At 34.8% G+C, this 62,905-nt stretch overlaps 3 protein-coding genes across 3 annotated transcripts; all 3 read left to right on the forward strand.

Moving 5' to 3' along the window:
• Window positions 1–6,046: 6,046 nt before the first annotated feature.
• Window positions 6,047–9,645, forward strand: LOC130947931 (putative disease resistance protein RGA1). Its single transcript, XM_057876645.1, has 2 exons — window positions 6,047–9,291; window positions 9,478–9,645. The coding sequence occupies exons 1-2, from the start codon at window positions 6,248–6,250 to the stop codon at window positions 9,542–9,544; spliced, it is 3,111 nt and encodes a 1,036-aa protein (XP_057732628.1). The 5' UTR covers window positions 6,047–6,247; the 3' UTR covers window positions 9,545–9,645.
• A 9,262-nt stretch (window positions 9,646–18,907) lies between these two features.
• Window positions 18,908–22,183, forward strand: LOC130951906 (putative disease resistance protein RGA1). The gene is made up of 2 exons (XM_057880653.1): window positions 18,908–20,779; window positions 20,882–22,183. Exons 1-2 carry the CDS (start codon window positions 19,065–19,067, stop codon window positions 22,098–22,100), a joined length of 2,934 nt encoding a protein of 977 aa, XP_057736636.1. The 5' UTR covers window positions 18,908–19,064; the 3' UTR covers window positions 22,101–22,183.
• A 4,681-nt stretch (window positions 22,184–26,864) lies between these two features.
• Window positions 26,865–30,128, forward strand: LOC130948030 (putative disease resistance protein RGA1). Its single transcript, XM_057876741.1, has one exon. It carries the CDS (start codon window positions 26,995–26,997, stop codon window positions 29,971–29,973), a length of 2,979 nt encoding a protein of 992 aa, XP_057732724.1. The 5' UTR covers window positions 26,865–26,994; the 3' UTR covers window positions 29,974–30,128.
• Window positions 30,129–62,905: the final 32,777 nt, after the last annotated feature.

The following is a 62,905-nucleotide window of genomic DNA, read 5'->3' on the forward strand; positions in this document are numbered from 1 at the left end:
ATCCGAGTCTATTTAAAAGATTGAAAAATGGTTTATTTAATTTCTCAGCAACTCTTTGTTTTTTAATTTCTTACCAACTCATATCTTATCGGAGATATGGTACTGATTAATTTAGTGCTCGCCCATCGAAAAATAAGCACTTTTAAATGCAGATCACGTACGATGTGTATGGCCATGCATGTGAAGTTGTGAACTGGACTGACCTCTGTAATGAGTAAAGAAAATGAAGTAAGGACAAAAGGATAATTCAACCATAAAGAAAGTTAAATGCAGAGTTAGTTAGAATTGAGGGACAGATGACAGCAGATCAAATATGCAAAAGTTTGAGGCAAAGGCAAATAAATATTCAGCTCAAGCACTATGTGCTGTAGGCAATGAGTGGTAATCCCTTTTATATTTAAATATTCTTCTCTTCTTTCTGCTCTCTCTCTGGTCACTAAATCTCTTATTATTGTTAGGTTAATTCTTTTGAAAGAAGATTTGAAGGCTTGTGCTACGTCTACCGCTTGAAGACTTTCTTTAATTTTATTGAATTCTTCTTATATGGTTGGCTACTGTTACATTAAGGAGCCATTATGAACTCCGACTATTAATTCTGGTTTATTCTCCTTTCTAGTTAATTCTAGTTACGTTTCATTGGTGCTTTCATAGAATCATGGCAGAGAACACCCGAATGAAGGATTTGGATGCAGGTCTCAAGAATGCCCAAAAAGACCTAAAAATGCTACAATCGTTGATGGAGCAAAAAATCGAAGAACAACATGAGTTTGCGCTGAAATTAGCTATGGATCAGCGAGCACTTTCACTGAAAATGGCTGAGGATAATCAGCAGCAATTTGAAGCACTGCGCACTCTCATCGAGTCGGCTAGTACGAGACAAAAAGATTCTTTGGACCATGATCCGAACTCTGCGTCTGGTGCCGTTTCCTTCAACCGTTCCATGCCAAGCCCGAGAAAGCTCAATTTTGACTTTCCAAGATTTGATGGTACGAATGCCATATCTTGGATTTTTAATGTAGATCAATATTTCAATTATTACAATACACCAGAACAGGAGAAGTTGGCAATTGCTTCAATTCATATGGACAAGGACACAGTACCTTGGTATCAAATGATGCAACGTAACCAACCCTTCACGTCTTGGTTTGAGTTAAAAAGGGCAATTGAAATTGAATTTGGCCCTTCCTTGTTTGATTGCCCACGAGCTGCTCTTTTTAAATTGACCCAAAAAGGATCTGTAGCAGATTATTATTCGGAATTTATTGCCTTGGCTAATAGATCTGAAATTAATCCCCCAGAAGCATTAGTAGATTGCTTTGTTAGCGGCTTAAAAGCTGATATTAAAAGAGACGTGATAGCTCAATGCCCCGGTTCCCTAATTCGAGCAGTCTCTCTGGCTAAATTATTTGAGGAGAAGTACACCACTAATTTTCGTCACTCTTTTGACTCAAATGCCATCCGAATCACTTCCACTCCTAACAATAGCCTCACACCGAAACCACCACCTAAACCACCATTACCACCATTGCTTCCAACCCCAAACACAAAACCTCTTGCTCGCCCAATTAGAAATATGTCCCCAGCTGAAATGCAATTGCGCAGAGATAAAGGGCTCTGTTATTGGTGTGATGATAAGTTTTCCTTTGATCATAAGTGCCCAAATAGAGGCCTCTTAATGTTGCAAATGGAAGAGGCTGAAGAATGTTATGTCACAGCGGATGAGTTGGATACACCGCAGCAACCGGAACAAGGCAATACTTCACAAGCTCAATTAGCAGTGGCTCATCACCTCTCGTTCAATGCGATGAAAAGAATTTCAGCCTTGGGGGTGATTCGCTTCAAGGCATTTATCAATGGAATGGAGGTGCAGGTTTTAATAGATGGGGATAGCTCAGACAATTTCCTTCAACCAAGAGTTGCAAGGTTTTTGCAATTGGCAGTGGAACCATCACCAAGATTTCGGGTAGTTGTGGGAAATGGTCAAGTTATGGATGCCGAAGGGTTTGTTAGAGAATTGGCGGTGCAAACTCAAGGTCATACATTGAAGATGCCAGCTTACCTCCTCCCATTCTCCGGAGCTGACCTGGTACTAGGTGGTACTTGGTTAAAAACTCTTAGGGAGCACTTAGCTAATTATGATGATTTAACAATTCGCTTCTTCCATCATGGAAAACTGATTACTCTACAGGGAGATTGCACCTATTTACCACAGGAGGCACAATTCCATCATATCCGCAGGTTGCAAAACACAGATGCTATAGCGGAAGTATTTACCTTACAATTCACACAAGTGAAACAAGAGCAGTTGTCAGAAAAGTTGCTGGAATTACCTTCTGATATAGACCCAGAATTGGCATTACTACTGCATAATTATAAGGATATATTTGACCAACCTGAAGGCTTACCACCTCAAAGAGTTCATGATCATTGCATCCTATTACTGAGCAATGCGCCTCCAGTGAAAGTCAGACCTTATAGATACCCACATAGCCAAAAGGAACAAATTGAATTGATGATTGAATAAATGCTAAGAGAAGGTATTATTCAACTAAGTAAGAGTCCGTTCTCTTCCCCTGTTTTATTAGTAAAGAAGAAAGATGGAACATGGCGCTTTTGCACAGATTATCGTGCTTTAAATGCAATTACAATCAAAGATTCTTTTCCTATTCCAACGGTGGATGAACTTCTTGATGAATTATTCGGTGCTAAATATTTTTCTAAATTGGACTTAAGATCTGGCTATCATCAAATATTGGTTACTCCCGAAGACAGGCATAAGACTGCTTTTAGGACTCACCAGGGACACTACGAGTGGTTAGTAATGCCATTTGGGTTGACGAACACACCAACCACATTCCAAGCATTGATGAATGATATTTTTAGAGAGTTCTTGAGGAAGTTTGTTCTTGTATTTTTTGATGACATCTTAGTTTACAGTTCCACATGGCCTTCACATTTGAATCACTTACAAGTTGTTTTGGAGATATTGAAACAAGAGTCTCTTTTTGCCAAAATTTTGAAGTGTTCTTTTGGTATAGAAGAAATAGATTATTTGGGGCATACTATCAACGGGCAAGGCCTGAATATGGAGAAAAATAAAATCGTGGCAGTGGCAGAATGGCCAATTCCAATGAACTTGAAACAACTTAGGGGATTTTTGGGACTTACAGGCTATTACAGAAGATTTATCAAAGGGTATGCATCCATGGTTAGCCCTTTATCTGACCTATTGAAGAAAGATTCTTTTATATGGAATTCAGAAGCTGCTTCAGCTTTTGAGATGTTAAAGAGTGCTATCACATCTGCACCAGTCCTCGCCTTGCCGAATTTCGCTCAACCCTTCATCATTGAGACTGATGCATCTGGATCCGGGATTGGAGCTGTCTTAAACCAAAGTGGTCACCCCATTGCCTATTTTTCGAAGAAATTATCCCCTAGAATGCAAAAACAGTCAGCATATGTTCGGGAACTTTATGCAATCACAGAAGGCATTGCCAAATTTAGGCATTACTTGTTGGGACGAAAATTCATTATAAAAACTGATCAGAAAAGCTTGAAGTCGCTCTTGGAGCAATCTTTACACACACCGGAACAACAGCAATGGTTACATAAATTCCTTGGTTATGACTTTGAGATACAATATAAGCCGGAAAAAGAGAACATACCAGCTGATGCCTTGTCTAGAAGCCTCTTTGCTGCATGGTCTGAGCCACAAGTAACATGGTTCCAGCAACTACAACGTGCTATAAGTGATGATGTTGAGCTTAACCAAATTACACAAGCATGCATGGATCCCAACCAGATGGAATATCCAAATTACTCACTCAGAAATGGAGTTTTGATGTGGAAGGATCGCATAGTTATTCCAGAAAAATCTCAACTGCTACAAGATGTCATGACTGAGTTTCATACCAGCAGGGTAGGGGGCCACTCAGGAATAGCACAAACAATTGAGAGAATATGTGCTCAATTTTACTGGCCCAAGATGCAACGTCAAATCAAAGAATTTGTCCTTAATTGTGTGGTATGCCAAAAGGCAAAAATTGAAAATCAGCTTCCCTCGGGCCTCCTGCAACCGCTTCCGATTCCTTCACAATTATGGGAAGATATATGTATGGATTTTATCACAGCACTACCTCCCGTTCAATCTTATACTGTCATTATGGTGGTAATTGATAGGCTCTCTAAGTTTGCCCACTTTATTTCCCTCCGATTAGATTTCAATAGTGTTACAGTTGTTGAAGCCTTCATTAGTAATGTTGCAAAGTTATATGGATTTCCCAAGTCCATAGTTTCAGATCGGGACAAGGTCTTCATTAGTCACTTTTGGCAGCAGTTGTTCAAGCTGCAAGGCACTACACTCACAATGAGTTCTTCATACCATCCCCAAACCGATGGCCAAAGTGAAGTTCTTAACAAGACTTTAGAGATGTACTTACGCTGCTTCTGCTATGAGAATCCAAAGGGTTGGCTGAAACTTCTTCTATGGGCTCAATATTGGTATAACACTTCATTCTACAGCAGTATCAAGATGACTTCTTATAGGACTTTATTTGGCAAAGATCCCCTGAGACTCATGCGATACCACAAGAATTCCAATGATGCACCTCACTTACAAACTATGTTGCAAGAACGGGACCAGCTTCTTGAGAGGCTCAAAGTTAACATTTTCAAGGCTCAACAATTTATGAAAGATCATGCTGATGAAAAAGAGACGACACTGGGAGTTACAAGAAGGGGACATAGTGCTGGTTAAATGACAGCCATATCGTCAACAATCGGTTGCGCTACGAAAGAATCATAAATTGGGGATGAAATTCTTTGGTCCCTTTAAAATTCTTACCAAACTCAGCCCTGTTGCATACAAGCTGCAATTGCCAGAAAGTGCTAAAATACATCCAGTATTTCACATTTCTTTATTAAAGAAGCTTCGTGGGAATGATACTCAACAATATATTCCACTGCCATTGACAACTAGTGAACAAGGTCCAATAATAATGCCACAAGTGATCTTAGCCAAAATGGTGATTATGCAGGGCAGGAGTGAGATACTCTAGCTGTTGGTGCAATGGGAAGGCACTCCTCAAGAACTTGCTACATGGGAAGATGCTAAAGAGTTCATGAAGTATTTTCCTCACTTCAACTTTGAGGACAAGGTTGTCTTTAAAGGGGAGAGTATTGTAATGAGTAAAAAAAATGAAATAAGGACAAAAGGGGTAATTCAACCACAAAGAAAGCTAAATGCAGAGTTAGTTAGAATTGAGGGACAGATGGCAGCAGATCAAATACGCAAAAGTTTGAGGCAAAGACAAACAAATACTCAGCTCAAGGACTATGTACTGTAGGCAATGAGTGGTAATCCCTTTTCTATTTGAATATTCTTCTCTTCTCTATGCTCTCTCTCTGGTCACTAAATCTCTTATTATTGTTAGGTTAATTTTCTTGGAAGAAGACTTGAAGGCTTGTGCTACGTCTACCGCTTGAAGACTTTCTTTAATTTTATTAAATTCTTCTTATATAGTTGGCTACTATTACATTAAGGAGTCATTATGAACTCCGACTATTAATTCTGGTTTATTCTTCTTTCTAATTAATTCTAGTTACGTTTCAACCTCAACCAAAACAATTAAACAGCATGAAGTGAATATGGGGAACGAGTATAGGCCCCTTGGATATTTTAATAACTCCTTGTATACATATTTATATTTGTGATGGTTTTTTAGGAATTTTTTAAATAAATTAAATAAAATTTAATATTTTATTTTTATTTTATAGATTGTAACAGAATAAAAAAAGGTTGATTAATAGTCACCTTATTAGTTAACACAAGTGAATGAGTTATATATATCTTAGTCATTTTAATGGTGCTTAGTCCGTGAAATCACTTTGGATTCCACTAAAACAACGTGCAATTGATATATTGTTGTTGAGTAATGATCATCGTCAACTAGTCTTGAAATTAATATTTGTTTAGTCTTGGAAAATTAACAATTTAATAATTGTTTACTACTTCCGCTGGAATATTACATCGTAGATTGGTAAAGGTATCACGTGCCACATGACTCAAAAGTCAAAATGCCGCAAAAACGTTTCTTTTGCACAAACAACAAAGACTGAACTCTCTGTTGAGGCAGTTTCCCCCAGTTTCCATTACTTGCACACTCTTTCCTACAGCCATCTGCACTCATCAAAGTAAAACCAATCTCTCATCTTTGTCTTCCTTTCTTCATTTGTTGCATTTCTGAAAATGGCGGAGGCCTTGCTTGGAATTGTGCTGGAGAACTTGATCCCTTTTGTCCAGAGTGAATTTGCAGCCTTCTTTGGAATCAAGGAAAAGGCTGAAGAGCTATCACGCACTTTAGAACTCATCAAAGCTGTTCTTGACGATGCCGAGCAGAAACAATGGTCTAATCGTCCTCTGAAGGTGTGGCTTCAGCAGCTTAAAGATGCAATGTACGTGCTGGATGATATCCTTGATCAGTTGCCAACAGAATCCTCTCGACTTGGGTGCTTAACTTCTTTGAATCCAAAGAAGGTGATTCATCGTCGTGAGCTTGGACAGAAGCTGAATGAGATAATAGGGAGGTTGGATCGAATTGCTCAAGCAAGAAGCAACTTTGATCTTAGACAAGGTGTGAGGGAAAGGCCAAGTGAAGTAGTTGAATGGCGTCAAACTAGCTCAACTATCGCCGTTCCTCAAGTGTACGGACGAGATGAAGATAAAGGGAGAGTTGTGGAGTTTCTTCTTAGCCCATCACGAAGCTCCGAGTTCCTTTCTGTGTATCCCATTGTTGGCTTTGGTGGTCTCGGGAAAACAACACTTGTTCAGCTGGTCTACAACGATCCAGAAGTAGGTAACAATTTTGATTTGAAGATTTGGGTGTGTGTTTCTGAGAATTTCACTATGGAGAGTATCTTGCGTTCCATTTTAGAAGCTATCACAAATGAGAAGTATGAGCTCAAGGTTTTAGATGTAATGGAGAAAAAAGTGAAAGAATTGCTACAAAGTAAAAAGTATTTAATGGTTTTAGATGATGTATGGAAAAGAAGCCAAGAGATGGAATTGGGATTAACCCAAGCCAAATGGGATAAGTTAAGATCCGTATTGTCTTGTGGATCTAAAGGCTCTTCCATTTTAGTATCCACTCGCGATAATCATGTTGCAACAATTATGGGAACATGCCAAGCTCATCATTTGGGCGGTCTATCTGAAGAAGATTGTTGGTTGTTGTTTAAACTGCACGCATTTGGAGCTGAAAAAGAAGAGCGTGCAGAGCTTGTTGCAATAGGGAAGGAGATCGTGAAGAAATGTGGAGGATCACCTCTTGCAGCACTGGCATTAGGAGGTGTGATGCAATCCAGAAGCACGGAAAAAGAATGGGTTGAAGTTCAGAAAAGTGAGCTTTGGAGTTTACCAGAAGAAAATGATATTATGCGTGTCTTGAGATTAAGCTACTCTTGTTTAACGCCAACTCTAAAGCAGTGTTTTGCTTTCTGTGCCATATTTCCCAAAGATACAGAAATCATGAAGCAAGAATTGATTTATCTTTGGATAGCTAATGGATTTATTTCATCACGGCGAAACTTGGAGGTAGAGGACGTTGGCAACATGGTTTGGAATGAATTATACCAAAAATCATTCTTCCAAGATGTGACGAGTGATGATTTTTCTTGCCAGACTTATTTCAAGATGCATGATTTAGTCCATGATCTTGCTCAATCAATTTCAGAGCAAGAGTGTATATGCTTGGAGAAACAAGATCTTAATGATTCTTCAAGAAACCCCCATCATATTGTTTTTCACGGCATTGGTAAAAAACAATTCTTGAAGAGATCCGTTGAGAAAGCTGAATCCTTGCGGACACTGTATCAATTGGATTCATATGGATTTCCTTTCAGTTCTAGATTGATTCAAACAAATAATTCTCTTCGGGTTTTGTGCATATATGGTAGAAAGATACCATCTTTTGGGAGTTTAAGTTGCTTGAGGTATTTGGAACTTCGTGCTTTGGATATAAAAAGCTTGCCTGCTAGTATTTGCAATTTGCGTAGATTGGAAATCTTGAAATTAATACAGTTGAATAATCTTAGCCATCTACCGAAACACTTGACGAGGATGCAAAATCTTCGGCATCTTGTCATTGAAAATTGTGTTTCTCTAACTGGTATGTTTCCTGACGCTCATAAATTATGTGATTTGAGAACCCTAAGTATATACATTGTGAAATCAGAGAAAGGGCATAGTTTGGCAGAGATACGTCATTTGAATCTGGGAGGAAAACTAAGGATCTCAGGCCTAGGAAATGTTGGGAGTATATCTGAAGCTAAAAATGCCAACTTGAAGGGTAAACAAGACCTTCGAGAATTGATTTTGTCATGGAGCAATAGTGGTAAGAGCAAGTCCGTATTGGGAGCAGAAGAAGTACTTGAAGCGCTTCAACCTCACTCCACACTCAAGCTGTTGACGATACATGAGTATGAGGGATTACATTGGCCAACTTGGATGGGAAACAATTCTGCTACCCACAATTTAGTTTCTCTTCGACTTGACTATGGAATGTGCGGGCATCTTCCTCCAGTGGGAAAACTTCCATTTCTGAAGAAGCTTCTGGTAAGACGCATGTATGATGTGCAGTACATTGAGGAAGATGAAAGTTATGATGGTGTTGAAGCAATGCCATTCCCATCTTTGGAGAAATTGGAACTGTACTACTTGCCAAACGTGGAGAGGTTGTTGAAACGGGAAACAACACACATGTTCCCCTCTCTTTCTAAACTCTATATCTATGAATGCCCTAAACTTCAATTGCCGTGCCTTCCACATGTTAAGGACCTCAGTGTTTGGGGATGTAGCAATGAGCAACTGAAGTCAATCTCTAATCTCAACGCTCTTAATGTACTATCTCTTAATCTAAATGATCAAGTGTCGTGCTTCCCAGAAGGAATGATGGACAACATGACCTCTCTTGCAACTCTCGAGATATCAAAGTTCAGAGAATTGAAGGAACTGCCATCTGACATCACAAAACTCACTGCTTTGTCTCATCTAACCATCAGTAACTGCGGTAAGTTGGAGTATTTACCAGAACAGGGTTGGGAAGGCTTATCTTCACTTCGAAAACTGTTAATTGATAACTGTAAGAGTTTGGGATCCTTGCCTGATGGTGTCCGGCACTTAACTTCACTTGAATATTTGGGTATTGGTGACTGCCCAATGTTGAAAGAGCGGTGTAAGCAAGGAACAGGGGAGGATTGGCACAAGATAGCACATGTTCCTGATTTAGATATCTGGTAATATTTGTATGTATTTATTTTATTCTTAGTCTATACATTGCTTATTCATTATTTTCTTTCATTTTGTTGTGTATTTGCATAATCATGGTTTCAATATGTTGTATTGTGTTTTATCTTCATTTGTACTGCTCTTTCGAATTACAGAATCCAAAAAAAATCTTGTATTTACTTTTCAATTTTCAGGATATGGAAAGGATGTGATCAAACTCGCTGCAAGTTCTCCGTTGGAATTTTTAAGTTATTAGTTTAAAATACGCAGGATTTTAATTTTTCATATGGCAGTAGATTTTAAATTTGATGATGGCCTTTTATCCAATTTCAAGTTTCAACTTATATATTCATTTATCTTTTAGCCATTAGCCACAAAAATTAGTATCTATTATCTTTGCCAAAATAAATTATCAAATTATAGAAATTGAAATTGGCCCCTTTAGTAGTTTTTAATTTGTGTCCTTGATTGATCTTATGCTAATTTGTTTTTCTATGGAAGACTTCAAAAATAATGATTTTTTAATTTCAAATTTTCAATTATTATAAATCGCAAATTGTCCATATTATTCTTGATGTTTATATAGTTCAATTCCTACTATAATTAAGTCAGTAACAACTAACAAGTCAAGTCATTCTTAGTATGTATGTACAAATGGAATTACAAGTCATTCACAACAGTGCAATATATAAATGTTCTATTCAATTTTATAATTTCTTTTTTTTTTTAATTCTGTTCATTGAAGCCACAACTGAGTTCAGTGAGTTGTCCCTTTTTCTTTATGTATATTAACATTATGATTTATTAATAATACAAGAGAATCACTTCTTTTAAATCTGGAATTTCAACAAGTTAGAGATATTTTGATTAAATTTTCTTATCCTACCAAACAAAGAACTTCAAGCCATCTATCGGTAGCTCTATAATAGTATTAGAGATGGGAGGATTACTATTTAGTATTTAATTTAAATTCGATACTTCATATTCAAATAAAATATACAATAAATTTATTTCACGCACATATTTTATATATAAAAAACTTATACATATTATATGCTAACGTATCATTAAGAATATTTACTTTCTAATTGTGCATTCGGTTAACAAATAATTTTAAAGAACATGAGAATAGCCATGATTTCTAAAGCAGTAAAGCTCAAACTTTATTCTTTCGATCTATTCTTAATATATAAAAGTAGATACATAAGCATGTACTACATTACTTTTAAAATATTTCTTTTCTCTTAGTAATGTTATGTCAGTAATATTGCTTACTTTACATAACTTTAGAATCAACCACTCAATTCTTGTCAAATCAATTATTATTTTTAAATCAGCAAAAAAATAAAATATACAAATAAAAAACTAAAAAATAGAATCCAATAAATTTGTAACCTACAAATACATTGAATTAATATTCCTATATTTATTATATCTTACCATTATAAACAATACAATAAATTTATAACCGCAACAATTAATTTATTAATTTTTATAAATAACTCACTAAAAGTAATAAATATCCATATTACAAATGTCATAATAATATTATTAATCATAATAAATTTTACGTTATAAGTATTTAAATTCTATACCATTTAAACTACATATATAAATCTCTTATCACTATTCCTTCACATAACATCAAATTTAGCACAAAAATTTTATTTTCGAATTACACATTTCAAACTTACTCAATAGAGCATCATTCTTTCAGAGCAGAACAATTATAAATCGAATAACTATCCAAGATCTAATGGCCATGCAATGAGAATCTGATGATCAGGTAGGACAAAAAAAATCACAACATGCATCATACATTCATACTTACTCAAATATCATATACCTAATGATAACATAAATTGAACGAAATTGATGACAAATTAGGATGGAACTATGTTAAATGTAAAAAGTGTCAGAAGAAAGCATATAAAAAAAAGAAACAACTACATTTGTGGCACATGTAATCAAACACCATAATATCCAACAATAAGGTAACTCTATATACTTTTCATAATCTCATCTATCAAATTATTAGTTGCTGACCCAATATTTATTTTAAGTTCATAATTCAATTAAAGGTTTCAGATCAAAGTGTTATAACAACTTTTGTACTATTTGATGGCGACGCAAAAAACTTATTGGGCACAACTGCTTCAAATCTAATGATATTTCAGAAAAATAATGACATTGAAGCATCACCCCATCAAGAGATTAAAGAGAAAGAAAATCATACAAATTCAAAGCACATATTCGGAAGAAGAACGTACATACAAAGATGGAACCAAATAACACAATAGAAACTCCATCAAACTCAACAATTCATAAAACATGTATTCACAAGAACCTACGACAAAAAGAAAAAAGTAGCAACTCTAACAACCAACAAAAAAATGAGGACGAGGGCCACATAAGATGACTAAATCCATTAACTAAAACAAATGTAAAAATCAAACCACCAAATAAAAATGTTACTTTGTATAACTCCAACATCCAAATCTTTTATACTACAAATTATTTAAAATAAAACATTTTTTAAATTTAACTTCAATTTACACATATTTAATTTATTTCTATAAAACATAACAATTTTTAATATTTATTATATACTATCATTAATTTACTATCCCACACATCGCGCGGATCTCATTCTAGTTTTAATTTATTATTATCATTCTTCAATTTAGTGTGTGTTTGTGAAGATACCAGAGTTAAAAATAAATTGAATGAGAATAACTTAAATATATAATATATTCCTTTTATTTAATTGAATATAAGTGCTTATTTATTTGAGAAGTAACTTCTTTTTTTGTGGCTTATGACCTATAATTCAAATGGTATAATCTTTCCATACTCATTTAAAGGTAATACAATTCAAATATTGAGTTTCTTCTCAATACCAAACTTCTTCACACCTCTCATCTCCAACCACTTGAATCGTCATCAACACCCTTACATAATATCAAAATATTTTATGTTTCAATAGGTTATATTATAAATGTAATAGCCTGAAAAAAATAAATAAATAGATAAGCTGGTGGGACCCACTTCTAGATTTTATTTTTTTCTTTCTCTAATCCTAGCCACACTCTTTTACTCACCTCCCACCGCCGCACATCCTCACTCACCTCAGACTCTCTTCCCCACAGCACACACACCTAGACTCCACGGAAAAAGAAAGAAAGAAAAGGGAAAGAGGGAATATGGGAGACCGTGAGAAGCGAAGGGAGGAGAAAGGAGGGAGCTGTCCACACCAAGCCTCCACGCGAGGAGAGAGAGAGAGCCACGTCTCGTCACTACTAGCCTGGAGCTCGCCATTCGTGTCCCGTCACGTCGCCGCCAGCCCACGTCCAGCTCGCTGCCGTCGCATCGCCATCAGAGGCCAGAACCGAGAGATGCGTCCGAGAGAGGGGACGAGCGCGAGAGACGAGACGAGAAATGACAGCCGCTGCGCCTTGTCTCCGTCGCTGCTGAGCTTCAACCGCCGCCATGCCAAGTTGCTATCGCCATTGTGAGAGAGAAGAGAGAGCTCGAAAAGAGAGAAACAGAACGTGTGAGAGGAGCCATCGTGAATAGAGGGCTGTTTCGTCATCGGTCACCGTTCGAGTCCACCTTGTTGTTGCGCTAATCCAAATTCTGCGCTCATTCATTCCATTCTACGTCAATCCTCCAATTTTGACACTCCGGATTCGGTATCTTCGGTCCCTTGGGACCAAGTTGTGAGTAGGCTTTACATTTATAATTGTTTGATTGTGCATCTATAATTATTTTGACATATATCTATTATGATCTTTGAAGTATACTCACTACATTTGTCTAGAACGGTTTTAAATTGATTAGAATAATTGTTTTATTAAAATTGAATAATTCATTTTTAGAAGTTTATACTTTTGGAACTATACATGAGACCATATATATTTTTTATGAGTTTTGCATTATTCTAAAATGTTTGAATTTACTTGAATATCTGTTTTTGAAGCATTAAAGTATTTGTTGGTATTCACTTAGTTTAAAGATTGTGAAATATATTTGAAATGTGTTATGATTGAAAAAGTATGATTGGAAAGGATTCTGATGAGAAAGTATAATATATATTTTGATTTGATTCGATACCTTATATATTTGAAAGATCAAATATTTGTTGTATTTAAAATTATATGTTTTGAATTGGTTTGGGAGGCTCGTATTAGAAAACCGTAGTTAACGGTGGTTATGACGTTAACTTAGATGCATCTAACTCAGACCCCAGCTAGCAGGGGTGTTGCTAGCCTAACGTGTAGGCCACACGTTAGATCTGTTATTCTGTTAGGACACACGAGAGGAAAGGGCTACCCATTGAGGTGGAGCCGCCCAAGTGTGGACTTTTGATTTGATTTCTGTATGAGAACTCCCTTATTGATTCACTTATTATTATCAACTATTATTTTCTAATTAAAATTATTTTAATCTGATATTTATATGGTTTTATGTCGATTATAGATGTATTGTCTAATCACTGAGTTGCAAAACTCACCCCGTTTTTTCTTAAAATATTTTTCAGGAACAATTACTTGTCTATGTCAGACTCTCTATTCAAGATGTAACGATCTGCAATGAGTACTTATTCGTTGACGAGTTCTTAGATGTATATATTCTCCATATAACACAGGCAGGGTCCAACCATTCTTAATTATTTTAATTTTTGTTAAAAATGTATAGCTATTTATTTTAGAATTTGTAAAATATTTGTAACTTTCTTATTCAATTTATATTTGAGTATATTAGGCTTGCTATAAGATTATTTTTCTGAGCGCAGGTCATGGTTCATTTTGGGCTGTAACAATATAGAACTTGGAAATGATTATATACATAAAATTTTAATTGAACTAATACTAAATATTAGAAAAATAAATTTCACTTTTACTTTTAAATTACTATTTATGATATATAATTTTACAAATATACTTATATAATCTAAAGTGAAATGAAATTAAAATTAACATTGGAGATGCTCTAAGAAATGTTCGGTGAAAACATTATGCAAACAATTTTCAGTGTCCCACTTTATTTAAATAGAGTCATTTAAGAACGAAAGAATTATAAAATTTAACATTTATGAAAGGTTATGAAAGTATGTATCAATTAGTATCTATGAAAGGTTAATTAACGAAGCTATGCAATTTGTTAGAGTTAAACCCTAAAATGGTCCCTGAAATTGGTATTTTGTATTAAAATCGTTTCTGATATTTTAATTGCACTAATTACATCCCTGAGATTGAAAAAAATGTACCATATTAGTCTCTGACCTATTTTTCATTAACGACTTGATGACATAGCATGATGACGTGGACTGTATGTGACACGTGTCACTTCATGATTTGGCCACGTGTAATGATATGATGATGTGGTGCCCAGTGACATGTGGCATGCTGATGTGGATGGTTGTGCCACGTGTCACAATGTTATTTGGCCACGTGTCATAACAATATTCGTCCACGTGTCATCCATTATGCCATCGTTGTATATGCACCAAATTAGTCTCTCACTTTTCATTAAGTGACTCATTTTAGTCTGTCAAACTGAATGTCGTGCACCAAACTAGTCCTTTCACAAATTTTTTATCATTTTTTTTAAATTTAAAATTTTAATATCTTGGATACACTAATTTCAATTCTATTTTTTCATATATAGTTTAAATACAAGTGCTTTTATAAAAAATTTTAAAATTTTAGTTTTAATTATATAATTTTTTTAATAATTTAACATTGGTAAATTTAGTAATATATAAGTATGTTATTATAAATAAATAATTATATGATTGATTAGACACATTTTTTTTCATAAAAAAACATGTGTTTTTAACAAGAAATTAATAATTAAAATAAATATTTTTTCTTATGAAATACACGTTTTCGTTATGTATAAATGAGCTAGATTGAAGGAACTTCAAGCACCCTCACTACCACCTTTGACCTCTGCAGTCTAGACGAAAGAGGTCGGAGATGGTAATGAGGGAAACTTGAAATGCGTTCACGTCAACTCCAAGACGGCGGCTATTAGAGGTATCCGCAAGAAAAAAAATATTTTATAAAAGTATTGAAAGGGGTCGGAGATGGTAGTGAAGGTGTTTGGAAAGCCTTCACGTCAACTCCAAGTCAGCGATTAAGGTATTCGCAAGAGAAAAAATATTTTATAAAAACATTTTTATTTGAAGAACATGTGAAAAAATAGAATTGAAATTAATGCATTCAAAAATATTGAGAATTTTGAATTTATAGAAAAAAATGAGAAAAAACTGGTGAAGGAACTAGTTTGGTACACGACATTCAATTTCAGGGACTAAAATGAGTCACTTAATCCAAAGTGAGGGACTAATTTGGTGCATATATAACGATGGCATAATGGATGACACGTGGACGAATACTGTTGCGATACGTGGCACAACCGAACACGTGGCCAAATAACATTGTGACACGTGGCACAACCATCCACGTCAGCATGCCACATGTCACTGGTCACCACATCATCATATCATTACACATGGCCAAATAATGAAGTGACACGTGTCACTTACAATCCATGTTATCATGCCATGTCATCACGTCGTTAATGAAAAATAGGTCAGGGACTAATATGGTGCATTTTTTTCAATCTCACGAATATAATTGGTGCAATTGGAATCTCATGAACGATTTTAGTGTAAACCGTCAATCTCAAAAACCATTTTAGGGTTTAACTCAATTTGTTATGTTCAACAACCACAACCTAATAGCTATGAAAGGTTATAACGATGAATTTGTCCCGCTTGCTCCTTTAATATATCCATGAAGATTTGTCTTTTTAATATTTATTAGTCTGCATAGTAAAAAAAAAGGATTTTGCTAACATACTATTTAAGAGTACTTTTTAAAAATAGTAAAATGAGATTTTATTTGAAAGGTAAGATTTTAAAATTTTCAATAATATTAAATATATATTTTGTTGGAGTTTTCTTTTAGCACTGACTGCACTTTGTATTACAAATAATTTCTTTTCTACAGCCATCCTCGCTGGTCAAAGCAAAATCAATCTCTAATCTTTGCCTTTCTTTCGTCGAGTTTTATGCACAAAATCTTCGAAGTTTTATCCCACTTGAGGTATTTAAGACTTTGTGATCTAGATATAAAGACTATTTCTAATATAGCATATGTTCTCCATGTATATTTGTGCTTTTAGTGACGGCAGGAGCAAGTAGAGTTAGTAGGTTAATTATATTAGTTAACCGTAATAAAGAAATACAAGTCTCATATTGTTTAGGATAGTGAACTTTGTGTTATGTTTTAATCACACATCGTTTAAGTTATGAAGACTTTTCCTTCTCTTCTAATATAAATAACTCATGTACCTTTTATTTATGAATAGAGTTGAAGTTTATTTTTGAATATGAAATAAGCTGTGTGCTTATTTTTCTCTAGGTTCTTTGAGATTAAGAGGTGCATCCTTGGCTTGGCCAACAAACGTAGATTTATGGCTACTTTTACCATAGTGGAGTTGTTAACTTCGCCAAGATTGATAACTTAAGCGGACTTTGTGTATTTGCATAATAGTAGTCAAGTTATTTTTCAATATTAGTGGAAGGACATAAAGGACAAAATCAATGTGACCAAAGATGGGTTCTTTTTATTCTGTCTCAACTCCTCTATTTGTAATATAGAAGTAGAGATGATCTAATCTCTACCAAAATGTTTACAAATGATTATTTATTCATTTTTTACTTGTGTGTTCTAAGTTATACTTTTGCTAATATTCACATGTAAGTAGCAATATGTTTACAAATTTTCTATACGTTGTTAATTGTCCATATTATTCTTGATGCTTCATAGTTCAATTCACAGTTAGAACTCATCAGAGTAAACAAAGCCTCCAAAAATATTCAAGTTCTATACGAAGGAAAATAGAAGTATAGAACTCTGAAAAGGCTTTGGTGTATACCTTGGGAATATAGTTTATCTAATTAAAACACAAACATGCAGATAGGGACGAGAAATCTTCTATAAAATTTCAAACAATGCCAAAAAAAACATGACAGACATAAAATGATACCTATAACTAAGGAAGAATACTGCATAACTGCATATAGGTTGAAATGTTGTAATAAAGACTGCACTTACACGAAAATAAATTTATAATCTCCTTACACAGAAATAGATGTCACTCCTTTTCACATTTCAAGTTTACAGTATTCCAGATCTGATCCAATTCTCTCTCTCTCTCTCTCTTCTCTTATCCAAATTCTCAGTTTCTTACAAACCAACCTAATTTTGCACTTCTTACATAACTCCAGTATTAATATAAATTGGAACTAAAATTCAATTCTAGTTCAGAATTTCAATTCATATTGAGTTATAGTTAATCCGTATCAAACAAAAGCTCATGAACATTACTTAATTGCAATTCTCTAGTATTCAATAATTGAAATGTTTTGTTTTAGTGCCAATTTGAGTGCGTGGGACCTCCAAACGTTATCAATACACTGTGAAAATTATTGATTTGAGACACACTAATTTTTCAGTAACAAACAATCATTTCTTTCTTATGACTGGGCAACAGGACAATAATTGAAAGCAAGTATTGTGGAATGAAGAATCTCATTGAATAAAAGCACGTGAATAAATGGTAGAAGAAATGGTCCACTTATTTTTTCTTGGAGTTTTCTTTCAACTAACTGCATTTTATTTGCATTACAAGCCAATTATTTTAGTTAGTGACGGACAAACTTATGCGGTAAAAAAAATCGAGAATTTTACACGTTTTATTTTTTAACAAAGTAGATCAAGAAAAGAAAAGAAAATCATATTATCTTAAACTACTTTGCTTAACCAAAAATTTCTCACAGTATTACAGAGTAACGTTCGTAACTTGATGAAATTACATTTTGCATTTGATCATTTGCAAATTTTGATGTAGTCTTATGGGAGTAATCATTCCTGATTTAAGTGAAGGTTTCTATTAATTTCAAACACCCCCCCTTCTTTCTCTCTAATGAATAATTTTCATATTTTTCTTAGTGTCTATTTCTTTTTGGATAGATTATTATAATGCAATTTTTTTGATATAATGCAATTTGGGTCAACTAGATTTATGTATCAGTTTCGTAATGCAATTTCTACTATATGTATTGCGGGTCAAAGAACTCACTAACACAAGAATGTTGATCATGGTTACTCTCTTACTGATATATAAGCTACAAGAACAGGCTACATTTGTTTTTCTAACATTGTTTGATGTTTTCTTTTCATCTGTCTATATATAATCTTTACCTGATTCAAAATTAGTTACGTATAAATTAACTTGATCTAATTTTGCACTCTTACATAACTGCGTGCTAATATGAAATACAACAAAAACTTCAATTCTAATTCAGCCTAAAAAGTTCAATTCTTATCGATTTTTAGTTAATCGTATCAAACAAAACCTGACGAGGATTACTGAATTGCAAGTTACAACTCTAATACTCAATAATTGAAATGTTCATATGGCTAAAAGAAAAAGATATCAACATACTGTGAATGAAAATTATTGATTTGAGACAAATTAAAGTAACAACACAAGGACAATAATTTCTTTCTTTTGTCTGGGCACGAGGACAATAATTGTAGGCAAGTATTGTGAAAATATCTGTTAAGAATAATGGTAGAAATTAAAAGATGGTCCACTCACTTTTCTTGGAGTTTTTTTCAACACCGAAACCATTTTGCATTACAAGACAGTTCCTATTCACAATTCATTTGTTTCCCTTTCTTCGATTGTTGCATTTCTGAAAATGGCCGAGGCCTTGCTTGGAGTTGTGCTGGAGAAATTGATCCCTTTTGTCCAGACTGAATTTGCAGCCTTATTTGGAATCAAGGAAAAGGCTGAAGAGATGTCACGCACTTTAGAACTCATCAAAGCTGTTCTTGATGATGCCGAGGAGAAACAATGGTCAAATCGTCCTCTCAAGGTGTGGCTGCAGCAGCTTAAAGATGCAATGTATGTGCTGGATGATATCCTTGATCAGTTGCCTACTGAATCCTCTCAACTTGGGTGCTTATCATCTTTGAATCCAAAGAACATGATCCATCAGTGTCATCTTCGGCACAAGTTGAATGAGATAATAGGGAGGCTGAATGGAATTGCTCAAGCTAGGAGCAACTTTGATCTGAGACAAGGTCTGAGGGGAAGGCCAGTAGATGAATGGCGCCAAACAAGCTCAACTATCGCCCTTCCTCAAGTGTACGGGAGAGATGAAGATAAAAAGCAAGTTGTGGAGTTTCTTCTTAGCCCATCGCGAAGCTCGGAGTTCCTTTCCGTCTATCCCATTGTTGGCTTAGGTGGTCTTGGGAAAACAACACTTGTTCAGCTGGTTTACAACGATCCTGAAGTAGGTAACAACTTTGATTTGAAGATTTGGGTGTGTGTTTCTGAGAATTTCACTATCAAGAGTATTTTGCGTTCCATTTTAGAAGTTACCAAAAAGGATAAGTCTGAGGTCATGGATATAGAAGTAATGGAGGTAAAAGTAAAAGAATTGCTACAAAGTAAAAAGTATTTATTGGTTTTAGATGATGTCTGGAAAAGAAGCCAAGAAATGGAATTGGGATTAACCCAAGACAAGTGGGATAAGTTAAACTCTGTATTGTCTTGTGGATCTAAAGGCTCATCCATTTTAGTATCCACTCGCGATAAACAAGTTGCAACAATTATGGGAACATGCCAAGCGCATTGTTTGTCCCGTCTTTCCGATGATGATTGTTGGTTGTTGTTTAAACTGCGCGCATTTGGAGCTGACAAAGAAGAGCGTGAAGAGCTTGTTGCAATAGGCAAGAAGATAGTCAAGAAATGTGGAGGATCACCTCTTGCAGCACTGGCATTAGGAGGTGTGATGCAATCCAGAAGCACGGAAAAAGAATGGGTTGAAGTTCAGAAAAGTGAGGTTTGGAGTTTACCAGATGAGAATGATATTATGCCTGTCTTGAGGTTAAGCTACTCTTGTTTAACGCCAACTCTAAAGCAGTGTTTTGCTTTCTGTGCCATATTTCCCAAAGATACAGAAATTAAGAAGCAAGAACTGATTTATCTTTGGATGGCTAATGGATTTATTTCATCCCGGCCGAACTTGGAGGTAGAAGAGATTGGCCACATGGTTTGGAATGAATTATACCAAAAATCATTCTTCCAAGATGGGGTGAGTGATTACTTTTCTGAAGAGATTTATTTTAAGATGCATGATTTAGTCCATGATCTTGCTCAATCAATTTCAGGGCAAGAGTGTGTATGCTTGGAGAAACAAAACCTTAATGATTCTTCAAGAAACCCCCATCATATTGGTTTTCACTCCTTGGATGCAAATCAATTCAAGAAGAGCCCCTTTGAGAAAGTTGAATCCTTGAGAACATTGTATCAACTGTATTTAAATGGATTTGAAAAATATCATTCTCTTCGGGTTTTGTGTATATCTGGTAGTAAGTTGCCATCTTTTGGGAGTTTAACTTGCTTGAGGTATTTGGAACTTTGTTATTTGGATATAAAGAGCTTGCCTGCTAGTATTTGCAATTTGCGTAGATTGGAAATCTTGAAACTAATAGGGTTGTTTAATCTTAGCCGTCTACCGAAACGCTTGACTAGGATGCAAAATCTCCGACATCTTGTCATTGATGGTTGTCATGGGCTATCCGGTATGTTTCCTGACGCTCACAACTTACGCCATCTGAGAACACTAAGTGTATACATTGTGAAATCAGAGAAAGGGCATAGTTTGGCAGAGATACGGCATTTGAATCTGGGAGGAGAGCTATGCATCGAAGGCCTAGAAAATGTTGGGAGTATATCTGAAGCTAAAAATGCAAACTTGAAGGGTAAACAAGACCTTCGACAATTGATTTTGTCATGGCGCAAAAGTGGTAAGAGCAAGTCCGTATTGGGAGCAGAAGAAGTACTTGAAGCGCTTCAACCTCACTCCACACTCAAGCTGTTGAAGATACAAGAGTATGAGGGATTACGTTGGCCAACTTGGATGCAAAACAATTCTGCTACCCATAATTTAGTTTCTCTTCGACTTGAGGAATGTCGAAAGTGCCAGCATCTTCCTCCAGTGGAAAAACTTCCATTTCTGAAGGAGCTTGTGGTAAGAGGCATGGATGATGTGCAGTACATTGAGGAAGATGAAAGTTATGATGGTGTTGAAGCAATGCCATTCCCATCTTTGGAGAAATTGGAAGTGGAGAGATTGTCAAACGTGGAGCGGTTGATGAAACGGGAAACAACACACATGTTCCCCTCTCTTTCTACCTTAATAGTCTGCGATTGCCCTAAACTGCAATTGCCGTGCCTTCCACGTGTTAGAATTCTTAGTGTTAGGGGATGTAGCGATGAGCAACTGAAGTCAATCTCTAATCTCAACGGTCTTTATGGACTATATCTTTATTATAGTGTCCAAGTATCGTGCTTTCCGGAAAGAATGTTGCACAACATGACCTCTCTTGCAACTCTCCAGATAAATTCTTTCAGTGAATTGAAGGAACTGCCATCTGACATCACAAAACTCACTACTTTGTTTGATCTAAGCATAGAAAGATGTGGTAAGCTGGAGTGTTTACCAGAGCATGGTTGGGAAGGCTTATCTTCACTTCGAAAACTGTCCATTGATAACTGTAAGAGTTTGGGATCCTTGCCTGATGGTGTTCGCCACTTAACTTCACTTCAATCTTTGACTATTGGAAACTGCCCAGTGTTGAAAAAGCGGTGTGAGAAAGGAACAGGGGAGGATTGGCACAAGATAGCACATGTTCCCCATGTAAAGTTTTTCATCGTTTTCAGCTGATACACTGCTTATTGATTTTTTTTTTATTGTTGTGTATTTGCATAATCATGGTTTTTAATTTGTATTGTATTTTATCTTCATTTGTAGTGTTCTTTCAAATTACAGAACCAATCTATTTATATTATTATTATATAAAAATTAATACCAATTTTTGATACAATAAGTTTAAACCATGTTTCCTTTTTTAACAATGCCACGTTATCAATTTTAATTATTTGATAAAATTTAAAAATTAACCAATCAACTTTTAATAATTTTTTAAAAAAATAAAAATTAAAACCATAACTCTCATAACTAATTAAGTTATTACATATTATTATTCAGTAGAAATATAAAATATGAATTAAATATAATAAATATCTACATTAAAAATATCATAAATATTATCATAATAAATTTTAAGTTATAAAATATTCAAATTCCATATTATTTAACCTAGTTATATAGCATATATAAAATTCTACCATTATTACTTTATTTCAGAAATTTGTGATCTGTTTATAAAAAATATTTACACCAACAAATAAATAGGAGTCTATCTACTTAGAAATAATTCTATTAAATTATTAGAATATTTAATTCATTTTTAAAACAAATTTATGAAAAAAAAACACTCTTATTCTTTTACTATTTATATTTTTTTATTATTTTGTAATATTTTATAAATAATTATATTTTAAGATCCTTATAATTATAATTATTTTAATATGCTATTATAGCTTTTGTAATACTAAACAAATTAAATGTTAACAATTTTATTTGTTAATTTTTAACTATGATTTACTAACACAACAAAAAATACCTCTTCGTATAATTATAAAGAAAAATATGATAAAAAAATTAAATGTTAACAATTTTGTTTACTAATTTTTTACTATGATTTACTAACACCGCAAGAACATCTCTTCGTATAATTATAAGAAAAATATGACGAACAAATTCAAACATTTAATTTGTTATAAAAATAAAAGTCTATACTATAAAATTTTGAAAATAAATTAATAATAAATATATTTTTATACAAATATAAAAAATATTTAATGTACAAATAATATTTTTTCATGTATTTGTATTTTAATTAATATAATTATTTGATTTATTTATTAAAATAGGAACCTCTTTTTAAATAATGATACTCAATTTATTAAATTCAAACGTCACTTAGTTAGAATTTATAACAGTAACTGTGTAACAATATTTATTTAAATAAATAAATATAATAATTTTTATATTTAAGTGAAATTTATTAATAAAGACTAAAAAATAACAAGATTATTTTAATTTTTATAAGCAAAGAATACACACTATACAATAAATTTTTATATATGTAAATTTTTTTAAATTAAAAGTAATAACTATTACCATCAATAGATAAATATAAATAGATTTTTGTAATAGAACAATATTTAACCCGAATGTAACCCGGATTTTACACTAATTTTCCGGGTTTTACACTAGTTTGCATAATAGTAGTAAAGTTATTTCTCAATATTAGTAGAAGGGCATAAAAGACAAAATTAATGTAACCAAAGATGAGTTCTTTTTTTTTTTTGTCTCAACTCCTTTAATAGTAATATAGAAGTAGAGATGATCTAATCTCTACCAAAATATTTACAAATGGTTATTTATTCATTTTTTACTTGTGTGTTCTAAGTTATACCTTTGCTAGTATTCACCCATAAGTAACAATATGATTATCAAAATAAAATATTTTAGCCATTATCTATTTGCCATATATATATATATGACAATATAAAATGAGAATTTATTATTTTGGACTTTTGGCCATGCAGGAAAAAAAAAATGATCGAATCATAGAAATTAAATCTGGCCCTTTTAGTAGTCCTTTTCGTGAACTTTCACTTACCAGCATTTCTGTTGGTAGTGCTAAATTTGTGTCCTTGATTGATATTATGCTACTTGGTTTTCTAAGGAAGTCTTCTAAAACAATGATTTTTTTAATTTCAAATTTTCTATTATACGTCGCTAATTGTCCATATTATTCTTGATGCTTCATAGTTCAATTCACAGTTACAACTCATCAGAGTAAACAAAGCCTCGAAAAATATTCAAGTTCTATACGAAGGAAAATAGAAATACAGAACTCTGAAAAGGCTTTGGTGTATACCTGGGAATATAGTTTATCTAATTAAAACACAAACATGCAGATAGGGACGAGAAATCTTCTATAAAATTTCAAACAATGCCAAACAAACATGACAGACAAAAAATGATACCTATAACTAAGGAAGAATACTACATAACCGCATATAGGTTGAAATGTTGTAATAAAGACTGCGCTTACATGAAAATAAATTTATAATCTCCTTACACAGAAATAGATGTCACTCCTTTCCACATTTCAATTCTAGAGTATTCCAAAATTTTCACTCACTTGAAGTATTTAGTCAAGGAAAGAGCAATCAATGAAAGAGAAGAGATGAAAAGAAACTGTTAAGAGAGAGTTGTTAGTTAGTTGGTAGTAGTTAAGTTCAGTTAAGGCAGTTATACAAATTGGTCTTAGCTGGAGGCTCACCTGATATGAATATAAAAAGAAAGATTAAGAATTCAATTGCTGATTTTTTCCTCAATCCAGTTCTGATCCAATTCTGATCCAATTCTCTCTCTTTTTTTTCTCTTCTCCCCTGCTTCTCATTCTCTTATCCAAACTCTCAGTTTCTTACAAACCAAGATATCTCTCAATTTCTCAAGAACAATGTTATTTAGGACTCTCGTTTGATAATAAAGGTTATGACTGATTCAAATTACAGTTTGCATGAACTAAGAACCTTAAAAACTAATCCAGTTGTCTCGCTTACAGAGTTGAGACATCTTGTTATAATAAAGGTTATTCCTTTTCCTTGTTTGAATATTTTATCAATTTCAAACTTTTGTTCGCCCCTAATATGTGAATAATTTTCATATACTTGTTTCTTAGTGCCTTTTCTTGTAATGCAATTTGCGTCAATTAGATGTGTGCATCAATTTTTTAATGTAATTCTAATTCAGCATTAAAAAAAGTTAAATTCTTATTGATTTTTAGTAAATCCATATCAAACAAAAGCTAATGAGGGTTACTTAATTGCAATTCTCTAGTGTTCAATAATTGAAGTGTTCTTATGCCTATTAGAGTGCGTGGGACCTCCAAACGTTATCAATATACTGTGAAAATCATTGATTTGAGACACAATGATTTCAGTAAATTAAAGTAACCCAAAAAGACAAGCACAGAGACAATAATTTCTTTCTTTTGACTGGACACCAGGACAATAATTCAAAGCAAGTATTGTGGAAGTATTCATTGAATAAAGCATATGAATAAATGGTACTAGAAAAGATGGTCCACTAATTTTTCTTGGAGTTTTCTTTTAACACCGACTGCATTTTATTTGCTTTTGCAGCCAATTATTTTAGTTAGTGAAGAACAAACCTATGCGGTAAAATTTAAAAAAAAAAATTGAGAATTTACTCATTTTAGTTTTTAACAAAACAGGTCAACAAAAAGAAAAGAAAATCATATTATCTTAAACAACTTTGCTTCGACAGAAATTTTTCACAGTATTACAGAGTAACGTTGGTAACTTGATGGAATTACATTTTGCATTTGGCCATTTGCGAATTTTGATGTAGTCTTATGGGAATAATTATTCCTTGTTTAAGTGAAGGTTTATCAAGCTCAAACATCTCCTCTCCCCACCTCTTAATATGCTAATAATTTTCATATATTTCTTAGTGGGTTTTGTTACAATGCAATTTTTTTTTTAATAATGCAATTTGCGTCAACTAGATTTGTGTATCAATTTTCTAATCCAATTTTTACTATATGTATTGCATGTCAAAGAGTTCACAACATAAGAATGTTGATCATGGTTACTGTCTTACTGATATATAAGCTACGAAGGATAGGTTGCATTTGATTTTCTAACACAGTTTGAAGTTCTTAAAATGAAAATTTCAATCACTCAATTGTTCTATTTATCTGTCTATATAATAATCTTTACCTGATCTAAAATTAGTTATATATAAATTAACGTTATCTAATTCTGCATTTCTTACATAGGTATTAATATAAAATGCAACTAAAAATTGATTTCTAATTCAGCATATAAAGTTCAATTTTATCGATTTTTAGTTAATCGTATCCAACAAAACCTGACGAGGATTACTGAATTGCAAGTAGCAACTAATACTTAATAATTGAAATGTTCATATGGCTAAAAGAAAAAGATATCAACAAACTGAAAATTATTGGTTTGAGACAAATTAAAGTAACGAACTTTTTATTTTTAATGTTGGAGTGGTAACGGTGTTTCTCTAAAATGTGGATTGTTGGGGTGTTATTCTCAAATATGGAATCGTTTAATTAAAGAAGTAGAAATCAACCGTCCGATTTATTAGAAGTACAGAAATTGGACCGTCCGATTTCCAGAGGTACACAAATCGGATCGTCCGATTTGTGTTAAAAAATATTAAAAAATTTGAGGTACAAAAATCGTACTCTCCGATTTGTGCAAATCGTACTCTCCGATTTGTCCACTTTCTACAATTTAAAAAAACACAAAAAAATTACAATGTTAATATATATCATTACTTTTACTTCTATAACCAAAAAAATTAGCCTAGAGTAATAACACAAGGACAATAATTTCTTTATTTTGTCTGGACAATGATTGCAGGCAAGTATTGTGAAAATAAATGGTAAAAATTAAAAGATGGTTCACTGACTTTACTTGGAGTTTACTTCCAACACCAACAACGTTTTGCTATTCACTATTCATCATTTGTTTCCTAGAGCCATCTGCACTCATCAAAGCAAAACCAATCTCTCATTGTTGTCTTCCTTTCATTCTTTCTTTCTTTCTTTTATTTTCCTTCATTTGTTGCATTTCTGAAAATGGCTGAGACCTTGCTTCAAATTGTGCTGAAGAACTTGAGCCCTTTGGTCCAGAGTGAATTTGCAGCCTTTTCTGGAATCAGGGAAAAGGCTGAAGAGCTAACACTCACTTTAGAATTGATCAAAGCTGTTCTTGATGATGCTGAGGAGAAACAATGGTCAAATCGTCCTCTCAAGGTGTGGCTGCAGCAGCTTAAACGTGCAATGTACGTGATGGATGATATCCTTGATCAGTTGTCTACTCAATCCTCTCAGACTGGGTGCTTATCATCTTTGAATCCAAAGAACATGATTCATCGGCGTGAGCTTGGGAAGAAGTTGAATAAGATGATAGTGAGGTTGGATCGAATTGCTCAACGTAGGAGCAACTTTGATCTTAGACCAGTTGTGAGGAAAAGGTCAAGTGAAGTAGTTGAATGGCGCCAAACAAGCTCAACTATCGCCGTTCCTCAAGTGGACGGACGAGATGAAGATAAAAAGCAAGTTGTGGAGTTTCTTCTTAGCTCATCACAAAGCTCTGAGTCCCTTTCCGTCTATCCCATTGTTGGATTAGGTGGTCTTGGGAAAACAACACTTGTTCAGATGGTCTACAACGATCAGCAAGTAGGTAACCATTTTGATTTGAAGATTTGGGTGTGTGTTTCTGAGAATTTTACTAGGGGCACTATTTTGCGTTCCATTCTAAAAGCCATGGAAGTGGATAAGTATGAGCGCATGGATTTAGATGCAATGGAGAAAAAAGTGAAAGAATTGCTACAAAGTAAAAAGTATTTACTGGTTTTAGATGATGTGTGGAAAAGAAGCCAAGAAATGGAACTGGGATTAACCCAAGACAAATGGGATGAGTTAAGATCTATATTGTCTTGTGGATCTAAAGGCTCCTCCATTTTAGTATCCACTCGCGATAACCATGTTGCAACAATTATGGGAACATGCCAACCTCATCATTTGGACCGTCTATCTGATGATGATTGTTGGTCGTTGTTTAAACTCCGCGCATTTGGAGCTGACAAAGAAGAGCGTGCAGAGCTTGTAGCAATAGGCAAGAAGATCGTCAAGAAATGTGGAGGATCACCTCTTGCAGCACTGGCATTAGGTGGTGTGATGCAATCCAGAAGCACGGAAAAAGAATGGCTTGAAGTTCAGAATAGTGAGGTTTGGAGTTTACCAGAAGAGAATGATATTATGCGTGTCTTGAGATTAAGCTACTCTTGTTTAACGCCAACTCTAAAGCAGTGTTTTGCTTTCTGTGCCATATTTCCCAAAGATATGGAAATCGAGAAGCGAGAATTGATTTATCTTTGGATGGCTAATGGATTTATTTCATCCCGGCCAAACTTGGAGGTAGAGGAGGTTGGCAACATGGTTTGGAATGAATTATACCAAAAGTCATTCTTCCAAGATGTCAGGGCTAATGACTTTTCTGGCAAGATTTATTGCAAGATGCATGATTTAGTCCATGATCTTGCTCAATCAATTTCAGAGCAAGAGTGTATATGCTTGGAGAAACTAAACCTTAATGATTCTTCAAGAAACCCCCATCATATTCTTTTTCACGGCATTTATAAAATCCAATCCAAGAAGAGAGCCTTTGAAAAAGCTGAATCCTTGCGGACCTTTTATCAGCTGAATTCACATGAATTTCGCTTCAGTTCTAGATTGATTCCAAAAAATCATTCTCTTCGAGTTTTGTGCATAAATGATAGGAAGATACCATCTTTGGGGAGTTTAAGTTGCTTGAGGTATTTGGAACTTCGAGGTTTGCATATGAAGAGCTTGCCTGCTAGTATTTGCAATTTGCGTAGATTGGAAATCTTGAAACTAATACGGTTGAAACATCTTCGCCGTCTACCAAAACACCTGACGAGGATGCAAAATCTCCGGCATCTTGTCATTGATGATTGTTGTTCTCTAACTGGTATGTTTCCTGAGGCTCACAAATTATGTGATCTGAGAACACTAAGTATATACATTGTGAGATCAGAGAAAGGGCATAGTTTGGCAGAGCTACGTGATTTGAATTTAGGAGGAAAGCTAAGCATCTCAGGCCTAGGAAATGTTGGGAGTATATCCGAAGATGAAAATGCCAACTTGAAGGGTAAACAAGACCTTCGAGAATTGATATTGTCATGGAGCAAAAGTGGTAAGAGGAAGTCGGTAGTGGGAGCAGAAGAAGTACTTGAAGCGCTTCAACCTCACTCCACACTCAAGCTGTTGACAATACAAGACTATGAGGGATTACAATGGCCAACTTGGATGGAAAACAATTCTGCTACCTACAATTTAGTTTCTCTTCAACTTGTCCGTTGTGAAAAGTGCGGGCATCTTCCTCCAGTGGGAAAACTTCCATTTCTGAAGAAGCTTTTTGTAAGTTGGATGGATGATGTGCAGTACATTGAGGAAGATGAAAGTTATGATGGTGTTGAAGCAATGCCATTCCCATCTTTGGAGGAATTGCATGTGGTGAGATTGCGAAACGTGGAGCGGTTGATGAAACGGGAAACAACACACATGTTCCCCTCTCTTTCTATCCTCGATGTCTCTGATTGTCCTAAACTGCAATTGCCGTGCCTTCCACATGTTAAAAAACTCACTGTTTGGGATTGTAGCAATGAGCAACTGAAGTCAATCTCTAATCTCAACGGTCTTAATGAACTTTATCTTTTTGATAGTTATGAAGTGTCGTGCTTCCCTGAAGGAATGATGAGTAACATGACCTCTCTTGCAACTCTCGAGATAACATATTTTAGAGAATTGAAGGAACTGCCATCTGACATCACAAAACTCACTGCTTTGTCTCATCTATACATCGAAGACTGTGGTAAGCTGGAGTGTTTACCAGAACAGGGTTGGGAAGGCTTATCTTCACTTCAATATTTCGCTATTGCTCGCTGCCCAATGTTTAAAGAGCGGTATGAGCCAGGAAGAGGGGAGGATTGGCACAAGATAGCACATGTTCCCAATCTATTGATCTGGTAATCATTGTATGTACTTATTGTATTCTTAGTCTTTATACACTGCTTATTCATTATTTTCTTTGCTTTTTATTTTGTTGTGTGTTTGGATAATCATGGTTTCAATATCTTGTATAATTGTATTCTATTTTATCTTCATTTCTACTGCTCTTTTAAATTTTTATATGGCACTAGATTTTAAATTTTATGATGGCCTTTTATCCAATTTCAACTTATATATTCATTTATCTTTTAGCCATTAGCACCTCTATTTTCCTTACGGCACAAAAAATCAGTATCTATTATTTTGGTCAAAATAAATGATCAAATCATAGAAATTGAATTTGTGTCTTTCATTGATCTTATGCTAATTTGTTTTTCTATGGAAGACTTCAGAAATAATGATTTGGAATTACAAGTGTAGCCTTGGAAATTCGAAGATTATCATCAATTTATTAAATCTAAATCACCGCAATGCAATATATAAATGTTCTCTTCAATTTCATCATTTCTTTTATTTTTTATTCTGTCCATTGAAGCTACAGCTGATGAGTTGTCCCTTTTTCTTTATGCAAATTGACATTATGATTTATTAATAATACAAGAGAATCACTTCTTTTAAATCTGGAATTTCAACGAGCTAGGAATATTTTAATTAATTTTTCTTATCCTACCAAACAAAGAAATTCAAGCCATCGGTAGCTCTATAATACTAGTAGAGATGCAAGGACTAATATTTAGTATTTAATTTAAATTTAAATATGATACTTCATATTCAAATAAAATATACAATACATTTATTTCACACGCACATATTTTATCTATAAAAAACTTAGACATATTACATGCTAAGGTATCATTAAGAATATTTACTTTCCAATTTTTTGTCGAAGGATTAAAGATCAATTGTGCACTCAATTAACAAATAATTTTAAAGATATGAGAGTAGAGACATGCTCTCTAAAGCTCAAACTTCCTTCTTTCAATTTTTATTTCTTATGATCATTCATCAATTTAGTGTGTTTGTGAAGAGATCAGAGTTAGGAAACTCTATATAAATACACTCAAATATCACTTGCAATAATCACTCATTACTCTTCAATATAATAGACGTTCATTAAAAACAAAATGAATGAGAATAACTTAAATATATAATATTTCTCCTTTTATTTAATTGAATATAAGTGCTTATTTATTTGAGAAGTAACTTCTATTCTTGTATATAGGATTTAACAAAATAATTCCCTGATAAATAATAATCTCACACTTTCACACTTTATAATCACACTCATCTTATAATACAATTTCAAATATTGAGTTTCTTAACAATAATTAATAGGACAAACATTTATAGGTGCATGCACAAAAGGAATCTCTGCAATCTGCACCGGCTGTGAAGCCATATTTGGTGATGCATTCTACGATACAATAATAGGGGTTTCCATCTTTGCAACTTTGGTCATACCAAACTTCTTTCACACCTCTCATCCGAGGAATTAAGCCCGTTTTGGTCGTTAAAATTGGGGAGTTACATTGATTTAGTTTTTGACTTTTTAATTATTACAATTTGGTCTCTTAAATTTAAAAAAGTACACTAATGTAGCCTATTATGTATTTTTTATTACCAGAGTTCAATGCCATTAGTAAGGTGGCTCAACTCTTGCCACACTAGACATATCAAAACGACATCATATGCATTTTGGCATTAAAAAAGTACTAAATACCATCCGTTTGAGAGTTTGAATAATTAGTATTATTCAAAAGAAAGGGGTATAATCCTTTAGTATTGTTCAAACTTCAAATCCTCAAACGACGTTGTTTAGTACATTTTTTAACGCCAAGACGACAAAAAATATGCAAAAAAACTACATTTATGCACTTTTTGAATCTTAGGGACTAAATTATAGTAATTAAGAAGTCTAAAATTAAATTAGTACAACTCACTAATTTTAAAGACCAAAGTATGAATTAACTCCTCATTTGAGTCATCTCCAATCACTTAAATTGTCATCAACACCCCTACATAATATCAATATATTTTATATTTCAATGGGTTATATTATATAGAACTTGAAAATGATTATATATTCCAATAAGGAAAAAAAGTTAAGATACTAATAAAGCAATGACGAACGTGAAACAAAAAGAAAAAGAAACAAATTTTTTGCTATAATTAATTTAGCCATCTTTCTATTATAAGTGCACTGTCAGCAACTCCAAGGAAATGAAGGGGCTATATATAATTGGAAATTCGTTTTAATAAATTAAAAATTTTAAAAGTTTGTGTTTAATTTGATGTTAAACATAATTTAGATATTAAATCAGAATTAAATTATTTAGTTCAAAACGATATTTCTATTATTTAATATTTGATACTTATTTAGACTAATTTTTTGTTGTCTCTCAAACTAGGAAGCACCGATACGACACGGGATACGGACACGACACGACACGGATACGTCGACACGTTCTTTTATAAAAAATTGGATACGACACGTTTAGGATACGTTGTGAATTAAAATTTAAATAATATATTAAATTAATAAAATATCATATTATAAATATAAGAGTAAATATAATTGAATAAAAAAGTCTTAAAATTATGTAATTATTAAAAAAATAAAAAATTTTAATCTACTTTTGCCATCTCGCTAACAGAAAATATATCAATTTCTTCTCCTCCAAGTCCATCATCTGCAAACACCACGCACCACACAATGTAGTTTTTCAGTTCGTCTTCAACCTTTGTATCTTCTATTCTTCTTCTTCTTCAATATAACACAGAGAACCAAGAACGGTTAAGCTAGTGAGTAAGTAAGCTATCAAATACAAACGGTAAATAGATTTAGGTTTTGATTTATTAATTATTTTATTTTTAAATTTAAATTTTGATTTGTTTTAATTTTAGAATATTTTAAAATTAGAAAGAAAAAATTGATTAATCGGACAATAAAATCACAAAATCAATTGAAGATTTGTAGTCCAGCAAAAAGATCCGTCTCATGAACATCTGAATCGGGTCGGACTCGTTCGGATTCGTGACCGCTCCACCAAAATTCTGCACTGTAAGAAGACACGCTGCCAATACACTCGTTTGAAGTATCCACCGCGTGTCGGCGTCGGATTCGTGTCCGACGCAGATACGCTGGCACCATGAGAGAATCCGTGCTTCATAGCTCTCAAATATTAGTGTATGTTTATTGGATTAAATTTCACCGCTCTTAGTCTCACAATATCTATTCTATCTATTCTATTATATAAAAATTGGATATCTGCACTTAATGATAGAACTGACGTGGCATGCTCTGGAGAGTGTTTCCCGATTTAATTATTTTAACTCATTCAATACAATTTATTACCATGACTTAATTATATCATCTAATTGATTTGATTAGATATTTAAATATTAATATAATCTATTATAATATATATTACTTAATTAATTTTACTACATTAATGGTGTTTGCTACGGTACGATGATAAATTCATATGTACCGATACGTTAAAAATATGAACAAGTAGTAATAAACCATGTGGAATTTATTTTCCACGTCAGCATTTAATTTTTTCTTTTTTAAATATATATTATATCACCATTTTTACTAATACACCCTTTTTAATTAAATAAAAATAAAAATATTTTTTATTTAATTTTATAAAAAATCTTAAACATCCTTACTTTATTTAATTAGACAAAAATATCCTTTTAAATTAATTAAATTTTAGAATTCAATTAATCCTAATTTTATAATTTTAAATAATTTAAACAACAAAACAAAAACATATAAAAAAATAAAAAATTAATCGTTCTTCATCTTCTCCAATTCCCCTAATCATTCCTGTCTCCCTCTAAAGCAAAGCAAAACATATCAATAAAACTAAAAATCAATCGTTCGTCTTCTCCAATTTTCTTAATATCATTCGTCCCCCTCCCCATTCTGAAGCAAAACAGTAAAAGTCCCAAACAAAAACAACAAAATCCTAGCCCTAAGTTCTTTGCCGTCGCCGTCCCCTGTCTCAGCGCTTTCGCTTCTTCCTCTTCCCTCTGTCCGGAACCCAGGTAGCTCGGCACGCCGTCCCCATCTTCACTGGCTTCTCTGTCCGTGGCTTTTCTGGGTTCCGGACAGAGGGAAGAGGAAGAAGCGAAAGCGCTGAGACAGGGGACGGCGGCGGCAAAGAACTTAGGGTTAGGGTTTTGTTGTTTTTGTTTGGGACTTTTACTGTTTTGCTTCAGAACGGGGGAGGGGGACGAATGATATTAAGGAAATTGGAGAAGACGAAGAACGATTGATTTTTAGTTTTATTGATATGTTTTGCTTTGCTTTAGAGGGAGACAGAAATGATTAGAGGAATTGGAGAAGATGAAGAACGATTGATTTTTGATTTTTTTTATATGTTTTTGTTTTGTTGTTTAAATTATTTAAAATTATAAAATTAGGATTAATTGAATTTTAAAATTTGATTAATTTAAAAGGGTATTTTTGTCTAATCAAATAAAGTAAGGATGTTTAAGATTTTTTATAAAATTAAATAAAAAAAATATTTTTATTTTTATTTAATTAAAAAGGGTGTATTAGTAAAAGTTGTGATATAATATATATTTTAAAAAAAAAAATTAAATGCTGACGTGGAAAATAAATTCCACATGGCTTATTACTACTTGTTCATATTTTTAACGTATCGGTACGTATGAATTTATCATCGTACCGTAGCAAACACCTAATTAATTTATTCATTTATAAAATCTAAAATAAAATAAATAATTTATTGTTTATTCTAATTGAATTCATTAAATTTAATTATACATTATATACGAATTAATAATAATTTGTAAATCACTTTATATTATATATGTATTAACAAAATATTATATATGTCTTAATGTGTTAATTAAATATTATATATGCACAGAAAAATAAATACAAAGATGATTTATATAATATTAATAATATTATATAAGCACGGTGATTTTTTTTTTTGTTTTGATATCATATAGTATTAATAATGATAATATTATTATATAGTATTATATAAACTTTCTAATATTAGTATAGAAAATTGAAAAATTATTCTTTATGACAATCATTCTTAGTGAAATAGTGTGTCCCTTATATAGTATTGATAATTGTTGTTTAATTTAAAGTAATTGTGTGTTGGTATCTTAAATTTATTTTCAATAATGACCTAAATAGATAAATCTAATTGAATTAAATGAATTATATAAAATATTTTATATTATTAATATACTAAAATTAAATTTATTTTTCGATACAGAATTTTATAGGTAAATTTTATACAAGATTAAGTTATTTTTTATTTTTTTTATTTGTTTTATCTATGTTACTTTATTTAATTTTAAGTAGCGTCATATTTACAATTACCGCCAGTATGATATTTTATAAAATATGAAAATTAATTTTTTTTATAATTTAAATATCAATGTTTGAATAGAAGAACTTAACAGACTCACAATGAGAAAGAGAGAGAGAAATTTACCTAGAAAAAAAAAACTCGGCATGAGAATAGTGGCGACGAGCTCAACAACGACGGTAACGGGATGAGCAGTGATGATGACATAAGCTGTGAACAGTGACGGACCCAGAAAAATTTAGTAATGGGGACAAAAATATAATAAAATTTAGATATAGATATTTTTTTTGCTACCCACGATATTCAACAAGTTAAAGACTAATCCGTCATGAATTTGAATTCCATTTAAGAATCTACAATTGGCCGGCATTGAGTTGCTATACATACGAGACATAATTCGAACCCTCAATACTTATTCAAGCGGACGACTAAGTTGATCACTTGATCAATTTAAATTGGTTTAGATATATTCAAAATTTAAAATTAGAACTATCTAATACATATTGATAAGAACTAGAAATATACACACAATCATTATTATAATATTTAAAATAATAAAAATATAATTTCATACACATAGTATAATATTTAAAATAACCAAAAAATATTTATAAGGACCTTTTTTATTTTTAACATGATTAAATATTATTTTTTATATATATTTTTAAATAATTATTTTACTTAATTGTCAAATCTACTTATTATAATTTTTATAGTATAAATAAATTTTTTAACCAAAATAATTATAGTATATTAATACATAGATAATATATTTTTTTATCTTAAACAATTTTAAAAAAATCACTAATAATTTAAGTTGTATTTAATTAGAAAATTAAGTTTTAATTTAATTATTAATTAATTAACTATCATAATATAATTAATTATCACTAATTTTTTAGTGTATTTATTTATTTTTCCTACTAAATCAAATTTAACAATATAATTATTATTATGTGTTAAGTTTAACAAAAAATTTTTTAACATCAAATACAAAAGAACTATTTATATTTTATTTTGAGACAAATATAATATAATAAGTGGTATATATGTATATAGTATTATTTTTTTAAAAAAAAAAATTTGTGGGGGCAAATGCCCCCTCTATATTAAACGTGAGTTCGTCTCTGGCTGTGACGGAAGATGGGAGTTGTGAATAGGTAAGTAGCGATGGACTCAGCAACAACATGACATGAACTATGCGGTTTTTTTGTGAAGAAGTCGAGAAGAAGAAGATTTTAGGTGAGGATGATTGAGTTTATCTTGCATGCTATAGAGTATAGACTGAAGTTATGAATCATGTGTGATGTGAGGCAAATCCTAATTCCTAAAAAGTGTTTATATGTATATATTCGGGGCGGGTACACCCTAAACCTGACGATACCTATCTTGAGCAAAATCTGCCCCGACTCGGATCAAGTTATTAAGGGTTTATCGCTAGCCAATAGATTGCTATATACACAAGGCGAGATTCTAACTCCTAATAGTTGTTTAAGCGGACGAGTGAGATGATCACTTAACAAACTCAAATTGATTAAGATAAATACTAATTATTTTTAATATTTTAATATTAAAAATTTTGAGAGTTTGATTTTAATATAACTTTATAAAATATTTATAATAATAATTATTATATATATTATTTAATTTTTTAATAAAATTTTTAATATAATTTTATGTATTATCCCGTACAAAATACATAAACATATACTAGTACAATATAATTAAAGGAACTTTTTAAGAAGTTTCAATGCACCGCCTAAGTTTAGTTTGTTGATCTTTTAGTGGAGGAGTTCATCAAGTAATATAATTTTGAACCTAACGAATGATTTGACTATAGGGATTAGGGAAAGATAATATCTCTTTTTTAATCCGTGGTCTTGGTTCAAATTTTGGGAGCTGATTTGTTGGTCTCAACTATCTTTAGGATTAACATTAGTCTTTTAATTTAATTTTTAATTTAAATTATTAGATCATTTTAATATTATATTTAATGGTGTAGATTAAATACAAATTTATATATTTAATTTTATTAAATATTTCTTAATATTTAACATTTTTACAAATAAACATTTTTATCTTTCTCTTATTATTTTTTTTTTTGCAGAAAGGTCTCTTCTTCTTCTTCTGATTTTCTTCTTTTTCTTCTTCTTATTCACCATTGCAATGAACCCTTCTTCTCCATTGTAATGAACTCCGGTACTAACAGCAACTACCAGGGTCTGGATTTGTCTTCTCCTTATTATTTGTTTTGCAAATGGGGTCTCTTCCTCTTCTGATTTTCTTCTTCTTCTTCTTATTCACCATTGCAATGAACCCCGGCACTAACAGCAACTACCAAGGTTTGGATCGAGACTACCCACGAACGCATGCAAGTGTCAGATCCTGAATCGAGATTATTCCGCACCCCTGCTCACCCCGCCACTAAAATTTGTGATGTTCTTCTCGTCTGGTCATCGACGTCGTGTGGTATTTTCCGAGAAGGAGGTATTTTTCATCGAAACTGCCTCACATACATACACAGAGACACACATTTCACACTTTGAAACAGGAAAATCAAAAAAGAAGAAACATGAAAAAAAGAGAAAAAAATGTTTGCTGAAGAGAATGGCCTCAAAGGAGACCCACGACTTCCAACCATTTGTCAAGCATCAGAGTTGTTCCTTACTTCCTCAAATAAGGTTTTCATTTTTTCTTTTTTCTTTTTTTCTTACAACGATTTTATTTTTATATTTTTTAGAATAACATAAAAAATATTTTATTGTAATTTCTTTAATTTTTTAACCTGCTTCATCAACAGATCTATAGCTGTGGCTGTTTGGGTTCATAAGATGCTTAGAAATCTGAAATTGATGGTGTGCCACACAAAAGATCAATGAAAAGACATGCATGAGACCAACTATAAGCTAATAGAATAAATCTAGTCATAGAACAAAAAAGGTCAGTCAATAATCTTGCATTTTTCTTAATGTTGTTGAAACTTATGGTTGAGTAGAACATAATTGAACTTTGTTAATTAGAGGGAGTGAGTGAAGGATTGTTGATGAATTTTTTTTAATAGCTAATTGGTGTTAAAAATACATTCATGAAAATACTCATATCTCTTTAAAAAGAGTTACTTAATGATAATAATTGAACTTATTTAACAGGGTAAATATGTATGATGTCAATTTTTACTCAATTTAATCTCAAGTATAGCATATATTGTCCTATTTTATGCATCAAATAACTTGTATTCACTCAGATTTTGTTTGTATGCTTACGGAGAATGTAACACCCTACCATACAGAGTCTTATACTTAAGTCATAATTCAGAGATGGCAAGGTATTACGACCTCTAAAATAAAAATTTAGTACGTATAGTAGTATGAATGATTGATTATAACTAGGAGCCTTTATAGAAAAAGAGGTAAACAAAAATCGCAACTCAAAAGCGCATCACTCCGATCAATAACGTAACGAACAAGGATAAACCAACGCAAGATTATATATATACAAAGGAGTGTCAAAAACAGAAATATCAAAACTCAAAACCCGGCTGCGAAGATAACCGGTCCGAGCATAGCAATATATACATATGATAAAATAAGGAAAACCCCAAAGGAAACCCAAAGGGACACAAATACATAAAACCTATTCTCCAAAATCTTCCATAGGAGGAGTCATCATAGTTTGTATTATTTAATGGAGATAAAAGTATCTAAGCAAAACATATAAACTAAAACAGAGCCCCCGAGAACAAGGAATCTTCGCAAATCCAGAAGTCTCCAGCATGCCTCAGCGAGAAACCTCACGTCCTGCATCTGAAAACCACAAAATCCGCATGGGTGAGAACCAGAGGTCCCCAGCATGGTAACAGCTTCCACATATATAATACATAATAATAGAGGAAAGCCGAAGGCAATCCTAGAACTTCCTCCAGATAATTCAAAGCTTATAAACAAGCTAAACCATATAAGGGCATCTGACTAAAGATACTTCAGTCTAACTAATACTTCCCTTTCCAATTCCTTCAAACCTCCCAATCCACCAGCAGGAGTATAATGTAGCAAACACAGTTATATCAAACAAGAATATACAAATAGGAACAGTTAAGGCATTTAGACAATTAGCAAGTATATGCAGTCAAATAGGCAATCTCAAACAATTCATATAGTATGCATATGATGAATGCCTGTCCCTAGTGGCCGATGATATCATCTGTCGGTTATAGAGCCAACCCGACAAGTCCTGGTAGCTAACCATTGGACTGTCCCTCGGTCGTGTCTCCCCAACTCGAGTATGCTCAATATGAGCTTGATCATAATCATGATCTATATCCATCACCATCACTGGTGAATATTTATCCATCACCATCACAGGTGAATATTTATCCATCACCATCACTGGTGAATATTTGGGAGTGAGCTCGTCCGGGAATTTCACAGTGCCCGGCCACCCTAACGACATAGGGATAACAGAGCTTCGAGTCTCAACCTAGAGCACGTGGTGGCTAGCCACTGCTTTCTCCCAGGGAAACTCTCATCTCCAATAGTGGAAGTGCAACATTCACAATTCATTCAACAGCATATAAATGCATGAATTCTCATCCATGGATCAACATCCATATCAGCCATCCGGCTCACGGTTCAGTCCAGAACCAGCCAATATTCATATCATACACAGCCATTCCGGCTCACGGTTAAATCCATAACCAGCCACCCGGCTCACGGTTAAATCCATAACTAGCCGTTTCATTAACAATTACAGCCTTTCGGCCCATGGCATAACAAGCACTTCCACCACCATCCTCCGCCTCTCACATAATCATGCTTGATCCTCATTGATCATTCATTTTTCCCTTGCTTCACTCGCAAGTTACCACATTTACTAGCCCTTCTTCTCATAGCTAGACATATCATAATGATTTAAGACATAAGTGGTGAGATCGGAGGCTTAGAAGTATGAGATTTGGCTTTTAAAACTCAAAAATCAACTTTGGGATGAAAACAGGGCCACGCGTACGCGCACGCGTGGATGGCCTCGAAAACTCATCGACGCGCAAGCGTCATGCACGCTAACGCGTGGATTACAAATTTGCCAATCGACGCGCACGCGTCAACCACGCGTACGCGTGGATACTCTCGTGCCCCAGGCACAAAGCTGGCACAGTTCTGGCACAACTCTCTGGAAAATGGCTGGGCATTGGGTGCAGCACTATCGGCGCGCCCGCGCACATCACGCGCACGCGTGGATGGCGCTTTCTGGAAGATCGGCGTGTACGCGCCAGGTGCGCCCACGCGCAAGGGGTTATTCTGCTAAAAATTTTCTAAGTTAAAAACTGCAGAATTCACAGATTTAGACCCCAATCTTCCAATGGACATAACTTCCTCATTTTAAATCATTTTTCATCCGTTCTTCGAACGGCATGGACATCCCGGATCCAATTTCATTTCTAAACAGATTTGGCACAAAATAGATATTCGTAGTCCAAGTTATGTCTCATCAAAGTATGCCCAAAAACCATATTTTTCATAAAAACCACAAAGTGCCATTTCAAAACAAACCATTTCCAACCCTTTTCAAAATCAATCAAAACATGCCAATTTCATCCATTTTCTTTGAAATCAATTGAAATATATCAAATTCAACATCAAGCCTCCTCAACTCACACATTGAGACTTACCACAAACTACCAAAATCACTATCTCATCATTTTAACCCACTTCACCCAAGTGGCTCAAACTCAAACACATTGACATATCATATACTCTTCCTCATGCCAATTCTCAACAACACCAATCCCAATGAATCATCATTTTATACAATTAATATCATACTCACCATCAACATGGTTCAACCACAATTCAACCATAACCAATCATCAAGCATATATCACAACATGCATATTTCTCATACATCATACCATCAAGGCATCAATAATCATCATCATATATATGACCACATCATATATCTCAATCATTCAAAAACATCAACCATTCAATGCCTATCTTAGGGCCTCTAGCCTAAGTATTTCCTACCACATTACATATTAGATACGGGAAACCGAAACCATACCTTAGCCGATTTCCCAAGCTCAACCGGAGCACTTCCAAACCACTTATCCACAAGCTCTCAAGGCCTCAAAACCTCCAAGAACAGATTTTTCACCACCAAACCCTTTCCAAGCTTTTCAAAATCACCAATCAAGCTCCAATATCCACACATACACAACCTAAGCCACAACCATCATACCCATACACAACATCTCAATACCCAAACATCATAAAACCACAAATCACACTAGGGTTGAGAATCTTACCACACCCAAGGTCTAAGGAGACAAGATTAACCTTCTCCTTCAAGAGTGTTGGGTCCTATAACATCAAAGAGCCCAAAGTCTCAACATTTTTGCTCATAAAACTCGAAAACAAGGCTGGAATTTCGAAGAGCAAAACGTGGCTTACCTCAAGATTAATTGTATGGGTTTTGTAGAGCTCTCCGCGGTGAACGCGTGGCCGCAAACGGAGCGGCAATCGGAGCTCTAGATCAAAAGTTATGATGGTTTGAAGATCAAGTGAGAGAGAGAAGTTGAGAGAATGTTCTTCCCTTCCTCTCCACCATTTCAGCGTGAATGTGTAACAAATGAGGAGAGAGAGTGCTGAAAACTAGGGTTTTGGTTAAGTTATGTTGGGCCAAGGGTCCACTTTGGGTCCGGTTGGCCCGGTTTGGCCCGTTCGGTCCAATCTTGGTCCGAATTCTATAAAATTGGTACCGAAATTCTCGTCTCGATCTCCTCTATCACATTTAGCCATAAAAATCACATTTTAGGCTTTCTAGAATAAATTCTCATTTATAGGTTAATTAGCCGTTAATTAACCGGGTCTTACATTCTACCCACCTAATTGGGAATTTTGCCCACAAAATTCAAATGCAATTACCTGAGAATAAGTGCGGATAATCCATCCGCATCTCTGACTCAAGTTCCCAAGTGTGTTCCTCAACATCGCCTCGACTCCATGCCACTTTGACTAATGAAACCTCTTTTCCACGCAACCGTTTGATACTAGTATCATCAATTCTGACCGGAGCCACTGGAAGCGTCAAATCTTCCCTCAACTGAACCGACTCTGGTTCTAACACATGGCTAGCATCAGGAGTGTACTTCCGAAGCTGCGACACGTGAAACACGTCGTGCAGGTTCAAAAGATGAGGTGGTAGAGCCATTCGATACGCCACCGGTCCAACCCTCTCTAGGATCTGAAATGGACCAATGTATCGAGGATTCAACTTCTTTGCTTTAATCGCCCTACCTACTCCCGTGGTCGGAGTAACCTTAAGGAAAACATGGTCTCCTTCCTCAAATTCTAAGGGCTTTCGCCTCTGATCAGCGTAACTCTTTTGACGACTCTGCGCCGCAAGCATCCTATCACGGATTTTCCTGACTTGTTCAGTGGTCTCAGCTATCATTTCTGGCCCCAACAAGCTTTTCTCTCCAGCTTCATACCAACATAGCGGAGATTGACATTTCCTCCCATACAAGGCCTCATACGGAGCCATACCGATGCTCGCATGATAACTATTATTGTATGCAAACTCCACTAATGGCATATACCGATCCCAACTCGCCGGTTGGTCCAAAACACAAGCTCTCAACATATCCTCTAGTGTTTGGATCGTCCTCTCAGATTGTCCATCTGTTTGAGGATGGTAAGCCGTGCTCAAGCTTAATCGGGTTCCAAAAGCTTTCTGAAATGCACCCCAAAATCTTGAAGTGAAACGAGGATCTCTATCAGAGATTATAGTAGCAGGTACACCATGAAGCCTCACAATCTCCTTTATGTATAACCGTGCTAGCTCCTCAAGGGTGTAAGTCATCCGAATGGGTAAAAAGTGAGCTGACTTCGTCAGTCGGTCCACAATCACCCAGATAGCATCAAAACCAGCCCTAGTCCTTGGCAATCCCGACACAAAGTCCATTGCAATGCTTTCCCACTTCCATTGTGGAATCTCTAAAGGTTGCAACATCCCGGAAGGTCTTTGATGTTCAATCTTTACCTTTTGACAAGTTAGGCACTTTGAAACATATTCCGCCACATCATTCTTCATACCCGGCCACCAAAACATCGCCTTTAAATCATGGTACATCTTAGTACTTCCCGGGTGAATGGAGAATCCGCTTTCATGTGCCTCCTTTAAAATATCTTGCCTCAAAGTGCCAACATCCGGCACAATGATCCTACCCTTGAATCTCCATAACCCATCTTTTTCTTCCGACACTCTCCACTGTTTTCCTTGCTCAATAGCCGGTAACACCTTCCATAACGCTTCATCATTTTGATGAGCCTTTAGGAGTTCGGACTTAAAGTCACTTGAGATTTCTAATCGGCTCAAACACAAAGTTCCGGATACTTCTCGAGCACTAATTTTCAGACTCTCGAATCCCTTGAGCAACTTCTCCTCTTGAAGCATCATCCAAGCCGCATATAACGACTTCCGACTTAACGCATCCGCCACTACATTCGCCTTTCCCGGATGGTAATTCAACTCAAAGTCGTAGTCCTTCAATAATTCCATCCACCTTCTCTGCCTCATATTAAGCTCTTTCTGATCAAAGAGATACTTCAAGCTCTTATGATCAGAGAAAACTTGGAACTTAACCCCATAGAGATAATGCCTCCACACCTTCAAGGCAAACACAACCGCAGCGAGTTCCAAATCATGCGTAGGGTAACTAACTTCATGAGGTCTCAACTGTCGTGAGGCATACGCCACCACATTATGGTGCTGCATCAGCACGCACCCTAGACCCTTCAATGAGGCATCACAATACACCTCAAAAGGCTCGTTCGGCTTCGGGTAACACTAACACAGGTGCAGTGGTCAACTTTTTCTTCAATGCCTGAAAGCTCTCCTCGCACTCAGGAGTCCAAACAAACGGAGTGTCTTTGCGGGTTAACTTCGTCATTGGCAAAGCTATCTGTGAAAAGCCCTTGATAAACCTTCGGTAATAGCCAGCTAAGCCCAGAAAACTCCTTATCTCCGTTACAGTGGTTGGTTGCTTCCAATCCATCACCGCCTCCACCTTAGTTGGATCTATGGCTATTCCCTTCTTACTCACCACGTGACCCAAAAACTTCACCTCACTCTTCCAAAACTCACACTTAGACAGTTTTGCATAGAGTTTCTTCTCCTTTAGAATCTGCAACACGGTCCTCAAGTGTTCCGCATGCTCTTCTTCAGTCTTGGAATAAATTAGTATGTCATCAATGAAGACAACAACAAATTTATCCAGAAACGGACGGAAAACTCTGTTCATGTAATCCATGAATACCGCAGGAGCGTTTGTCAATCCAAAGGACATTACAGTGTACTCGTAATGACCATAACGAGTCCTGAAAGTGGTCTTAGGGATATCCTCACCCCTCACCCTTATCTGGTGATAACCGGATCGCAAATCAATCTTGGAGAAAACTCCAACTCCTTGTAACTGATCCATGAGATCATCAATTCTCGGCAATGGGTACTTATTCTTTATTGTAACCTTGTTCAGCTGCCTGTAGTCCACACAGAGCCGCATACTCCCATCCTTCTTCTTCACCAGTAACACTGGAGCACCCCACGGAGAGACACTTGGTCGTATGAAATTCTTTCCTGACAAATCCTCTAACTGAGACTTTAGCTCGTTCATCTCTAACGGTGACATCCTATAAGGAGCGCTTGAGATTGGTCCCGTCCCGGGCACCAACTCAATAGCAAACTCAACCTCTCGGTTAGGTGGAAACTCATCAATATCATCGGGAAATACTTCCGGAAACTCACACACAACCGGAATCTGTTCCAACCTTTGATCATCACCCGAAACACCCACGGTTAACAACAGGATACCCTGACATTCGGTTCCGGAACAGTTCACCATCATCGAATTCAAGTAATAATTATTCACCACGACCGGCCCTTCCGTGTCTTCCGGCATAAAGTACACCGACTTTGTAGAACAATCTAGCAGAACATGGTTCTTAGATAACCAGTCCAATCCCAAGATAAGATCAAGGCCGATCATCGGCAAGCAGATTAAATCATGAACAAAATCACGCTGCTTGAACCTAAAGAAAACTTCCGGGCATCCTAGCCTAGTTACCATAGCCTCATGGGTAGCATTATACACCTTTAGGTCATAACCTAAAGTTGCAATCTTCAATCCTAACTCATGGGCTTTCTCAAATGCAATAAATGAATGCGATGCTCCTGAATCAAATAAAGCATTTAAAATCTGACCAGCTATTTCACAGTTACCTCGAATGAGTGTCTCAGATCCCTCAGCACCTATAGCTGAAGTGGTGAACACCCGACCAGTCTGTTGTGCCTTCCCAGCACCTTGTTTCTGCTTCTCCGGACAGTTGGCGGCTTTATGCCCCGCCTTTCCACAATTGTAGCACAAGCCCCATCTGGCCTTGCATGGTGCTCCCGGATGGTGACTCCCACATCTAGTACAAGCTTGATCATTCTGAGGCTGCTTCCTAAACTTCCTTCCATGGGAGTTGTTGTTGTTGGGCCTCTTGAAAGACGGACCTCTAGGTGCAAAGCTCTTCCCTCGGTTCTGTGGGAATGATCCTTTGTGACTCCCTTTCTCAGCGGTTGCCCTTTTCACACACTCTTCAGCAACCCTACACTTGTTCACCAACTCGGAGAAAGTCCTGATCTCCATTGGTCCCACTGAACTGAAGATATCACTCCGGAGTCCTCCTTCATACTTAACACACTTCCATTCCTCATATTCCACCGGAGTCCCTTGGCACATACGAGAGAACCTGAACAGCTCCTCAAATTTGTCAGTATACTCAGATACAGACATAGTACCCTGCTTCAGCTGTAACAATTCAAGCTCCTTGGCCGTCCTAGCAGAAGTCGGAAAGTACTTCTTATAGAACTCTTCTTGAAAGACATTCCAGGTGATATAGTCATCACCCTGCTGCAGAAGACGTCGGATACCTTGCCACCAATGCGACGCTTCACCTGTGAGCATATAAGTAGCAAACTCGACACGCTGTCCTTCAGGTACCACTTGTGCTTGCAATGCTCGCTCTATAGCCTGAAACCATGTATCAGCCTCAGTCGGGCTAGTAGTCCCCTTGAACTTAGGCGGATTAACCTTCAAAAAGTTTGCCAGTGTCATCGGCCCCTGAACTCCACCTCCATCATTACCACGGTTGTTCATCTGTTGACCAAGAGCCTCAGCAGTGGCTTGCATAGCAGCAGCCATGTTCTCCAACGCAGTCATGAAGTTCACCGGGTCATTAGGGTTATTCTCCGGCGCACGAGCATTCGTACGACCTCTCGCACTACCTCTACCGTGTCCACGAGGCGCCATCTGGTTCCTATACACACCAAACAATCGATATTAAGTTGATCAGTCTCAATATCGGAAGTCTAGTGCTTCAAAGTCCCAAATGCATGCTCATGAACGTTTATGCCAATTATATCAAGCAGATATACTAATAGCACATAACACACATACAGAGAATGCACAGAAGCATAGTCAGTCCATTCCTCAGGCTCTACAGGAACGAACTGCTCTGATACCATAATGTAACACCCTACCATACAGAGTCTTATGCTTAAGTCATAATTCAGAGATGGCAAGGTATTACGACCTCTAAAATAAAAATTTAGTACGTATAGTAGTATGAATGATTGATTATAACTAGGAGCCTTCATAGAAAAAGGGGTAAACAAAAATCGCAACTCAAAAGTGCATCACTCTGATCGATAACGTAACGAACAAGGATAAACCAATGCAAGATTATATATATACAAAGGAGTGTCAAAAACAGAAATATCAAAACTCAAAACCCGCCTGCGAAGATAACCGGTCCGAGCATAGCAATATATACATATGATAAAATAAGGAAAACCCCAAAGGAAACCCAAAGGGACACAAATACATAAAACCTATTCTCCAAAATCTCCCATAGGAGGAGTCATCATAGTTTGTATTATTTAATGGAGATAAAAGTATCTAAGCAAAACATATAAACTAAAACAGAGCCCCCGAGAACAAGGAATCTTCACAAATCCAGAAGTCTCCAGCAGGCCTCAGCGAGAAACCTCATGTCCTGCATATGAAAACCACAAAATCCGCATGGGTGAGAACCAGAGGTCCCCAGCATGGTAACAGCTTCCACATATATAATACATAATAATAGAGGAAAGCCGAAGGCAATCCTAGAACTTCCTCCAGATAATTCAAAGCTTATAAACAAGCTAAACCATATAAGGGCATTTGACTAAAGATACTTCAGTCTAACTAATACTTCCCTTTCCAATTCCTTCAAACCTCCCAATCCACCAGCAGGAGTATAATGTAGCAAACACAGTTATATCAAACAAGAATATACAAATAGGAATAGTTAAGGCATTTAGACAATTAGCAAGTATATGCAGTCAAATAGGCAATCTCAAACAATTCATATAGTATGCATATGATGAATGCCTGTCCCTAGTGGCCGATGATATCATCTGTCAGTTATAGAGCCAACCCGACAAGTCCTGGTAGCTAACCATTGGACTGTCCCTCTGTCGTGTCTCCCCAACTCGAGTATGCTCAATATGAGCTTGATCATAATCATGATCTATATCCATCACCATCACTGGTGAATATTTATCCATCACCATCACAGGTGAATATTTATCCATCACCATCACTGGTGAATATTTGGGAGTGAGCTCGTCTGGGAATTTCACAGTGCCCGGCCACCCTGACGACATAGGGATAACAGAGCTTCGAGTCTCAACCTAGAGCACGTGGTGGCTAGCCACTGCTTTCTCCCAGGGAAACTCTCATCTCCAATAGTGGAAGTGCAACATTCACAATTCATTCAACAGCATATAAATGCATGAATTCTCATCCATGGATCAACATCCATATCAGCCATCCGGCTCACGGTTCAGTCCAGAACCAGCCAATATTCATATCATACACAGCCATTCCGGCTCACGGTTAAATTCATAACCAGCCACCCGGCTCACGGTTAAATCCATAACCAGCCGTTTCATTAACAATTACAGCCTTTCGGCCCATGGTATAACAAGCACTTCCACCACCATCCTCCGCCTCTCACATAATCATGCTTGATCCTCATTGATCATTCATTTTTCCCTTGCTTCACTCGCAAGTTACCACATTTACTAGCCCTTCTTCTCATAGCTAGACATATCATAATGATTTAAGACATAAGTGGTGAGATCGGAGGCTTAGAAGTATGAGATTTGGCTTTTAAAACTCAAAAATCAACTTTGGGATGAAAACAGGGCCACGCGTACGCGCACTCCACGCGCACGCGTGGATGGCCTCGAAAACTCATCGACGCGCAAGCGTCATGCACGCTAACGCGTGGATTACAAATTTGCCAATCGACGCGCACGCGTCAACCACGCGTACGCGTGGATACTCTCGTGCCCCAGGCACAAAGCTGGCACAGTTCTGGCACAACTCTCTGGAAAATGGCTGGGCATTGGGTGCAGCACTATCGGCGCGCCCGCGCACATCACGCGCACGCGTGGATGGCGCTTTCTGGAAGATCGGCGCGTACGCGCCAGGTGCGCCCACGCGCAAGGGGTTATTCTGCTAAAAATTTTCTAAGTTAAAAACTGCAGAATTCACAGATTTAGACCCCAATCTTCCAATGGACATAACTTCCTCATTTTAAATCATTTTTCATCCGTTCTTCGAACGGCATGGACATCCCGGATCCAATTTCATTTCTAAACAGATTTGGCACAAAACAGAGATCCGTAGTCCAAGTTATGTCTCACCAAAGTATGCCCAAAAACCATATTTTTCATAAAAACCACAAAGTGCCATTTCAAAACAAACCATTTCCAACCCTTTTCAAAATCAATCAAAACATGCCAATTTCATCCCTTTTCTTTGAAATCAATTGAAATATATCAAATTCAACATCAAGCATCCTCAACTCACACATTGAGACTTACCACAAACTACCAAAATCACTATCTCATCATTTTAACCCACTTCACCCAAGTGGCTCAAACTCAAACACATTGACATATCATATACTCTTCCTCATGTCAATTCTCAACAACACCAATCCCAATGAATCATCATTTTATACAATTAATATCATACTCACCATCAACATGGTTCAACCACAATTCAACCATAACCAATCATTAAGCATATATCACAACATGCATATTTCTCATACATCATACCATCAAGGCATCAATAATCATCATCACATATATGACCACATCATATATCTCAATCATTCAAAAACATCAACCATTCAATGCCTATCTTAGGGCCTCTAGCCTAAGTATTTCCTACCACATTACATATTAGATACGGGAAACCGAAACCATACCTTAGCCGATTTCCCAAGCTCAACCGGAGCACTTCCAAACCACTTATCCACAAGCTCTCAAGGCCTCAAAACCTCCAAGAACAGATTTTTCACCACCAAACCCTTTCCAAGCTTTTCAAAATCACCAATCAAGCTCCAATATCCACACATACACAACCTAAGCCACAACCATCATACCCATACACAACATCTCAATACCCAAACATCATAAAACCATAAATCACACTAGGGTTGAGAATCTTACCACACCCAAGGTCCAAAGAGACAAGATTAACCTTCTCCTTCAAGAGTGTTGGATCCTATAACATCAAAGAGCCCAAAGTCTCAACATTTTTGCTCATAAAACTCGAAAACAAGGCTGGAATTTCGAAGAGCAAAACGTGGCTTACCTCAAGATTAATTGTATGGGTTTTGTAGAGCTCTCCGCGGTGAACGCGTGGCCGCAAACGGAGCGGCAATCGGAGCTCTAGATCAAAAGTTATGATGGTTTGAAGATCAAGTGAGAGAGAGAAGTTGAGAGAATGTTCTTCCCTTCCTCTCCACCATTTCAGCGTGAATGTGTAACAAATGAGGAGAGAGAGTGCTGAAAACTAGGGTTTTGGTTAAGTTGTATTGGGCCAAGGGCCCACTTTGGGTCCGGTTGGCCCGGTTTGGCCCGTTCGGTCAAATCTTGGTCCGAATTCTATAAAATTGGTACCGAAATTCTCGTCTCGATCTCCTCTATCACATTTAGCTATAAAAATCACATTTTAGGCTTTCTAGAATAAATTCTCATTTATAGGTTAATTAGCCGATAATTAACCGGGTCTTACAGAGAAAATGATTGTGAAACTAATGGAAAAAATAAAGCAAATAGAATCCTAGAAAGACTATTTATAGCTCAAAATATGTTCATACCACATAGAAAATAATGTTAGCACTATGGTTAGGACAACAATAAAGAAAAAGTGATTTTACTAGAATTGGTTTTACTAGAATTGAGTGAGAAAATTTGTATTAAAAATTTGAATGCCTCTGGAGATAGTTGTGATAAATATAACATGTGCTTATATAATAAGAAACTGTCGGAGTTCTTTCTAAAGAGTTCATTAATGAGAAGAATCAAATCTCCTTATTGAGTGAAGGGTGTTTTCTTATATGGTAACTGGGTTGATTTTAATAGTTAATTCATGTCTTCATGAAAAGTCCTCGAAATATCTCTGATTGTTTTTAAATTTAGCTTATAAAAAAATATAGAGTTGGTTTAATCTTACAAAATGGCTCAAATATGATAAAGATAACATATATTAGCTCAAATAAGTAATACACATGCATATATACATTAAGTCAAGTTACGAGCCAACCGGTTAAATAAGTATTTATTCAAATTCCACTTACTAATAATATATGGATCCAATTTCTTAAACTATTAATAAGTTTAGTTTAACGGAGCTCACGGAGGCAGTTCCATTAAATTAAACTTATGAGTTAGCCAAACTTGTTAGAATAAATTTGTTAAAGTAGTTTTATATTTTATAATAGAGTAAAATATTTTTTTACATATGTGAGTTGAATTTATATTTGAGATTAAAGTAGAAAAAAGAAGTTACAATATTCATAAATTTAGTGTGTTGTGTGAATTTATACTTCTAATTAAAGTAAAAAATTTTCTATATTAAAGTAATCAAATATTGTAGCGTGAGTCTTATTTCTTATAGAATCTCTAATACTTGATTCCCTCCAAATACTTGTAGTTTAAAAAAGAAAAAAGAGAAAAAAAGAGTAATGCAACTTTGCATATATTTGCTTGTATATGAGAAAAAGATGCTTATTATTTTATGGAGCTTCTCAAGAATGTGATTCTTAGTTTGAGCGAAACTATTCTACAATAATCCAGCTTCTTTAATCTATTTTTTTCAATTTTTATAGGTTGATTATCTTTTTGTTGCTAATCAACATAAATTTCACAAATGGATATAGAAATATCATAATAAGAAGAAAAAAAGTATATAGTTAATTAGTTGGACAGAGACTCGTTTACTTTAATTAGTGATATCTCAATTGAGTTATAACTTATAAATATGTGTTAAAGAAGAAAAAAAAAGGTATCAAGAGAATTGTGGCTAAAATAATCTGAAATAATTTCAAACAAAACTGTCTCCAATAAAAGATGTATTAAGGAACAACAAATGATATATAGTACTATAATATAACTTAATAAACAAGGATGTTTTGATAAAAATCTTATAGTAAGTGTTATCATCGATTCAAAATACGTGTTTAGCGTGTTAATTAACAAAATGACTGATACTATGAGCCTCTGATCTTTAAATATATGATCTTTAAAAATACACATACATTTTCCCAATATCTAATAAGTACTACTTGTTTTGTGTTATAAATAACGTAAATATCTATAAGATTGCAATAAATTATTGTGATTTATATGAACATTTAAAATTGAACAAGTACACTCTTCAACAAAGAGGCTGAACTGGGAGGATTGCATCAACAAAATTCTAAGGAGAGTCACAGAAGAGATAAACCAGAACTTGCTACAAAAAGTCACAGAAAACGAGGTAAAAGATGCGATTTTTAGTATAGGAGACCTAAAAACACTTTATTCAGACGGACTAAATGGCTTATTTTATCAAGAACATTGAAAAATTATAAACAAAAAAGTGTATGGTGCAGTCAAAGAATTTTTCAATGAAGGGAGCTTACCTCAGAAATTTGGGTATGGTTTTAATTCTTAAAACTAAAAATCCAGAATGTTTAAATCAATCTAGGCCTATCAGTTATTGCAATTTTATTTATAAAATTATTGCAAAAGTGATAGTGATGAGACTCAAAAAAATTCTAGAAGACATAATCTCTCCATCACAAAGTGCATTTGTGAGTGACAGGCTAATTCAAAATAATGTTATTATAGTACAAGAAGTTTATCATAGTCTAAAGAGCAAAAGAAATGGAGGATCACAAATTGTGACTATAAAATTGGATATGAATAAGGCCTATGATCAGCTAGAATGAGATTTTTTTGAAAAGATTCTAAGAGTATTCGGGTTTCATGAAATATGGGTTAAGTGCTTGATGGCTTGTGTTAAGAGCACTCACTATCGATTCAAGATTAACGGGGAACTTTCCAAAAAGATAATACCACAGAGAGGATTAAGACAGAGCGATCGATTATCACCGTACTTGTTTATCATTGATGGTAATCAGTGGCTAAGAGAAAGAGGGTTGAATCTTAACCCTTTTTTTTTAATATTACTTTCTGTCTTTTAAAATGTCTTCACGAGATATTTCTGCTTTTTGTCTCGTAACCGATTAGGAGATATTTTTCAATTTTGTCTCCTACGCAACAGAAACAGAGATGGAGTAGAAGAGAAAGAGAGAATCACACTCAGAAGTATCTTGGTTCAGCTGCTAAGTGCAATACAGCCTACATCCAGTCTCCATCACAACAGTGACGGAATTTCATTATAATCAACAGATTACTTGTACCAATTCTTCCTTAGGAACTACCCATTCCTATCCGGGACAAGTCCAAATTCGACCGAAAGAATGCACGCAAGCTAGTAGATGTCACCTTAGGAGTGTTTTCCACTGCAAAAATACAAGACACTAAGAAACCAAGAAACAACAACATATCAAAACAAACAAGAAAAGACCAACAATTATTTACCTATATACTCATACAAAGCATCTTTATCAGACTCAAGATCAAGCATATCCACAACAAAAAGCAGAGAAGAAGACGATACATGATTCACTAAAAACTCAACAACCATTTCGTTTTTATACTCCATCACATCCATCCCTAGAATTTGCCTAGGCCTCGGAACCCAGAACAAGGAAAATTCTTCTAACAAGCAATAATCAGCATACCACTGAAAATCACTCTCAACCACACCAACTTTCAAAAACATGGATTTAAAACCTTTGAATGAAGAACGATAAATGCTGGAAATAGCCCGTCCAGGAGCACTAGCAAGATTCAGCCAGCACCCCCTCTTCACACCTTTGCATTGAAACATAGCAAAAAATACTTCCAAAGATGGTTCCATTTCCAAAACATCCATCAAAATTTCAAAAGCCCTAACAAACGCCCATGAGTTTGGATGCAATTGCAATGGAGAAAATTTCAATTGCATCGAAACTCCACACTCAAACTCAGAAAACGGAAACCTAACCCCTAACTCCACAAACACAGCACTATACATATAAAAACACTCAAAACCTTCACCCCGATAGAAAACCCGATCATCAGCATTGCATGGCATAAACTTAAGGTTTATTTCACTACCCTCCCTAACCCAAGACGACGGCGAACCTAACTGAGACACGCTAAGCTCATCATCGAAACTAGAAACCCAACCCTTCACCGAGTTAGCAACCCACCCGTATGGATACACAGGATCCCAAACAAAAATCTCTTCTACAATCTTATCAGCTGTTTCGACCACCTCCTTCTTCCTCTTACCCTTAACCCTCTTATCAATCATTACACTTTTCCCTTTATCCATCAGCAAATTTACAGCAGAACTAGGAGAAGAGAAACAAAAACGAATTTTTGCTCATACCGAAAACAAAGCAAAGAAGACGTAGACCAAAAATGGTAAGCCAAGAGTCCAGAAAATTTACCAGCCCACTAAGCCACATCTCTAGGTAAAATATCAAAACCCCCAACCAAATTCCAACTGTTGATCGCGATTACCAATCCTAATATCAACGACTCTGATCTCCAACTATTCCCAGTCCCAACACACAATTATAACGCACGTTTCCCAAAAATTTCTCTCCTATACAATTAACTTACCGCCTAAAATTTCAACCTTGACAAATTTTTCAAAAAACTCCTCTACAGGCAAACAAGTCGACCTTGGGGCTGCCATTATACTCGGTCCCGAGCTATAAATAAGCTCGACCTGTTATAGCTCGGCCTTGAAAAATAGGTCAAACTTGGGAGCTATGATCTGTTATCCAAACCTTGGCCCACAACAATAACAATATCCGAACCTAGTATAGCTGGCAAAGATAACTTCTCTAAAATAACTGCTCCACTCAAATTACCACTATCCCAATAAACTCGGATAACAACTAGCATGAACTCCGTCAAACCTAATACGGATAACGGAATACACAACAAACAATCAGATATATATACTAACATTCCAAAGGTACCCAACGCCGCCTCTCCATAAGAAGACGACGTTCCGTTCAGTTCGCTCCAAAGAAAGCTAATTCAAGTATCGGCAGAACGAGCTATATCTCGGAGCCTACTTTTACACGGGAACAATAATATTTCTCCTTTTATTTAATTGAATATAAGTGCTTATATTATTTATTTGAGAAATAACTTCTATTATTGTGTATAGGATTTAACAAAATAATTCCCTGATAAATAATAACCTCACACTTTCACAGTTTATAATCAGTTAATCACGCTCATCTTGTAATATAATTCAAATATTGAATTTATTCTCAATAATTAATAGGAAAAACATTTATGGGTGCATGTACAAAAGGAATCTCTGCAATCTGCACGGGCTATCAAATCATATTTGGTGATGCATTTTAAGATACAATAATAGGGGTTTCCACCTTTGCAACTTTCGTCATACCAAACATCTTCACACCTGTCATCTCCAATCACTTGAATTGTCATCAACACTCCTACTACATAATATCAATATATTTTATATTTCAATAGGTTATATTATATAGAACTTGGATATGATTATATATTCCAATAAGGGAAAAAAAGTTAAGATACTAATAATAAAGTAATGATGAACCTGAAACCAAAAGAAGAAGAAACAAATTTTTTGCTATAGTTAATTTAGCCATCTTTCTATTATAAGTGCAGTGTGAGCAACTCCAAGGAAATGAAAGGGGCTATATGTAATTGGAAATTCGTTTTAATAAATTAAAAATTTTGAAAGTTTGTGTTTAATTTGATGTTAAACAAAATTTAGATATTAAATCAAAATTAAATTATTTAGTTCAAAACGATATTTCTATTATTTAATATTTGATACTTATTTAGACTAATTTTTTATTGTCACTCAAATATTATTAGTGTATGTTTATTGGATTAAATTTACCGCTCTTAGTCTCACAATATTAGACAATACAATTAAAGGAACTTTCTAAGAAGTTTCAATGCACCCCCTAAGTTTAGCTTGTTGTTGTTGATCTTTTAGTGGAGGAGTTCATCAAGTAATAATTAATATAATTTTGAACCTAACGCATGATTTAATTTGATTATAGTGAAAGATAATATCTCTTTTTTAATCCGTAGTCTCGGTTCAAGTTTTGACTATAAAGTAATCAATATTGTAGCGTGAGTCTTATTTCTTATAGAATCTCTAATACTTGATTGCCTCCAAACACTTGTAGTTTAAAAAAGAAAAAAAAAAGAGAAAAAAGAGTAATGTAACTTTTCATATATTTGTTGTGTTGATGGAGTGAAGGATATGAGGAAAAGATGCTTATTATTTTATGGAGCTTCTCAAGGATGTGATTCTTAGTTTGAGCGAAATTATTCTACAATAATCCAGCTTCTTTAATCTATTCTTTTCAATTTTTATAGATTGATCATCTTTTTGTTGTTAATCAACATAAATTTCACAAATGGATATAGGAATATCATAATAAGAAGAAAAAAAATTATATAATTAATTAGTTGGACAGAGACCCGTTTATTTTAATTAGTGATATCTCAGTTGAGTTATAACTTATAAATATGTGTTAAAGAAGAAAAAAAAAAGGTATCAAGAGAATTGTGGCTAAAATAATCTGAAATAATTTCAAACAAAACTGTCTCTAATAAAAGATTATTAAGGAACAACAAATGATATATAGTACTATAATATAACTTAATAAACAAGGATGTTTTGATAAAAAGAAAATCTTATAGTAAGTGTTATCATCGATTCAAACTACGTGTATGTTTAGCGTGTTAATTAACAAAATGACTGATACTCTGATCTTTAAATATATTATCTTTAAAAATACACATACATTTTCTCAATATCTAATAAGTACTACTTGTTTTGTGTTATAAATAACGTAACTATAAGATTGCAATAAATTATCGTGATTTATATGAACAGTTAAAATTGGACAAGTACACTCTTTATTCAATTACATAAATAATTTTTGTTCAAAACTCTTTCCAACATTATAAGTTGGCACCGGATTCGGCTAGAATGTTTGGACCATTAAATAGTCCCATAACAAAACATATTTTTTAAGTTTTTTTAATAATGGCTAAATAATTCTTTTTTAAATTTAATTATAATTTAATCCCATATATTTTATTTAATTATAAAAATGATTTTTTATTTTATAAATAATTATTTTATCATAAATTTATCACGTTTATTAACAATCAAGAACAAAAACAATAACGAATTAGATCTTCCATTGATCCTAATAAATTTTTTTGGCTATTCCAATCGATTAAAAGATTAAATTTGAACCGTGACGTTCGCGAGGAATCATAAAATCGTGTTTCCTTGAAATCCAATCGATTGAAAATTGCAAGGAAATATAGTTTTCGCATAAATCAATCGATTGGTCATATTAACCAATCGATTGAATGATGAATTAAATGTGGTTTTTTTATAATTCAATCGATTGTTTAGAATTTTCAATCGATTGAATTCTTCAAAATAACCCGAAGTCTCACAATTCAATCGATTGCTTTTGTTACTCAATCGATTGAATTCACCAAAACAATATGGATTTGTCAAATTCAATCGATTGAAGTGTGTTACGCAATCAATTGAAATGCGTACTACGCCTATTTCAATCTTGTTTTTATTTTTAGAAATTATCTTATTATTCATCTATCTTATCTTTAAAATTCTATCTTCAATTTTTGCGGTTTTATTTTGATTTAGATACTTTAATCTTATCTTTTTCTTAATATTAACAATATAAATTGGTGACTACTCCATCACCAATTATTCAATTCCACCATTGAAATCGTGTATCCTTTTCTTTGATTATAAAAAATTTTATTGTTTTTCTTTGGAACATCTATCTACTCAATATCCAATTTTTTTTAATTTTTTTTCCTCAACGATGGTTTATTTTCTGAAAAAGTACAATGAAAAAATTGATTGGATCTTTGCTGATTGCTACAACGGTGATTAACGATGAAGAAATAGTAGATATTAAATAGACGGATAAAAAAAATTGAGATATGGAGAAATAATGAACCTGAAACCAGAAGCACGAGTAAGAAAATAATGTTTCCCAAATAAAAGTTGGCCATGTTTCTAACAAGTTTGTGTCAGTTTCTTATTCTTGTTATCTTTCGTGCTTGCAAATACAATAAGTGAGAGGGCTACTGTATATATATAAGTGGAGAGTCATTTATTTTATGTCTAAATTAAAAGAATTTGAAAATAGTGAAAACTCCAATATTATTAAATTAGTAGTGCTAAGAAATATTTGATGAAAACATTGTGCAAACAATTTTCAATGTCTCACTTTATTAAATAGTCAGTCATTTATTAAAAACGAAAGAATTATAAAACTTGGCATTTATGAAAGGTTATGAAAGTATGTATCAATTTGTATCTATGAAAGGTTAATTAACGAAGCTATGCAATTTGTTATGTTCAACAACCACAACCTAATAGTTATGAAAGGTTATAACAATGAATTTGTCCCGCTTGGTATTTATAAAAGGTTAGTATTAAATAGTAAAATTATGATGATTAGTCTTTTTAATATTTATTAGTCTGCACAGTAAAAAAAAAAGAAAGATTTTGCTAATATACTATTTAAGAGCACTTTTTAAAAATAGTAAAATGAGAGTTTTTATTTAAAAGGTAAGATTTTAAAATTTTCAATAATATTAAATACATATTATGCTTTTAACCTTTTCATATCTTTTAAACAACTCTTTTGAAAATGTCATTTTTATGTCTATGATTTATCATTCATTGCAAACTTAATTTATTAAACTAAATTTTTATGATTTATTTTTCTTACCATACTAAAAGTTTATACGTGTGCATCAAGATATAGAATAAAGAAACAAAATATCAATTAAATTATAAAATAACTTTATCCGTGAAATGAGTTGATAACTTTAGTAAACATTTTTTTTTTCACTTGTGTATTTTTGGTTTTAAGATTCCTTGTTATTTCCCAATATTAATGGAAGGGCATAAAGGACAAAATCAACGTGACCAAAGATGGGTTCTTTTTATTTTGTCTCAACTCCTTTATTAGTACTATAGAAGTAGAGATGATCTAATCTCTACCAAAATGTTTACAAATGGTTATTTATTCATTTTTTTTACCTGTGTGTTCTAAGTTATACTTTTGTTAATATTCACCTGTAAGTAGCAATATGATTATGAAAATGAAATATTTTAGCCATTAGCATCCTCTATTTTCCATATGATAACATAAATGAGAATGTATTGTTTTGGCCATGCAGAAAAAGAAAATGATCAATCATAGAAATTGGAATTGACCCTTTTAGTAGTCCTTTTTGTGAAACTTTCACTTACCAGCATTTCAGCTGGTAGTGATAAATTTGTGTCCTTGATTGATCTTATGCTACTTGGTTTTTTAAGAAAGTCTTCTAAAACATGATTTTTTTTTAATTTCAAATTTTCTATTATACGTCGCTAATTGTCCATATTATTCTTGATGCTTCATAGTTCAATTCACAGTTAGAGCTCATCAGAGTACACTAAGTCCCAAATATGTTCAAGTTCTATACGAAGAAAAATAGAACTATAGGACTCTGAAAAGGCTTTAGTGTATACCTGGGAATATAGTTTATCTAATTAAAACACCAACATGCAGATAGGCCCGAGAAATCTTCTATAAATTTTCAAACAATGCCAAAAAAACATGACAGACATAAAATGATACCTATAACGAAGGAAGAATAATGCTTAACTGCATATAGGTTGAAGTGTTGCAATAAAGTCTGCGCTTACATGAAATAAATTTATAATGTAATAACTCAAAAAAAAATTGTGGGCCACTCTTCCTTTACTTTTTTCCTAACCCTAATCAAACAAAAACACTCTCTCTCAACCCTCAATCCCTCACTAGCCGTCGAGCTCCCACCCCCGCTCCTCACACACCCTCTTCGTATAAACACACACTCACGGATGCACTCCCCTCGCTCACCTTCACGCCGTCGCTCATCCCCACACACACGCACCTACACTGACGCGGAGAAGAGAGGGAGGTAGCTGCTGCCATTCATGCCCATCGTTGCCAACTGCGCCGTCGCGGAGGAGCGTCTCTATCGTCGCGAACTGCAGCCGCCGCCAATGAAGCCACCGTCGCCGTCGTCCTTGAGCGCCAGTGAGAGAGAGAGCTCGAGGAAGAGAGGAATGCGATGGAGGAGAGAAACGCTGTCACGCCATGCACCATCGTCACTGGAGCTGCACTGCCGCCGAAGGCCCGCCGCCGTCCGTGGAGAGTCGTCGTCGTTTGGGTCGCTGCCGGAGGAAGAGAGCTTGCACAAGGGGTTGCTGGAGTGGCTCGCCGCTGCCGCAAGAGCCACTGCACCTCTGGCCGCCGGGAAGTCACATTGAGGTCGCGGTTCTTCTGCCGCCGCCGCTGCCGAAGTTTCTGGTCAATGGGTATGGCGCTGTTGTTGCTGGAACCACCACCGGTGCTGCCGCTACTTGTTTCCCTTAAGTCCAAGTCGTTGTAGTTGCTGAGAAAGTGATTTGGAGCTGAGGTTGTGGCTGCCGCAATTTCGGGTTGAGAGGAAAGGTTCCGTCGCGCGCGTTTGGATTATAGTTTCAACAATCGAGAACTATAGCCAGCTCTATCTTGTCGGTACTCTGGTTCAAATTCTACGCTCATTTATTCCATTCCACTTCAATCCTCCTTACCTTGAATTTGGCACTCTGGGTTTGGTATCTTCGGTCCCTTGAGACTACGTTGTGAGTAGACTTTACATTTATAATTGTTTGATTGTGCATCTATATATATATATATGATCTTTGAATTATAGCTATATTTGCTTTGAACGATTTTGAATTGATTAAAATAATTGATTTATTAGAATTAAATAACTCATTTTTATAAAGTTTATACTTTTGGAACTATACATGAGACTATATATATTTTTGATGAAGTTTTACTTTATTCTAAAATGTTTGATTTTATTTGAACATTTGTTTTTGAAGCATTGAAGTATTTGTTGATACTCACTTTAAAAATTGTGAAATATATTTGAAATCTCTTATGATTGAAAAAGTATGATTGAGAAAAGATTTCTGATGAAAAAGTATTATCAGATTTCGTTTGATTTGATTCGATTCGATACCTTATATATTTGAAAGATCAAATATTTGTTGTATTTGAAATTATATGTTTTGAATTGGTTTGGGAGGCTCGTATTAGAAAACCGTACATCTAACTCAAACTCCAGTTAGCAGGGGTGTTGCTAGCCTAACGTGTAGGCCACACGTTAGATCTGTTATTCTGTTAGGACACACAAAAGGAAAGGGCTACCCATAGAGGTGGAGCCGCCCAAGTGTGGACTTATTGATTTACTTATTATTATCAACTATTACTTTCTAATTAAAATTACTTTGATGATAATGTTTGTATAGTCTCATGTTGATTATAGATGTATTGTCTAGTCACTGAGTTGCAAAACTCACCCGTTTTTTTCTAAAAATATTTTTCAGGAACAAATATTTGACTGTGTGAGACTTTCTATTCAAGAGTAACGGTTTGCAATGAGTACCTATTCTTTTTCGAATTCCTAGAAGTATATGCTCCATATGTCACAGGCAGGACCAACCATTCCTAGTTATTTTAAATTTTTTTGTTAAAAACATATAACTATTTATTTTAGAACTTGTAAAATATTTGTACTTGCTTATTGAACTTATATTTGACTATGTCAGTCATGACTCATTTTGAGTCGTGACATATAATCTGCTTGCACAGAAATGGATGTCACTCCTTTCCACATTTCAAGTCTAGAGTATTCCAAAATTCTCACTCACTTGAAGTATTTAGTGTCAAGGAAAGAGCAATCAATGAAAGAGAAGAGATGAAAAGAAACTGTTAAGAGAGAGTTGTTAGTTAGTTGGTGGTAGTTAGGTTCAGTTTAGGCAGTTATACAAGTTTGCCTTCACTGGAGGCTCACCTGATATGAATATTAAAAGGAAGATTAAGAATTCAATTGCTGATCTTTTTCCTCAATCCAGTTCTGATCCAATTTTTTCTCTCTCTTTTTTTCCCTGCTTCTCATTCCTTATCCAAACTCTCAGTTTCTTACAAACCAACATATCTCTCAATTTCTCAAGAATTCTGTAATTTAGGACTCAGGTTTGATAATAAAGGTTATCACTAATTCAATATACAGTTTTCATGAACTAAAAAACCTGTGTTTTAAAATTGCGGCCATGGCGGCGCCATGGCGGAATGGCGTGGTGGGATTTGACCTCACCGCCATATGTAGGACACCGCAACGTGCTTATCACGGCGGGGCAAAAGGCGCCGCAATGGCGGTGGCGCCATGGCGGTCCGCCATGAAGAATGGCGAAAATGGCGAGTTTTTTTGGGTTTTTTAAAAAAATTCGAGGGTAATTGGGTAATTTTGCAAAACCCTAAATGAAAGTGTAACCCACCTTCAGCAGCTGCAGTTCAAAAACGAGCCTTCCTCTCTGAACCTCCAGAACGGCTCTTTCTCTGTTCTCTTTCTCTCTTCTCTCTGCCTCCAATCACCGCTGAACTTAGCCACTGCCCGTCGCCGTCAGTCGCCGCCGCCTGTTGCCGTTCGTCGCCGACTGTCGCCGGTGGTGGTCACCGCCGTTCATCACCACAATTCCCTCTTTTTTCTGGTTTGTAGAAGTACTGTTTCTTTTTTTTTTTTCATTCAGTGAATCAGTTCACCCACTTCCCTGTCTCCTTCTCTTTCTCTTCCCTCATAAACCTCTCTTCCTCCCATTTTTTTTCCTTTCAGCTCAGTTCATCATGTCAACTTCTAGACCAGCCCCTGCCTCTACCCCTGTTCCTACCCCTGTCCCTGCCTCTGCCTCTGTTGGCCATGTTGCTGGAACTGCTGCTCGTCCTGCAGCTGCTGTCCGTGCCAGTAGGATTGATCCAGGGTGGAAATATGTTACTGCTGTAGAAGAGGGAAATACCAATGACACCATATGTAATTTTTGTGGAAAAATTATGAGAGGAGGAATTACACGGGCAAAGGAGCACTTAATGATT

The sequence above is a fragment of the Arachis stenosperma genome, chromosome 9, assembly GCF_014773155.1.
Source record: "Arachis stenosperma cultivar V10309 chromosome 9, arast.V10309.gnm1.PFL2, whole genome shotgun sequence".
NCBI classification, from domain to species: domain Eukaryota; kingdom Viridiplantae; phylum Streptophyta; class Magnoliopsida; order Fabales; family Fabaceae; genus Arachis; species Arachis stenosperma.

What these genes read in the sequence shown, in the direction of transcription:
- LOC130947931 (XM_057876645.1), top strand. Translation starts at nt 6,248, where the DNA reads ATGGCGGAGGCCTTGCTTGGAATTGTGCTGGAGAACTTGATCCCTTTT. An exon ending in GTTCCTGATTTAGATATCTG is followed by an intron (nt 9,292 to 9,477) that starts GTAATATTTGTA and finishes TTCAATTTTCAG; the next exon opens with GATATGGAAAGGATGTGATC.
- LOC130951906 (XM_057880653.1), top strand. Translation starts at nt 19,065, where the DNA reads ATGGCCGAGGCCTTGCTTGGAGTTGTGCTGGAGAAATTGATCCCTTTT. An exon ending in GGGAGTTTAACTTGCTTGAG is followed by an intron (nt 20,780 to 20,881) that starts GTATTTGGAACT and finishes GTTTAATCTTAG; the next exon opens with CCGTCTACCGAAACGCTTGA.
- LOC130948030 (XM_057876741.1), top strand. Translation starts at nt 26,995, where the DNA reads ATGGCTGAGACCTTGCTTCAAATTGTGCTGAAGAACTTGAGCCCTTTG.